The sequence below is a fragment of the Cavia porcellus genome, unplaced genomic scaffold (genome assembly GCF_034190915.1).
Source record: "Cavia porcellus strain 051 isolate PalLab524CR breed Dunkin Hartley unplaced genomic scaffold, mCavPor4.1 scaffold_17, whole genome shotgun sequence".
Classification (NCBI taxonomy): domain Eukaryota; kingdom Metazoa; phylum Chordata; class Mammalia; order Rodentia; family Caviidae; genus Cavia; species Cavia porcellus.
Window position 1 is genome coordinate 32,263,319 of NW_026947500.1, and position 72,089 is coordinate 32,335,407.

Here is a 72,089-nt window from a genome sequence, read left to right on the forward strand (position 1 = left end):
GATCCAGAACTGTGCTCCAGGGCTGCTTGGTGCAAGATTCCAGAGCTGGCCAAAGGGGACCTTTCCCCAGGGAATCTGGGACTCTACCCCAAGCCAACCTGGGGCCTGGAGCAGCTGGCTCTTCTGGTCCACGGCCTCAGCATCTGGCACCAAGGGCCTGTGAACAACAGCCTAAGTAAGGGTTATCCACAGGAAATTTGCATCCCCAACAACCAAGAAAAAACAACCTTTATTCCCATCCTGGGAGATTTGAAAATAGAAAAATCTACCCCTAAATGCACATTCTAAAAGAAGACTATTAGCTATGTAACTGTCCTCACCAGTATTAGCTGGAAGAGCCTTTGCTCCTGGCTTGCTTGGTGTTTGTTTGTTTTAGGTTTTGTTTGTTTGCTTACTATTGGTGATAGTAGGGGTTGAACCCAGGAACTTACATATTAGGCAACAGCTCTACCACTGAACTACATCCCCAGCCCTTTCTAAATTTTATTTTGAGACGTGGTCTCACTAAATCACTTGGGCTGGCCTAGAACTTATAATCCTCCTGCCTCAGCCAACTGAGGAGCTGTACCCACCATGCCCAGACTTGCTTTCCACGTCTAAGACTGAGGAAAGGAAAAAACAGGGATGGTGGCATTAGTTAACACTTGCATGGCTCCTGCCATGGGCCAGGCACTGTTCTAAGCACTGCACATGTAATAAATGTCGTGATCCTCCCACTCACCCTAGCGCACCAGTTCCATTATTACTCTCATTTCTTAATTGGATCCCTGAAGCACAGAGGAGGCGAGACATTTGCCAAACATCACATAGACGGGCATGGCCCAGCCAGACTCCAAACCAGACAGCCCCCAGTGCAGGTTCTGCTCCCACAGTCACCATGCAAAGTACCTCGCAACTCAATCCCCTATTTCTCCAGTCTGTAGCCTCCTAACTCTGGCTCCGGGGGCTCTATCCTCCCAGGGGGTCCTCCTGAGACCGCCATTTCTAGAGAGCAGGGACTGTCTTCCTCTTCTCTGCCTCCTTGACACTTAGCACCTAACTGATGCCTCCCAATGTTCGCTAGATTACTGCTATGACTTGTTGAGCGTGGGCCGGACACACCTCCTCATCAGGGCCTATGTGTCCTGGCAGCAGTCTCTGTGAGGCAGTCACTTGTCATGGCTGGCAACATTCCCACAAGTGATTACTCTGTGTTCCTTGGGAGACTGTAAGACTTTCCTTGGCCTTCCTTGACAGGAAGCTCAGGTCAAAACAGAAGCTTAGTCAGTGCTGTTATCTGACATTTTATCTCCTTTCCTTCATTCTGGGGGTGGGGGGGGGGCAAAATAATAGCACCCAGCTGGTGCATGCCTGTCATCCAGCAAAAGGGAGGCTGAAGCAGGAGGATTGCAGGAGGTTGAGGCTGCGTAGTGAGTTCAGGGTCACACAGTGAGACTCTGTCTCGAAAAACAAAACAAAAAATTAATAGCCCCCCCAATATGTCCTAACCCCCAGAATTCATAGATGTCACGTGTTATATAGTAAAGTGCAGCGGGGCAGATTTATATTTCTAGATGAAGTTCAGGCTGCTGCTCAGGTGATCTTGAGAAGGGAGAGTCTCTTGGATTAGTTAGATGGCTCTGATGCAATCACAAGAGTCCTCGTAAACAAGCATCAGAGTCAAATCTGAAGATGCTGCTGGCTGACTTTAAAGAGAGGAAAAGCTAGGTGTGGTGGCACACAGCTGTCATTCCAGCACTTGGGGAGGCTGAAGCAGGAGGATGCTGTGAGTGCAAGGCCAGTCTAGGCTACATAGTGAATTCAAGGCCAACCTGAGTACATGGCAAGATCCTGTCTCAAAGAAAAGAAAATAAAGATAAAGGAAAAAGCCCATGATCCAGGAACTTCAGGCAGCCTCTAGATTTGCTCTTGTGAGCACTGAAGGAATGTGGTCTTCCCACACCTTGATATTAGCCCCAAGAGACCCATTTCAGGTTTCTGAACTCCAGACCTGTAAGATAATATCTGAGGGGCCAGAAACATAGCTCAGTGGCACAGCACCAGCCTGGCAAGCACAAGATCTTGAGTTAGATTCTCAGTACCCACACACAATAAAAGAATGTTAAGATCAAACATGTGTGTTGTTTTAACATCACTAAATCTGTGATCATTTGTTACAAGAGCCTAACAAAAAAGCCCTGATACTGGTTATACAGAGAACAAAGTACACTTGATCTCTGTCCTTAAAGATCTTGCTAACTGTAGCCGGACACACATCCGTAACCCAACACTTGGGAAGCCAAGGCAGGAAGCTCACTATAAGTTAAACTGAGCCTGAATACTTAGTAAGACCCTCTCTCAACCTGCTGCAAAAAAAAAAAAAAAAAAAAAAAAACTAAAACTAAAAGATCTTGCTGACTATCCCCAGCATTCGGGGAGCCTGGACTGACAGATAGTTCCTAAAGCAGCTTAGGCCTCAGAAGCATTTTGGATCAGTGGGAGAGCTATCCCTTCTGGGGTCAAGAGCCTGTGAGTGGTGCTCAGGGCTCTCCTTGACCTCTCTGACTTCCCTCCCATTGCTGCCGTTTACTGAGCATTTTCTGTGTGCAGAACTATACTACATATTTTGCACACACATCTAATTTCATCCTGGCCACAGTTCTCTGTGAGAGATATTTTTAGCCCCATTTGCCAGATGCAAACACTGAGGCTCTGAGAGGAAAAGTGACTTTCCTAAAAGCATAGGACCAGTAAGTGGCAATTCTAACCTAAGACCTGCCTGACACTAGAGCCTTCTTGTGCTGGCACCAACCCTGCCTCTGCCACCTGCTTTGCTGCTGTGGGCAACCGTCTGTACACGCCTCCCCACCCCCACTGGGCCTGAATGCAGTTGCTAGGCTCAATGTGCTCCTGAGTTCCAGTAACAGGGCGGAGTCCTTTGTTTGGGCTAAAACAGTTCCCACCCATGTGCACAGAGGGAGTTTTTCTCCCAGAAGCCCATGGGAGACTGTGATAAGCATGATTCAATACAGACAGTTAAGAGGGACTGCTCCGGGTAAAATGCCAGGTGGAGTGGTGGACGGGGACATTGAACGGATCCCATCTAATCCTCAGAACAAGCTCTTGGGATGACGTCTCTAATCGTTCCCACTTCACAAATGGGGAAAATGAGTCTCAAAAAATGGACTTCCCCAAGTCATATTACCTGAAAACACAGGGCTTCCCCCATACCAAAGTTCATGTTGTTGTAGGAGTGGGAGATGCACTTGAGACTGAACTCATTGAGCTAAAAACCGGGGAAGTGGGGGCCGAGTGCTCGCTGGCCAGCTCGTAGTTCTCCTCTGAGCCTGATTCTGGCCAGGTGCTTGACCGCTGCCTGTGTTTGGGACTTTGTTGTGGGACTCGGGAGATTCTAGTCAGTAAAGGGTGCGTGCGTCTGTGAGGCGAACCACTTTATCACACTCAAGTGGAAGGAAGAGGAAGTGACTCAATCATCAAAGGCCTGGTCTTCCTCAGGGAACTGTCCCTAATCACAATTATCCCACTACAATAATACTGATTCAGAGAGCTGCGACTGCGTAGCCATGTAAACTGCTTCCTGTATCTGCCAAACCCAACAGCATTCGGCAATTAATAGAATCCAGCTCGACCAACTGCTCCGATAAGGCCAGAGCCACGCTGCTGCGGCTTTGTTGTTCTAAGGACAACGGGCCTCAGGTTGCAAAGTCACTCTCTCCTCTTCCTACAGTGCTGGACCACAGCAGCAGCCTGGGATCCCTGGGAAACCATGCAGAGTCACACACACTCCGCTGGGCTTTGAAATTCCATGGAGATTAAAATTATTTTTCATTCTCCTGCTAAAGCCAGGCTATTCCCAAGAACCTGGTGGCAACTAAACACTTTGGGATTAAGTGAGACCCCTGCAGCCCAGAACGGAGACCCACATACTCCTGAGGCCTATCAAGGAAAGAGTCAGGAAGTTAACAGGGTGCGACCTCTAGACTGTATCTGAAATATTCAAGATCCTTCCAATAAACTGCCTCACAGGAGCTAGGAATGCTTGTGAAAAGGACCAAGCCACACATAAATTCTTCGAGGTTCTCCACATGTTACTGGGAGGCCACATGTCACAATCCAAGGCCTCCAGGGAGTATAGAGTAACAAAAGGTGGCAGCCAGCAGCCCAGCCTGACACAGCTGTGCAGAGTTCAGGGTCAAACTCTGACCCGTCAGGTGGACCCTGTTAGACTGCAGTTTTCTTGGCATTTCTCTGTGTTTTTTTTAACTGGGTGACCAGCACCCTTATTTCTTGTCACGGGGGCGCATACTCATTTTCTTGAGAAGGGTCAAGTGTCTAGCTTTTCTGAAGAAGCTGACTAATTTCGAGTGACACGTTTTGGACCTGCAGGCCAACTTCCTCCTGAGCCCAGGAGGTCGGGTCAGGAAGCAGGAGACCTGAGGCAGGCCTCCTCCCCAGGGAGCAACCTCAGGCCCTACTGCTAGCTTTCCCCTCCCAAGAACAATGCAAATGAGGGTAAAGGGATTTTTTTCTGAGCATAGCCTGAGCAACCTTTGAGGAGGAGGTGAGGGAGGCCCAGAGGATGTGGGTGTTTTAAAACTGGCCCTCACCTCTCCGGAAGACTCTCTCAAGGTGATTTGCAAGTTGTACCCAAGCGGAATAATGTCCCCTGATTTAGTCATTTGGCGTTGTTCTGCGTAGGGGCCCATTTATTGAATTTTCTTAGTAGAAGACTTTTTCAAGCTTTACTGATTTTTACGCTGTAAGAGAAGTCAATGAGGAAGAAAAGCAGGGAGGGGATTCTGCAGAAGGGGTGCCTTGGTTGCCAGGATTGGGGGTGCTGGAGGCTCTTTCTACAGGTAGTTTCTAGATTCTTGTCTTGAACAGACAATTGGAGAAAACCAGTGCAAAAGGTAGCGAGATTTTACATTTATTAAAGGTAGGAAAAGAGGAGCCGGGGATTTAGCTCAGCAGCATAAGCGCCTGCCTTGCAAGCGTGCGGTCATGAGTTTGATCCCCGGTACCAATTAAAAAAGTTAAGGAAGGAAAGGAAACATGCTCAGAGCAAGTCTGAGCCATGTTAAAGTAGGAAAATAAGAACACTACTAGGTGAGAGCTGACGACTGGGAAGAGGGAATGCAGTAGCAGAAAGCTCAGGGTAGAGGGTCCGTTTTGCATCTCCCACCCTTTGGGCTGATGGCAAATCTAGGTTCTATACAAAACCCGCTCATGTTCTCGCGAGAGGTCCCTGCGCAGGGCCGTGAGCGCTGTTCTGCGCATGTGTCCTGGGATCTTGCAATGAATGGGCTCTGCCTGCTTCCTGGACTCTCTACTGTAGTCCTGCCCTAATCTCCTGCCTCGGTGACTAGCGCTCCACTTCCCAGCTGCGTGCCTCTGGGCGAGTTGCTTTCAAGGCATGCGCAAAAAGAATTTTTTAAAAATTATTACAATAAAAGACACATTGCCATTAACCCTCCTCAAAATATTCCCCCTCACTTTGAATACACTTCTCCCATCTTTCTTGTGTTCTGAAGTGTTCTTGAAGTCGTTTGTGCCTTTAATTGCACTGTCATGGCTCTCTTGACTTTTCCGAACTGATTCAAAACATTTATGTTTCATGGTCATTTTGATGTGGGGGGCACAGCTGGCACGCATCACACTGTGCAGGATCTGGCGAAAAGGGTGGGTGAGCACCCCACATCACAGTGTTTTTATTGGACAGAATTTTCGTAAGCATTTGGAATCAATTCAAGACACTGAAGCGCCTACAAAAAGACACTCACAAAAGAAGACCTCCAGAATTGCTTCAGAAAGTGGCAGGAAGGGTGAGATAGGTATGTGGAAAATGAGGGAGGAGGACTTTGAGATCGATGGCAATATGGCTTTTTTAAATGCTGATGTGTCTTTTGCTATAACAAATGTTTTGCATTCTTACTCACCCATTCATCATATTGTTTGATCACACTTCATGTTTACCTCCCTATCTCAACCTCTTTTGTGTCTAGCACGGTGATTTATGTTACATTACTCTCCTCCTTTATTTCCAGTGTGCAATCTTCTCTCAGGAACAGCAGGCGGTATATACTGGAATGGGACAACTCATACCAGGTTCAGTCTTGAATACCTCCAGGGATGGGGAACTCACTACCCTAACAGGAGGCCCATTTCATTTTCAGTTGGTGATGGATCAGTGATGTATTTCCTTTCACTGAGTCAAATATCTCTGGAGCATCATTCATACCTTCTGAGTTCTCCAGAATCACTGGAGATTTAAGTCTGATCTTTGTTCTGTGTGGAAACCTTTAAAATATTTTAGGAGAACTGGCACCGGCCTTCTCTGATCTATCCACTCAGAATGCTCAAGAGTCCTTTCCTGAGGCTGTCCCCACTCATCAGTTTCACAGGACGATGAGATCGAAGAATTCAGCAGGCTCATCCAGTTGACAGTAAACACACTGCAAGTTCCGTATCTTTTCTAACAGAGGTCTCTCTCTCCACTCCCACGGCACCAAAACCGTTGGAAGTGGATTGATTGACAGGCGAGGAGGGAGTTCTGGAGACCACTCCACCCCACCCCAGTGCCCCATGGCACATTTCCTTCACCCTGAGTACTCAAGTAGCTTTGGTGGGAAGAGTCAGGGCCCCTTCAAGGGAGGGCTGTGGGCCAGCCTCCCCCAGCCTGAGCAGCAGGTTGGGCCAGATAACAGCTGGAGAGCAAGGCCTCAGGAAGGCACAGGAAGACCAGCACTAATCTCTCAGGCCCGGTTGGTGAGTGACTGGGATCTGGAAAGGGACACCATGGTCTTTGAGGCACTTGATTTGGGCCCAGGAACCCTCCCACTCCCGCCTTTGCCTGCAACAGTTAGCTGCCTCTGAAGATAATGCTCCATCTCCTCTGTCACACCCAGTTCAAAGAACACAACTAGTTTTGGCTTTTGGTTCCCACCTAATGAGAATTCCAATCCAAATCCCTTGTTTCATTTTTGTATAAACAATCATCGCCAGCACACACATTTGAGCTTTGTGTTACCTTAGTGTTTTTTCATCCTGAGCACCTAGAAAGCATCTACCCGAGTCGGGCGTGGTGGCACATGCCTGCAACCCCACCCAGCACTCCTTGGAAGCAGGGGAACTGCACGTTCAAGTTTGAGCCCTACCTGAGCAATACTGCAACCTAACAAGACCCTGTCTCAAAAAACAAAAATTTAAAAATGGGCTGGGGATGTGGATCTGTGCAAAGGTCTTGGGTTCTATCCCTAATGCCTAAAAAGAAAGAAGGAAGGAGGGAAGGAAAGACCACAGAAGGAACGGAGAAAAGGAAGAAGACAGAGGGAGAAAGACAAAGACTCTATCCCTCCATTAATTCATTTCATGGACATCTTGTATCTGAGCTCATGCTCTATGCCTGACACTGGTAGGCACAGGGGCCGTAATAGTGAACAAAACCAGACAGATCCCTGGTCCAAACAGGGCTATTCATGAAGAATCCCAGGCAGGACTGGGAGAAGAGACCATGCCTGTCTTGTTCACTCTAGTTCCCGAACTTCAGTACACAGTAGGTGCTTAATAAATGTTCAGGAATGCATGGTGCCAGCCACATGGCCCTCGATGAGAGAGATCATGTGGAGCCTTGCACCTGTGCAGCTCTCCAAAGTTTCGGTAATATTTTCCCTGCATGATGTTTGGTCCTCAGGATGCCCAGAGAGGTGAAAAAATGGGTATTTTGTTTCATGTTGACAGGTAAGAAAATTTACAAAACTAGCCCACGAGGAAGTATGCAGGGTAAAATCTGCTGTCTGCCACGTGAGGCTGATGGTGGTGCTGGGGTGAGCATTGCCTCTTATTAGAGGATCCAACCGAGGATGCAACAAATTCAACACTTTTTCCCCCAGGTCTGATGCTCTCTTGAATTGCACTAGAGAGTCTAAAGTAATGATGATTTTGGACTTTTTAAAATTTTATTTGGTATTAGTGTGTGATACATAATTCACCCATTCATTGTGGGGAATCCGTGCATGGACAGATTGCAACTTCAGCCTTGCCCTTGAAATTATTTATCTTTTAGGCTTGTAATATAAGAGAAACCATGTGGTATTTAACTTTGCGTGCCTGATTTATTTCATATTTGGGGCTTTTTTAGGGCCTCTTTAGAACAAGACTTGCACATGACCAACAGGTAAATTCTCAAACCAAGGTCAGTGTTTCCAGGAGAAAAATGTATGCTCTTTAAGTCTTGGCAAAACTATAAAATTGTAAATTCAACAATTCAATAAATGTTTATTCTGTGTATACCGGGCAAGTCACTGCACCAGGGTGTGTGTGTGTGTGTGTGTGTGTGTGTGTGTTTGAAACAGGATCTCACTATGCAGTTCAGGCTGGACTTGAGCTCACTTTATAGCCCAGGCTGGTCTCGAACTTGCAACAATCCTTCTGCCTCAGCATCCCGAGTACTGAGATTGCAGACATGCGCCACCATGCCCAGCTGTATGCTTTTATATTTTAGTAAAGTAATCACCTTTCAGGAAAGAAACATTTTAAGAAAAGGTCTCACTATGTTGTTCAGGCTGGCCTTGAACTCACTATGTAACCTGGGTTGGCCTCAAACTCAGCAATCTTCCTGCCTCAGCTTCCCAAGTACTAAGATTACATGTGTGTCCCAACATGCCTGGCTCAGAAATTTTTATTTTGCTAAAATTAATAACCACAGCTGCCAATTGTCAAGCCCTAAATACGTGCCAGACACTCTGCTAAGCAATTGTATGTAATGCTGTGGTCCTAGGTGACAGGTAGGGTTACCCCCCTTAATGGTCAACATTTATGTGTCAGTTTGCCTGGGTGACAGGGTACCCAGAGTGTGCCACAAGAGTGTCTCGGAATTGGCAGACTGAATAAAGCAGATGCCCTCCCCTGTGTGGATGGGCCCCATCCACTGAGTCAAAGAGCTGAGCAGAGCACAGAGATAGAGCTTCCCAAGGACGGAGAACTCCTGCCTGCCCACCTTCAGGTTGGTCATTGACTGTCTCGAGCCTTTGGGTTGGACACACCATTAGCAATCCTGATCTCAGGGCTTTGGACCTGGACTGGGATGTATACCGTCAGCTTGGGTCTCCACCTTGCTGCCTGCAGATCCAACACTGCATCCCCAAAACTCTTTCTCTCTTTCCCTCTCTCCTCCTCTCGGCTTCCCTGCTCCCCCTCCTCCCTCTCCATATGTATACCTGTGTATAAGATTCCCATATTTTACATATCTATCTGTGTTTCTGTATCTGCGTCTCCTAGGGGTTATGTTTCTCTAACCAGCCCTAATGCACCTGCCTGCTAGATAAGAAATGATGCCCCAGGTCTTCTCATCCATACATCCAAACTCAACCCATCACCTCCCCTTTCTAGACCTGTGCTCCTGGAAGCTGACACCAGGAGTCCTTTGGCCCTCCCCCTGCCCCCCCCCACCTCTTTTATCTCCTGTCTGAACGATCTTCTGGGTCCCCTCCTCCTCATTCCTGCGGCTACCCCACCCACAGACTCAGTGTCTGCTCTCACCTGAGAGGTCTCCATGGCTGCAGAGCTCACAGTCAGCATCAGCTCTTCCTCTCCGCCCTGTCAGGCAACCACCAGCTTGGGCCACCGGGCCCCGGGACTACAAGCTCTTACAAGGGTCCCACAATAAGGTTTCAGGCCTCAAAATTAAAAATTATTTTCACTAACACCAAACTATGGAATGAAGAACTGAAATTATTCAATGTCCAGACAATGCCTAAAAGAGTAATTGGCTAATCGTCTCTATAACATTTCACCTAATTGGACAATAATTTTAGGTTAGTTTTTACCATTTTGAAAAAATTTCTGAATGCACCTGGAGATTATTGAGTCATTACAGCCAATTGTAAAACAAATGTGTTTGCAGCCAAATAATGTCAAGAGTGACATTTATCAAGATTTTATCTGCTTTCTTCTACTGGGAAAAAAATATTAATGTGCAATATAAGCACGTCTAGATTCTATAAAGCTCTTTAAATTGCCTTTCCTGCTTTAACATCTATCTCCTCCACTCCATCCTGGGCTCACTTGCCTTCTGCCTGTGGTATTCAGTGCCCTCCATAACCCAGCCCATCCTGCCCTGACCCTTATCTCATTTATTCATTTATTCATTTGTTCATTTATTCACTCATCAAACTCAGCTGATACTTTTTGCCATTGATATTCTGAATTAGGCATGACTGTCAGGGAGAAAGAGCACTTAAGCAAGACAAAGACCTTCCCTGCTCTGCAGAAACTGCCCCTAGCCTGGTGGGTGTGGGGGACAATACCAAGTAGATGACAGGTAGCCAGGAAGCAAGTACAGTGCACAAATAGATTAAAAGAAACTATCAGGTTTATCTGAAGAAAAATCAATGCAGGTAAAGACCTTGAACGTGCCCAGAGCAGAGATGCTCCTTCAGGATTAGGCAGCAGCAGAGAAGGCCTCTCAGAGGATGATGTATTGAGCAAGTGTGTGGATTGCTGGAAGAACCAGCCAGGCAAAGGGCTGAAGCCAGGAGTTCCAGGAGAAGTGAACAGGGAGGGCCAAGGCCCCGAGGTAGGCATGGGTTTGAAAGGCTTTCCTTGAGAGAAAATCCAGGAAACCAGCACAGCTCCAGCCCAGGTGAACAAAAGCAAGGATTAGGATTTAAGGTGGAGGAGCTGGGATGGAGTAGAATATGGAGGACCTTGGACTCCGCTTTCCAGAATGTTCCTTCAGCTGCTCTGTCTGCAGTTGCTGCCCGAGTGAGGGAGGCACTTTAATGGCTGCCTGGCTCATTAAGCAGCAGCAGCAGTTTGCAGAGCCACGGGGCATTGTGGGCCTGCCAACGCCTCCCTGTGACAGACATCTCTGCGGGCAGGGCCAGCCAGGCACAAGTTATGGCATGAAACAGCCACCACCTGCCAGTTCCAGCAAAGGCCCTGTTGGCCCCCTTGGTTTCTCGCCCTAACTACCCCACCTGATCTCACCAATTTCCTGCTAAGTGTCCTCATCTATGTCTGTCCCCCACACTGTGCTTGTGATGTCTTCGGCCTTGACTGGCATTCCAGTACACAGACCAAACTTGTTATCTCAGCTCCATTTCGGACTTGGTATTTACATTCTTGAAATGTAGCAGGAGTTAAATGAGACCAATATAGTTCATTGCTCTCTTGGTTTAGAAGTCTTGGGGTTCTTGTGAATATTTTTTCCATAGATGGAACGCAATTGGCTTTTACTGAGAGGGGCTTGGGTTTGGAAGGATCGCAGCCAGACTTGACTAATAAATATCCATGATCACCTCCCAGTATCAGCTGTGTCAGAGACACTGGTACAGTAGACCAAGACACACCAGTCCTTTTGGAAGGAACTTCAGTTACAGGAGAGGGGACAGCCAATGAGCAAATAAGTGATAACGGATAGAGGATGTTTCCATAATGATAACCCCCAGGGGGAAAAGGAAATCAATCAAGAGTCTGTGAATGGAGAGTAGGGGTTAGGAGATGGGTGGACAATACCTTAAGTCAGGGGGCCCAGGACCGCCTCCTTGAAAGATGACATCCTGGTGATGGAGGCACCAAGGTAAGAAGGGCTTAGCCCTCGCTGGACTAAGGACCATGTGACTGAAATGTGGTTAACACAGGGGCTAGAGGTACACGATGGAGCTGGAACAGTACCACGGCTGGGCTGAATATCATGTAATAGGTCACGGTCACAGGCATAGATGATTTGGTTTTGTTTTGAGATGGGGTCTTGCTAGGTTACCCAGGCTGGCCTTCAATTCCTGGGTTCAAGGAATCCTCCTTCCTCAACCTCTTGAGGAGCTGGAATTACAGGCATGTTTCTCTGCACCCAGCCAGGATGCTGAATGCAACATTGAGCCCTTGAAGGGCCTTTAGCAGGGGACTGATTCTCTTTGTGCTTAAAGTCTGTTATGGCTTCCAGGGACAAAGCCATCAACCACAAACCTTAGATTTGTAGGGGGCTTTATGGTTCCCAAGACCTTTCACATTCCCAGTCCATTAGCCTCACAATACCAAAGGAGATGACTAGAATTCTGCCCCATTTTATAGGTGAAACACTGAGGCTACACCAGGTAAAATAGCCAGCAGGGGGCAGGACTTAGTCTAAAATACTAGCTGCAGTATCTGCTTCTTAGAAAAAGTTCCCTGGATATGGTTTAGAAAGCAATTGACAGGCAGCTACATTTTTATCTCTCTCTTTCCATGCTGTAGCCAGAAACACCACTCAGTGCTTGCTTTTCTCCCTTTGGTGAAGCCTTGCCTTACCCGGAATTCCCCTCCAGACCCCTTTCCTTTCTCCTACTCCATCCCTTTCTCAACAGGTTTAGCCAGAGGCTAAAACCACCAGAATGCGAGTCCCAAAGCTTAATCATGGAACATCAGCATACCCTCCCAATGCACATCATAACCGTGCTCTCCATTCCCCTTGAATTTTGTTAGTACCCACAAAACACAGTGAAGTCCTGTGAGAGACTTAAATCTGCAGTAACCTCAGCAGAAACCTAAATCTGTCCATTGAATTAGAATCATAATTTCTCAAGTGCTTTCCTGTCTTCCAAGCACTGTGTTATCAATATTATCCAAAAATTATTTCAGTTTATTCTAGTAGCAACCATCTTGGAGAAAGGTACTATTATTACTGTCATATTATATATGAAGAAACAGAGCTCAGGGGTGTTAATAAGGAGTAAATAACTCCAGAGTTCATGCTGTTAAGCTGTATTTGCTGCCTTTTTTTGAAGATAGAGTGTCTTTGGTTTTTCAGCCTCAATATTTGAACTTTAAGTATTAGAAATAGCATTCTAATAGTCAAAGTTTTTCGGCTGCAAACACCTAGAATATTGCAAAATTAACCAACATGCCAAGATTAACCACTTGTTGTAGTCAGGAGTTGTACAGAGAACAATTAGAATCAGGACATGGAGTTTATAATATTATTTTTATAATGGTCACTGGGAATTAACACAAGAAAATGCAGGAAATCTATCCACAACACTAAAGACATAGAATATTTAGTCAAGGGCCTGAATCCCATAGCAATGTCCTACATGAGTCCAGATGAAAACCCAGAGCTCATGACAATGCCTCCCATGAGTCCAAGTGGAGGTCCAGAGCCCACAAGAAGGACTCACGCCAGTCTCTTTTATGGATCCATGCCAGGAAGGCCCATCCAAAGGTCAGCAATGGAATCCAGAAAGTCCATGCCTGTGGGGAAAGGATCTGTGCCAGTAGGCTGAGGGATCTGCCCTGGAGCCAGGAAGCAGTGCTCAGAGCAAGGACCACAGCTCCCCCAAAGAGAATCACAGCCATCTTCAGCAACAGTGAGGGCCCAAGCTATTCCAACAAAGAAAACATCCAAGTTCATGTCAGGAAAGGCAGCGTGACAAGCTTCTCCAGGAGAATCAACAGTGAACCATCTTCCCCTCGGGTTCTCCTTTTATGCCGTGGGCAATGATCCTCAGGTGGCCCTTCCACACCCAGCACCATGCGATGCAGTTCAGTGTGTTACAGACTGACTGTTGGCTAATCCGCCACATCATCCATCTATCTGACCATTCTGGTAAACATCTTACCCTCCAATGTACGCCAAGCCCGAGGGATATATTGCTAGTGAGTGTGACCACCCACCGCAGAAATGTGTGATTGAAGTCTGGCTTGTTTCACTCTGCTGCTCCTTCCTGAGTTAAACCCTTTGCACTTCTGGAAGAAACTAAAGATCCATGTTGGGCAGGCTGAAAAAGCAAGCCCTTGACAACCTCCCCTTACTATACCGCCTATCTCATCTGTAGCGGCTTCCGTTGGTCCGGAGCCTCTGCCCAATGTGTCACCCTGGGAGGCAAAGTGCATTTCAGAAACTCACCCTCCGATGTGCAATCTGTAACCCATAAAGCAAAAGGACTGCAGAGGTGGCGTGGTGCAGAGGACAGCAAAGTGCCACCAAGAAGTGTCCTCCTCCTCCGGCCCACCTTAATCTTCCACCTTTGGCTGCTTCATTTGCTTAAGAGGCCAGTAGGTCAGGATTTTTGCTTTCCCTCATCTCTTCTATATTCTCCAAAACGAAGCATATGGTATAGAAGAGGACTGAGATAGAATAGAAAGATGGAGACTGTGAAGCGGACACCATAACCAAGTGAGACGGATCAGTGGGGCCGGACAGTATGACTGAGAGACAAGCTGGTGGGTCCTGATACTGCTTCTCTAGACTTGAACAAATAAAGCAGAGGAAGCAAACTAAAACACCAGGAAGGACCAGGAAAGATGAGAGAAATGAGTGGAGCCGTATCCGCAGGATAGGGCCTTGGTGAGCTGGATACACACCTGCTGCTGTAAGGACACAGCTCAGTGCCCAGCTTTTAAAGAAAACACAGAAATTCTGGGCATATGCAAAGTCTCCTCCTTTTTAGATGTTGCCTACTAAAGCAATTTTTGAACACAATGTGGGTCAATAAAACCTAATGTGTTAAAGTATTCATTCCTCGTGATAATCAGCTGATTGTGTCCATTTAAGGAAGAAATGCACCACTAAATTGGATCAGCATTTGGTGTGGCTGGCTGAGGGCTTTCACTGGAGACAGAAGACCCACCTGGGCTCAGCTGGTGGCCTGACTGATATAAAAGAGGGATGAAGAAGGAGGGCTCGCTCCTGTTTCCTCAGAGGGGGAGCTCCAGAATTCACCTTCACCTTGGATGTCGTCTCCTGGCTTCTGGCGGTGTAGACCCTTCAGCCTCCTGATACACACTCACACGGTGATCTCCAGGGCTTCCCCTGGATCCTTGTGATCCCCAGCGCCCTTTTGCACATTTCCACACCCGGCTATGTGCGGTCATCATTAGCCGATCTTGTAAATAATTTTTTATTAGTATTACTATTTTGAAGGTAGTGAAATGCAACAGAACCAGACAGAACAAAGCCAGTTGAGACAGTGCAGTGGAACTGGTACAGAACTTCACAGTGGGTTACCGGGATAACAGTAACAGGTACCATAGTGTATCTCATGCTCTTCACAATAGTTGTCCTTTCAATCAGGTATAGCAAAATCAAACCTAATATAGAACATTATAGAACTTATCAAAACAGTATTGAATAGAGCAATACCATTAATCAGAACAAAGCAAACAGTGACAATATTTGCCTTCAAAGAGATGGTAAAAGGAAATCCCCCCTCCGCATTTGCTATCGTGCCTATGGTCAACTTCCCAAGAGATCTCAGACCTCTGGCACCCATTTGCCAACAGGGTTGGGGGGGAGGGTGTGATGTTTGATTCTCAGCCCACATGCCGGTAGGCTCATGGCTGCTTACCAGGGAGGCAAGCTAGTTGCTTGGTTCCCCAGCACCGTTAGTTCCAACAGGCAATCTTGTAAATTCTTGTGTCCATATAAATCTCATATTAAATCTGTTTTTCTAGTGAGCACTGACGATACATTCCTTTTTAGTATGATGCCGCATGAGAAGAGATACCTATTAAGGCAGTATTCCTGGCCTCTCCCCACTCATCAGCCTCCCCTTTTGGGAAAAGCTCCCCACGGTTTGGAAGGAGAAGCTAGGTGTCCATACTATGGTGGCTTCCTCTCCCTTTCCCTTTGGATGCCACCTGCCTGAAGGGGCCATGACTTCTGCCCTGACCAGGGCAGCCCACTCCATGGGTAAGACTACTCACTTCTGGGGTTCTGTATTGAGGACACTCTTTACCCACAGCTATAAGCGGTATTTTCCAATATCTAGTTTCTCATGAAGATGAACCATCATGCCTATCAGATTGCTTGTTAGCCATATTTTTTTGTCTTTTGGAGACAGGGCCTTACTGTGCAGTTCAGGCTGGCCTTGAGCTAACTTTGTAGCCCAGGCTAGTCTTGAACTCACAACAATCCTCCTGCCTCAGCCTCCCAAGCACTGGAATTACAGCCTTATTTCTGCATGATCCACAACTGAGACAGACAGGGCAACTCAGGGGAGCTCTCTCTGGGTCTCAGGCAATTCAGGGGAGCTCCTTTGGGTCTCCCTCAAGACTCCAAGAACCAGCTCTGGTCTCAGGTCATGAATCTGTTCCTTATGACTATAAATGGGGTGTTTGGCTGCATGAACTTGAATAAGTCCTGCCACCATCTGTCATGCAGAGGCAGCAGTCAAGCTTAGGCCCTGAGGACCTTCTGGTAATTCCTCACAGTGGAGCTCAGAAAGATGGGGAGAACAACCCCAGAAATTGTGGGAGGTAAGAAAAGAGGGAGGCAGATCCAAAAGAGAGACATATGAATGCTTATCAGAGAAGGCCATCACTTGAGGTGACATAATGGGGAAATAAAAGACTGCTTTGTACCACTTTCTCAGCGCCATGTGCTTTCATTACCTAATAATGTCATTTCCTTCAAGTAACGATCTGTACCTAAGCATCCTTCCTAAAGACAGAAATAATAACATCTCCCATGCTCCCTTCACAGGCCTGGAAAGATCCAATGAGTTATCTTTAGAAAATCTGATCATAAAACCCTGTTATCTGTATCATCAATAGCACAATTCAAGATGCCAAAAAGAATCAAGCTCACTTTTTTCCAGAAACTCACTTTCTAAAACCCCAGAGCACTAAAATCAGATGTTCTTTTCTTAAGGATGATTTAACTGCCATTGGGAGCAAGAGAAACTAATACCTAGAACACATGTGAAATAACAAAGTAAACCATTTTGAGGCCTATTCATCAGACATTTATTGAGCATTTACTATGTGCCTGCCACAGGTCTGAGAACTGGGGATGCAAAATTGAATAAGTCTCTGAACAAAGAGAGTTTATAGCGGTGGCAATTTCCAGCAATTCAATGTGCTGTGTTTTTGTTTTGTCTATTTTAACTGAAAGTATATTTTTGAAGAATGTTTGGGAATTATAGCCCTACAATAAAACATGTTTTGTTTCACTTCCTTTAGCTGTTATTTTATGACAGCATTGACCTTCTGACCAAAAGCAGAATTCTAGCCTTTCTTAATATCCCATATTGGCTAGGCTTAATGGCTTTTCAAAATAAATGGATTGGATTTCTCAACCTGTCAAAACATAGAGCGCTAGGGCTTTTTAAACTTGAGAGGCCCGCTCTGAGTGCAGATTCCGAGTACACCCATCAGGAGAGCTAAGGGCCAGCTTATCAGCAACCTGTTATTTTTGATGGAAGCAGAGGTGACCAGAACAAAGAAATGAGCTCAGGGGGCTGAGACCAACTTAAACATGGTGTCACCTGGGGCAATCAAGGCGTCAGATGACCGGATGCTCTCTGAAGGGCATTGTAGACGATTCTAACTCAGAGAGGACCCTGTGTGATCTGACAGTTCATGCAGTACCAGTTATTGCAGGGGTCTGGAGAGAGGGCAGGGTCACCAGGAAGATGATCCCAAGTGCTCAGAGTGCCACAACAGTAGCACTCACTACACAGCAATGCCCTGTGTGGTCGGTAGTGGAAAGATGAAAGATGCTTTGGCATTTGTACCCCAGTTCCACTGCTCTCCAGCTATAGGACCTTGAGGAAGGCCTCAGTTTCTTTATCTGTGCGATGGGATTGAGACCAGCACTGACCTCACAGGGCTATCAGGATGGTCACTCTAACAACAAACTAGAATAATTCCTCCCACAAGAGGATGCCCAGAACAGCACCCAGATGTTCCATGGTCATGTCCAAGGGCTCTCAGAGCTCAAGAGTGACTCCCCAATTATAGCGTTTTAATGGGTAAATATTGCAGTGAATTCTTGTGACTTTTCCATAAACCTCATTTAAAGATCATAAGGATGAATTTGAGGCCACTGGGAAAGACTTCTCCCACTTCCTCCCCACCTTGAGCTTCTCCCCATATATGAGAGGGCAAATTTGATCCCAGCGCAGGAGGGAAAGCTGAGGGCCCCGAGGCTGTTTATAGGGCATCAGGGCAGAGGCAGCAAAGCCTCCTAAGGAAGGAGTTTCCTCTACAGGAAGGGTTTTTATGGCACAGTTAGCAATGGGAAAGGGAACCATCTCTAGAGTCTCTTTTTCCATCGTGGCGGCAGGAGTTAAACCTCCCCACCACACAGAGGTTGAGTTCATTGCTGTGAGCAAGTCTTAGGATTTGCAAAATTGTTACTCTGCAACCATGTGCTTCTTCCATCACGTCAGTCCTCCTGGTGACCTCGTGCACCTCTCTGCAAGACAGGAGGCCACTGGCAAGGCCAATGTGAGGCATCCTACTTGATGGAGAACTAGAAAGTTTCCTAAAAGGAGGTGGCTCGGGGGTGGCAAGTGGGACAAGAAGGGGAGGAAGTCAACTACTAACTCCATCTGGCCACCACCAACAGCTCACCCAAGACTCTCGCAGAGTGGCTTTGGGGGTCATGGGAGATGTACTGGGAGCCATTTGAGAATCCCACTCAGGCACTGCTGAGTGGCAGGAATGAGAACCCACGTGGGATAATTCCACACTTCCATTCTGCTGGCTCTGGGTCTTAGCAGATCATTCAATGAACATCCAGGACTGTCCCAGATGTTGGGTGTTACTAGATGGAAAGATTTCCCAGCCAGGATGTGAAATAATCATGGAACGAATGCCTATAGACCAAGGGAGGTGTCTACCAGCACCCGAGCAGCAAAGGGCCAGGGAGCTACAGCGTCATAAAGCAGAGAAGGTCGATGTGGCCAGCTTATAAGCTTCTGTCTGTTACTGTACATTGTGAGCCAGGGAGCGATGTTAGGAGCACTAGCAAAAGACAGTCCGTGGCATTCCCAAGCTTGTCTTCTTTTTCCTCTTTATTATCCCCATCACCTTGACCTCCATCAACATGGTTATCATCATTACTGAGCATTTTTATCGTCACACCTTGCCTGTGCACAATCTCGCAGAGTTTACAGAGAACTTCTTCATCCACCATGACAAGTTGATAATCACAGTAACTCTTCAAAGTGGAAAAAGCGATCTTAGTGTTCCCATTTTCCCTAAGCATCAACCAAGGCTTATGAAAGGCAAAAGGTTAGTCCTAAATCACTCAGGAGTTCAAGTCTCTTGTGACTATTGTCAATTTAAAACCCTACACTTGACTGTGAGAATATCAGAGTACTTAATAAGTAATAACGCGTGGGTGCCGGTTCATGGGGACAAACGTCAGTCGTAAATAATGGATGCAGTCACTGAGGTTCATCCCGGATGTTTGATCCCAAGTCTCTGCTCTAAACTCTTCGAGAGTTTTTTAACACAAACTTCTCTGCAATCTTACTTAAGTTTTTCTGTTTCCAACTAAGACTGCAAGACGAGGCCCTCAGAGACCACGGGTTCTTCTAGGAGAGAGGGGCTCTCCATCTTGTTTTTATCAACAATCTTTAGGCCAAGAAATGGGGAAGGAAGTCGGGTGGAGAGGAAGGGGAAGGCAGCTACGAACTGAGTCTCCCGGTGGGACAAAGTCCCCAGTCTTCAGAGCAGCCAGGACGAATTCTTTCCAATCCTTGACTGTGTCCTAAGGGATCGCGGTTTTCAGGTGGAAAAAAAGCCAGGACTCAGGTGCCAGGTGGAAATAGGATTGGAGCAGGAGCGAATTGGGAATGCATTGAGAAGTCCGTGTTCCCGCTAAAAGAGAGCCTGCTGTCGCTTCTCCTGGTATCTGGCCTGTGCGTGCAGTGACCTGGCTTAGATGTGGGGACCGAGCAGACAACAGCTAGTCAGTGCTTTCATTAAAGCTGACAGAAAATGCATGCTGTGAACTCAGAAATGACTAAAAGATAGTCAGCTTGAGCAGCCTCTATTTCCCATTCACGTTTCACATGCTACTTTTATATTTAGTTTTATCAGCTCTTCCTTTGTACTATTATTCTTTGAACAAGATCTTATTCATTTCAAAAGTGCCAGCATGGTGGCACCCACCTATAATTCCACCACTCGGGAGGCTGAGGCAGGACATCACCATGAGTTTGAGGTCAGCCTAAACTACATGGTAAGAGCCTGGCTCAAAAAACACAAAACAAGCCAGGTGTGATGGCACACTCCTGTAATTCCAGCACTCGGGAGGCTGAGGCAGGAGGATCATTGTGAGTTTGAGGCCAGCCTGGGTTGTAAAGTGAGCCCATGGCCAGACTGAACCACATAGCAAGACCCTGTCTCAAAAAGACAAAAAGAAACCAAAAAACATCCACAAAACAAAACCCAAAAGTAACATACATTCACAGCGAGAAAAAAAATAATATAAGCAAAATAAGAAAATTTAAATCACCTATAATTTCTCTATCCAGGAATAGCAGCTTAATATGTTTATAGACAGCCTGCAAAACTTTGTTCCATGTGTATAATTATCATCATTATGTTGATGATGCACAAAAATTTAGCTATTTTATATCTATTGTTTTGTATATCTATTCTTGAAGTTCAGGGTTATTATCTTTTTCTTTGACAATGTAGACTTAGCACCAGGAATCTGAAAGTATTTTATTGCATGGGTATCTTGTTGATATCATAAAATCAGAAGCAGAATAATATTTATTAGAAATATCAGCCTAGGGCTCAGAAACAAATCGCTTGTGCCTGAGCAGCATGCTTGTCTTCAAAGTGGTCATGAAAAACCCAAAGCCCAATGGAACCATATATCACCACTACATAAAAAATAATAACAAACCTTGATTTATATCTTCATATTTTCTGTCTTGTTCTTGCAGAAAAGTTGGTAAAGGCTGATTAGACTGTTACACCCACTTTTTTAGAAGATGAAAGATAGGAGAAAATATTACTACAATGAGAGGAGGAGAAAGCCCACAGGAAAAAATCAGTTTTTTTTAAAAGCTCGAGAACTTGTCAGCATGATACACTGCTCTGAAAATTACAGCAAACAGAGATGCATGTGAGTTATTCTTTGGATGAAAAGTTTCAGTCATCTTTTGGGCTCACTTCTTAGATATTTGGATATCTGTGAATGATAAGCAAGATGGGCAAACTGAAAAACAAAAAGAAAATTCTAGAATGAGAGGTGTTTGGGTAAAATGGTCTTTCACCACACTTCCAGCTACAGACTTCATCAAAAGAGTTTCTAGCCATCAAGAGGAGCAGAGCTTAACATTAAGATGAAGGTGGGTTCCTTTTAATGATGTTAATCCTGCCGGATTGATATGAAGCAGAAATGTGTGCGGAGATAGACCACCAGGCACAGGGCCCACTTCTCCATTTAAACAGAGTCACCTGGCAGAAACTAGTCTGCAGGATTTCTGAGAACATATATTATTAGATGCTTCTCACAGAAGTGTTACACGAGAAAACACTTGGTTTAGTAAATTTTGTGTGCCAAAGCGTTGTGACAATTTCTGAATCTACTGACTTGGAATTTACAACATTTTATGCACAGCAGACCTAAGTGTTAAAAAGTGCTGATGATCAACTCCCTGGTGCTGGTTGGGGTTTGCTTGCCCGGAACTTGGGGCAGCTGCTCTCTTTTTATTCTTAGACAGGCTACATCTTCACTGGGGAGAAAAGTCTTACGCATCCAAAAGCATAGGAAAAGGCCAAGAGAACCACAGGTTACATTTACTGAGAAAGTTTCAGGAAAGAAAATTTTGGTGGTATAAGTGAAGGAGCTGAATTCCAACACTGATTTTTCTTTTTACCCTAACAGCAATAAGAAAAGAGAAGGAAAGAAAATTTTAAAAAGCAAAGTAAGTAAATAAATAGATATTATACTCCATTGTTTCATAGTCCACATACAAGCAATGGGAGGAAAGCCAACTAAAGGCCATGTACAATGGAGGTAACAGAATAAAGAGAAACAGTGAAAAATGGCAAAGGATGCTGGGAACGAAGACATTTATGATGCTCATTGAAACAAATATTTTTGCATGTCTATAATGCCAGGTACCTGGAAGGCTGAGGTAGGAGTATCAAGAGTTCAAGGCCAGCCTGAGCAACTTGGTGAGATCCAGCCTCAAAGTAAAATACAAGAACCAGCATGCAGCTCAAAGTGGGAAGGGAAAGAGGGTTGCAAATGGCCAGACCTGGAGGCACACACCCATAATCCCAGAGTTTGGGAGGCTGAGACGGAGGATCATTGTGAGTTCCAGACCAGTGAAGCTACAAAGTGAGCTCAAGGACAGCCTCAAAGGCATAGTGAGACCCTGTCTCCAAAAGACAATTTTTTAAAATTTTAAATGTTATCACAGTGTTATCACATGGCCCAGCAATTCCATTCCTAAGTATCTACCCAGGAGCATTGGAAATTCATGTCCACATGAAAACTTGTGCACAAATATGGATAGCAGCATTGTTTAAATATACCCAAAAAGCAGAAGAAACCTCAAGTGTCTATCAGCTAATAAATGGACAAACCATGTTCTATCCACACTGTAGAATATTAGATGACCACGAACAAATTAAATACATCTGCTACAATATGGACTGAACTTGAAAACATCTTGCTAGGTGAATGAAGCAGACACAAAATCATTTGTGGTTTTATTCCATTTATGAGAAATGTCCACAGTAGCCAAATCCATCGAGACAGAAAGTAGATTAGTGGTTGCCAGTTGCTGGGGGCGGAGAGAGAGTAGGGAGTGAATGCTAACTGGTATACACTTTCTTTTGAGAATGATTACAATGTTATAAAATGAGTAGCCTGGCGGTTGTACAGCCATAAGTATTTTTAAAACCACAGAATCACACATTTTAAATGGATGCATTTCATTGTAACAGTAAAACACATGGTGATTAATTTCTCTCAAAACATCCCACCTACTCCAAACATGCTCATCCCATTGTTCTTTAGTGGGGCTGTCATGGCTGCCTCTGTGTCCTGAATTGACTCAACACATTTCCTGTTCATGGTCATTTGGAGAAGAGCCAGAAGTCTCACGGTGCCAAATCTGGTGACTAAAGTGATGAGGACACACTGTAAAGCTTTTGGTCTCCCCTCTCTGCTGGATGACACTTGGTGGCAGGATTCATTGCATTTTTGATCACACCTCGTGAAGATGCTCATGAAGGAGGACTTCCAGAACTGCTTCAGAAAGTGGCCAGAGCACCTGAATCCCAGCACTTGGGAGGTTGAGGCAGGAGGGTCGTCATGAGTTCGAAGCCAGCCTGGGCCACATAATCAGTTCAAGGTCAACCTGATCTATTGATTGAGATCCTCCTGTTTCAAAAAAAGAAAAATGTGACCAGGATGATGGGATAAGTGTGCTCAGAGAGGAGGATTTTGAGAGGGGTTAATAACAATGTGTCTTTTACTGTAACAATTTTTTAATTGAAACATTTTACCCTAGTTTTTCCATCACACCTCATAAAAACAGCCAACAACATCTTGCTGCTCTACAGAAAAAATGGAGAAAAGCTCCTGAAGGAGGAAAGTGGAAATAGGGCAATGGATTAAGAAGCCACTGCAGCCACCAAGGCAACAGAGGACAGTGGCTCCCCCACCTGGCAGGGGATGGAATGGACAGAAAAGAAAAGAAATGGGAATCAGGGAGTTTCAACTTGGGAGAACGGACAGACCCTTCACCACCCCGCATCAACAGCAGAAGCAAAGCTGGGTGCAAATGGGCAAACCCACTCTGAACCCTCACTGTAGCCCTGTGAGGTAGGTGCACTCACCCCCACTTCCAACTGATTAAATATGGCTCAAAAATAAAGAGAGACAGCCTGGCGAGCGTGCATGCTGCAATGGAGGGCAGCCCGCTCGGCCACCAAACCCTGCCTCAGTCACAGAAGAGTCTAACTCAGGTCTCAGCCAAGCAGGGAGGGTCTTTAAAGAAGGCTCCCTTTTTGGGGTGTGCCGGGTCTAATGCTAACCTGCTTGGGGTGTGGATGTAGCTCGGTGGTACAGTGTTTGCTAAGCATGTATGAGAAAGAAAAAGCAAGAGTGGAGGAGGGCATGCTTGTAATCCCAGCAACCTGGGAGGCTGAGGCAGGCAGACGGCAAGATTAAGCTCAGCCTGCAACTTAACAACTTAGAGAAACCCTGTCTCCAAAACAACGACAAAATAAATAAATAAAAATTTTTAAAAGGACTAGGAATAGAGCTCAGTCTGAAGATTCAATCCTTGGTGCTGAAATTTCTTTTTTTTTTTTTTTTTATTTCAAAGATAGTAAAATACAACCAAACAACAGACAAAGCCAATCAAGACAATGCAGTGTAATTGGTACAGAACTTCAGAGCAGGAGACCGGGATAACAGTAATGGGTATCATAGTATATCTCATTATCTTCACAATAGTTGTCCTTTCAATCAGGTATAGCAAAATCAAACCAAAAAGAAATTTCTTTAACTGAATGAAAAAAATTTTAGTATTTGTAACAGGGCATTCGTAAAGCATTCTAATGCAAACTCGCTTGTGTCACCATCATCCTGACTGCTCTTCAGAGATTCGCTGTCGTCACCAACAGCTGACCCAACCTCTAAGGCCCTTGGGTCACCCTGACCCCCCAGCTCCCTCCAGCCTCTTCTGTGCCTGTCCCCCCACCAGCACACCCTCCCACTGTGCACCAGCCGCAAGGCCTCCCGGTCACGCACCAGGCTCTCCCTGACCCCAGGCCTCTGTCTACGCTCTTCCACCCACCACCTCTGTGCATCAGGAACTCCTGCCTGTCCTTGTCAGCCCCGGCCCCTCCACGCAGGCGAGGTATCCTCTGAGACAACCACAGGGCCTCCTGTGCAGCCCCCTCAGCGGAGTGGGATTAATGGGTGACTGGGTTGTCAACCACCTGGAGCAGATGACTGCGAAACCCATAGGAAATGTAAGGGGACCAGAACACCTCTATTGCCTCCTTTCTGCTCAGACCCCTGCGCTGTGTGGCTGGAAACAGTGCTCTGCTGAGTCCCTAGGGATGGAGGAAACATCCCCCAAAGGGTAGGCTTGAGAAACACAGCATGGTTAGTAAACTGCCCCTAAGCCCATCACATCCGGTTAATCATGGCTCTTCCTTTGGCCCAATGGGGACTGCAAGTTTGGAGCCAGCGTAGAATCAATCAGGACTTTGGGTGACATCAGCAACCCCTTTCTCTACCCTTCCCCCCAGAACAGGGCCTAACATTTGCTATATACCACTCTGACAACTGGGGAGGCAGGAGAAACACCCTGCCAAGCCCTGGTGGGTGCCTCTCCTTTAAGGAAAGCTGAATAAACATTGTTGGCACATCAATTTGATAGGGCGTCTACTTATTAGCCTGCCCAGGTGCTGCCACGTCCCAGTCCAGACCTATCTAGCAGAACACCCATCGCATAATAAGAACTTGTCTATAGGTCCTGCTGAGATCTGTGTACCATTGGAATCACTGGTAACACTTGAGCAGCTAAAGCCACGTATTAATTCATTGAATTGTCAAAGCAATTCTTTGAGGCAGGGGCTATTTCATCCCCATTTTACAGGTGAAGTAACTGAGCCACAACAAAAGAAAGCAATAGGCAGAGCTGGGTTTCAAGCCCAGACAGGCTCCATCTTGTGCTCCTGACCAGTGCAACTTATTCCTCTTTGATGGGAACTGAATCAGCCTTTTCACACAGAAATAACCCTGAGAAACTTTTAATAAGTATTTGCTAAGTGAATCTCCAGTTAGTAGAAGACAGTTATGCATTTGTTTAACAAATGTTTAAGGGCCTCCTGGGTGGCCCACACTGTTCTGGCTGCTGGCACAGAGGGGCAGTGAAACAGATGTCCTGTGAAGAGGAAAGCCTGCCCTTCCATGCCCACCAGGTGGCCACCCCACTTCTGGTTCAAAAGAGGGGAAAGTTCATTGCCCTAAAAAAGTTATTGTTTGCTTTGAGATAGCCCTGTTTCTTTTTGCTCAAGGGGCTGGCTCCCCCCAGTCTTCTTCCTACCTAAGAACACAAAACTTTGTTCTATGAGCTCATGCATGCGACAGCTTTTTGCATATCTAAAAATACGTTTCATATCTAGCTCAGGCTTTCTCTCTTCTAGTGTAGCCTAAGCTCTCTCCGTTCCTCCATCAGCTCATGCTCCAACCTTGGCTCTGCAGGACACCCTCCTCCCTCACTCATGTAAACTCTACCAACAACTTCCTATGTACCAGGTACTTTGCTAGAACCTGTGAATAAAGAAAGAAGGCATAGTTGCTTCCCTCAAGAAATGCATGATGAGGGGCTGGGGATTTAGCTCAGCAGCATAAGTGCCTGCCTTGCAAGCAGGCAGTCGTGAGTTCGATCCCTGGTACCAATAAAAACGAAAAAGACAAAAAAAAAAAAAAAGAAAGAAAGAAATTCATGATGGTGCATGCGTGTAACCCCAATGCCAGGGAGACTGAGAGGGTAGTTTGCAAAGAGTTTGAGGCCAGCCTAGGCTACATAGTAAGTCCAAGGCCAGCTGTAACTACATAGTGAGACCCTGTCTCATAAAACAAAACAAAACAAATCAAAAACCTCTAGAATTAATTCCATTACTGTTAACCCATCCTGTGCTAATGAAATGAAAAACAGACATGTACCTAGACACAGATGAATAGATAAACACTTTATGTTTTATTCATCCTTGGTAGATACCTTCTCATTTTAGTTGAGCAACACATTCAGACATAAAAGCTGGCTTAGGAGCCAGGTTTCAAATTCAGCCTCTAACTGCAAGACCTCCCTGATGGTCTGTCTGTCCAAGAGATTAAAAGAAATCATGACTAAAAATCATGGTCTAATAGCAACCCTATGGCTGACACACAATACATTCAAGCAACATTTGTTCTTGGCTCACTGGGTCATCGAGATTTTCTAAAGCCTATGTCAACCGGGAGTGGCGGCACACACCTGTAGTCCCAGCACTTTAGGGGGCTGAGGCAGGAGGATGGCTGCCAATTCAAGGCCAGCCTGGGCTCCATAGTGAATTCAAGCCTGTCTCAAAAAACGATCAAAATAAAACGATCCAAATTAAAGCCTGTGTCTGGACACCTAGCTGTGCCTCTGCAAAGCTGAACGCGCAGCTCCTAGGTTTCAGTCTCCCCACTGGCAGGCCAGCCCTCCTCCACAGCTGCTTCCCCTCAACTGCTGACTGCTGGGCCAGCTCCAGGCGCTCGGGAGTCCACAAAGCGGCATCGCCACCTGGAGGCCAGCAGGAGCATCGGGTGAGAAAACCAGTTCCCAGCTCCGGTGCTAAGGAGGCCGAGGTCACAGGCGCGTCCCCAAAGGGGCCAATTAGCGTTCCTGGGAGCGACCCCTCCTGCACCCCGGCTCACGCGCGCGGCTGCAGGCTGGAGAGTGGAGTCATCGATCCTGACCCACTTTTCATAATTTCTTAAAAACACAACTGTAAAGTATCTTGGGGGAAAAAAATGCGCAACACCCATGCTCGGCTCAGAAGGCACCCACAGCTGCAAAAGGTTCCACCCAACGAGTCCTGCGACGTGGATGGCAGTAAAGCGAATGCACGCTCCCCGGTGATCAATTAGGCTAGAAAACATTGATCTAACTCAAGTCAAGCGGGTTCTTTACGGAGAGACTCCTAAGAGCTTTGCGCATGCTGACGCGTGCTGTTAATTTTCCAAGTCTGAAATGCAATGTGCAGTGTTTCCCGGATTTGAACAGCTGTGGGCGTCCTGCCATCACCACCACTAACCACAAACTCTCCCTCTCTGCCTCTGTCTCTCTCTCTTCTTTTCAGGAATAATAATGAATCAGTCGGCCCAGGCTTAGCTACTTCCACCAGCCTGTGTGTCTATGTGATTGTTGTTATTGTTGGAGACAGGGTCTTGCTCTGTAATTTAGGCTGGCCCTGAACTCACCATGGAGCCCAGGCGGACCTCCAACTCGTGGCAATCCTCCTGCATCAGCCTCCCGAGCTGGGTTTGCACCAAGAATGTCTATAATAAGAAGCAACTCTTCCACAAGGAAAGGTTCACAGTCTATTGCTTAGAAAACTTTTTCTTATAAAAAAATTTTTTTGAAACATTATAGAACAGTAACCTATTTTGGAAGGATAAAGATGTATATACATGTGGGGAAGGGAGTTGGGGTGGAAAATACTTATTAATTATATGCTTAAGAGATCATGATGTTGGTGTGAATTTATTGAGGTGAGAAGGTCTCACTACACTCTGTTAAGCAGAAAGTCACAAAATGGCACATATGGCATTGTCAATTTTTTATTTTAAGAAGTGTATTAGTGTATACAAATATCAAGTAATTGGGGCTGGGGATTTAGCTCAGCAGCATAAGCACCTGCCTTGCAAGCAGGCAGTCATGAGTTTGATCCCTGGTACCGACAAAAAGGAAAAAGACAAAAAAAAAAAATATACCAAGTAATTGTCTGGAATGGTTCATCAAATTATTTTAGTCCATTTCTGGAGATAAAATGATGAGCACATTTTTTTGACTTTTTTGTTTTGTTTTTGAGTTTGGTTTGGTTTTGAGTCTCTCTATATAGCAGTCCAGGCTAGACTTGAGCTCACTATGTAGCCCAGGCTGGCCTTGAACTTGTGGCAATCCTCCTGCCTCAGCCTCCTGAGTGCTAGGATTACAAGCATGCACTACCCTGCTGGCAAACAGGTTGTGTGTGTGTGTGTGTGTGTGTGTGTGTGTGTGTGTGCTATTATAAAATATTCCTAACGAGAAGAAATTAAGAATTGTTATAAATAGATGAGGTAATGGATATGTTAATTAGCTTGGTTGTAGTAAACATTTCATAACATATATGTATCTCAAACCGTGTTGTACATGTTAAATATGGATGATCTTATTTATCAATTATATTCAATAAAAAGTGAATTTTTTTTTTAAAAAAAGATATATATTTGGGAAGGGAAAAAAGGCACAAACTGAATGTTCAAAGTGGCGACCTTTTTGCTGGGATAGTTATTTTTCTATATTTTATGTTTTTCAAATTTTCAGCAGTGAACATATATGTAAAATGTAAAATAAAACCACAAAATATATGTTGTAAGATAACCTACCATCTCCGTTAACTATTATTATACAGAATTCATCAGAGGTAACATTAGTGAAGGATATCTAAACACCACATAAATATGATGAGGTAAAGTAGGATTTCCTGCCCCAATTTTTCACTATTTTGTTTGACTCAAGATTTCACTATGTAGCCCAGACTGGACACAATTTTACAGCGATCCTCCTGCCTCAGCCACCCGAATGCGGGGATTATAGTTGTGTGTCACCATGCATGGCTTACCCCAATGTAAAGATGGAAAAAAATTGAAACAGAGAAGTAGATCCTATAAAGACAAAAGTTGCATGTTACATTATATCCCTCTTTGCTATCCTCCAACACAAAAACACTCACACACACACACACACACACACTACACAGAGACAGGTGACACTATTCCTCCAGGGAAAGAGCAAGAGGGCCTCGGCGAGGTGGCCTTGCTGCTGGGGGCCACTCTCTGCCATTTCTTCAATGGTCCTGGGGTGGAGGCCTATTCTAAACATCTTGACATAAACATACAAACAGATAGGGGCTGGGCTTTCCTACACTACTACTTGGGCCGGTCTCTTTCCCTTCCTCATTGACCACAGAAACCCCCAACTATTTTGTGCTCCTGTCTTATTGAGTAGAATAATTCAGTCCTCTCTGGGACCCTTCACCATATTCAGAACCAGCCCCTGCTTTAAAAAGCCAAATGCCATTGAGGGGCCCTTTTAACGAGCAACACCTAAGCTTGTGCCTAGGCACACACTAGCTCTCCCACCCCACACCTTTCCACCCTTCCCTGGGGAAGGGCATGCTGCAAAGATGTGCTTCCACATTGATATCAAGCCTGCCTGCCTCCTCGAAAAGGCAGGAGTGGCTACTGTCAACTCTGGCCTTAAAAGTATTCTTGTTTTCCATCACACATTATTTTATCCATGTTGATTCTTTCATTAATTCCATTCTACAGGTGAAAAGACTGAGGCCGGGTAATTGGCCTAAGGCATTCATGCAGGTGCATAGCTTGACCTCTGTGTCCCCACATCTCAGGCCCCCAAGATTTACAGGAGAACAGGGGTGCAGAGCTCCAGGGCAATGGAAGTGGCTGTCATAAAAACATATCCACCTGACTCAGTTTTCTCAGTCTGAGGACAAACCAGTTAGGCAGACCTGGCTGAAGCAAACACACAGTTCTTCAGCGTTCAGGTTTCATCAACCGGTTAAAAGTGGTGGGTTTCTTTGCTTCTTTCATGAACTCTCTAATAGAAAATTCCGCCTTTTTCTCCTCCCTTCCCACCACCGCGCCTGCTTCTTTGGTAGGAGCCAGGCAATTACCCACATTCAAAAACTACTTCATTCAGTTTAAACTGTGAAACTGATGAGAGAGCCTTTTCCTTTGTCCTCCTTGAGTCCAAGAAGTAGATACAGGGCCCTTCCCTTCACCACGTGGCTCCATTTACCTCCGCTCCAAGGTCCCAGGGTCCTGCAAGGTCCACGAAGCAAGTTATTTGTCCTTCTCCTTCTTCGAGGTGAGCTTGCAGCTGACTTCCCCTGGCAGCTGGATCTTAAAAAGTGAGCCGAGCTCGGGGCAGAAGGCATCACAAAGCAATCTTAGACAACCGGTGTTCTTCATTACATCTGCAAAATGCCGCCAGCACCTTTGACCAAACATTAATACTGCAAGACTTTGACATCTTGTGATGTAGCTGGAGTTTGAGAAATGGGGCTGAAGGTTGATTGGGGTCCCCAAAATAAATCTTTTCTATTGCCATGAAACAGTTACAGTTGCACAACCGAAATATCAGCCCTTTGGAAAAGCTATCAAACCCACTCATGCAGTTGGGTAATAGCATCGTTGAAAGCATTTCTCAGATGCCTGGTGTTCAAGCACTGTCCAGGGTGAGTTAAGCGGACACATTCCATTACGGGAGACATTTCCAAGACAGGATATATGTTTCTGGTACTAGCAGTGAGGCTGGCTCAGGCGAATGTCAAAGTACCTCTCTCAGAGGCCAGCGTGGATATTAGAATAATAACTAACATTTATTGAGTCCCTTCATTCACCAGCTCCATGTAACATGGCTCGTATATACATATTGCCTCACGTAGTCCTCCAAGCAAACCCTGATAGAGGTGCTGCCTCACCCCTGATTTACAGGAGGAGGAGCACAGGCTCCTTGCCCTTGAGTAGCCAGTCCAAGATTGCACAGCTAGGAAACGGTGGAGATAATTCAAATCCAAATCCCCTGACACCACGGTCCACTCTGTTAACCATGGCGCCACACCTGCATGATTCATGTAGAGTGGTTCCAACATGAGTTTTGGAGGAGGATGGTCTTGGATTCAAATTGGGCCTTCATGAGTCATTTGGACCGTGTTTATGGACTCTGAGTCGACTTTTTATTACTGTAACAAATACCTGCGAGGAATATAGACATATACAGAGAACAGGTTTTGAGGAGTCAATCTCTGATCCATTGGCTCTGCTGCTCCTGGGCCTGCAGTGAGGCAGCACACCATGGTAGGAGTGCATGATGGAGCAGAGCCTTCATCTCATGGATAGAAAGCAAAAGAGAAAAATCAAGGGTGAAGTCTCACTGTCCCTCTCAAGGGCATATCCCAGTGGCCAGGAGACTCCCTTAGCCTCCCACCTCTTGAAGTTCCCACCATCTCCCAGTGGCACCAAACTAGAGATCAAGCCTTTAATGCATGGGCCTTTGGGGAAGTTTCCAGACCCAAACCATAGCATACTTTAAACTTGAACCTCATCATCTGCAAAACATAATGACACCCATGTCTTGTTTGAAGGGAAGTAAAGAGAGAAATAGTTCTATAGTCATATTATATCTAAAAGCCCACATGAATCATTTCCAGAACCAAAATCCTTTTTTAATTTTTTTTCAAAATCCTTTCTTAAAATGCATAGCAGAGCTGGAGCTAGGGGCACATACCTGTAATCCCAGCACTTGGGAGGCTAAGGCAGGTGGATCACCACAAGTTTGAGGCCAGACTGAACTACATAGAAAGACCCTAAATACTAATACTAATTAAAATAATAATAATGATATATTGACCGGAGCCGCGGGAGACAGGAGACCAAAATCGAGCAGGATCAGCTCTCAAACTTTATTGCGTACAGCGAACCGGACCTAACAAGGTCCGCCACCCTCAACGTTGGTTCCTCTTCCGCCCGTTGGGGGCAGGAACAACCTCTTATAAGGGGAAGCAGTATCTAATCACAGAGAAGCGCGTCTAACAAGCTGATAGGCTAGCGTCACGGGTAACTGGGCAGACATGACAATTTGGCGGGCTTGTTCAGGCCGGGAAGAACCCGGAAGCAGGAAATGGGCGCCATCATAGGCAGCTTCCCACATCTCCCCCTTTTTTATTTATTAAAATAGGATGGTCTGTGGGTCCCTCCAAGGTGTCTATGACCTTGTTGCTGTTAGACACCTAGGAGTGGGCCTACCTTGTAGGCCGAGGCATGAGAGAATGTAGAGGTCTATACCCTGCTGTGCATCACCCTGTTTTGTGCATATCCTTGCGCCAGGACCATGCTCAAGGTGAGTGGTTCATTTTTTCGCAGGGCCAGGCTTTTGTGAACCGAACCTGGATGCATATAGACATTCATTCTTGCCTTCCCCCCAACCTTTGGGGCGGATGGCACTGCAGTACCCTTGGTCTCGCATCTCAATGCCAATAATTTGACTCCAGGAGGGACCCCTGGCCTTAAAGGCCATGTATATCTGAGTGGAGCCTGTCTTAGGTTGACCGGGAGGGCTTTTCCCGTCTTACCCATCATTGGCTTGCCCACTCAGCTCTTATAGCTGATGTTCTGCAATGTGAAGGAGATATGCGGCGGCCTGCTGGCCTGATGGGCCACCTGCTGCCATTTGCATGGCTGCCATAGCTGTGATCTTAACCTGCTGCTGAGTTTGTATGAGGCGATCTAACAAGCATTTAATAACCACAAGGCCCCACTAGGATGGCCACAGCAATCAGGATCCAAGTAGTCAGGTTGGGCCAGGAGAACCAGGAGGTGACGCGTTCCCACAAACTTGCTATTTTTAACAGTGTTGGTCAAATTTGTGCGAACAGGGGTGATTAATAGGAACCTACAGAATAGAAAAAGCTCCAAACCAGACATTTTAGTTTGTAGATGGTCTCGGGCGCTGAGCGTCGGTCCCAGAAGGGTCGAGTTGACTTGTGTCCGCGGGCTTATCCTCCTGTGCTTTATCAGGAACTGGTGGGGAGTTTACTGCTCGCGTCAATCTTTCCGGGACCCACAGCGGTTCGCAGCCTGGTTCCTGTGGGAAGACACAAACCGCACCTCGGGTCCAGCTAATCACTGGATCCGGGCCCATCCATTGTCCTGTAAGGACATCTTTCCATCTCACCAGCCCTTTGTCGGCCGGGGACGGGTTATTGTGCTCCATGGCAGGGGAATGATTATTGTGATTAAGGTTTAAAAAATTTATGGTAAAGAGTGCCAATGATATTCTTCCTTTGGGCGTTAGGCCATGGCCTATTCCCTCCTTTTGTTTTTGTAAGACACCCTTGAGTGTCCGATGGGATCGCTCAATGATGCCTTGTCCTTGGGGGTTGTAAGGAATGCCATGTTTAAGAGTGACTTCCATTTGTTGACAAAATGTCATAAAAATTTTGCTGGTATAGGCAGGACCATTGTCTGTTTTTAGTATATTGGGCTTTCCCCAAGCAGCCCAGGCTGCCAGGCAATGATTAATAGCATAGGTGGCCCTTTCTCCAGGTTCTGCCGAAGCAAACATAACCTGAGAAGCGGTGTCAACCGAAACATGTACATATTTTTCCGAATTCTGGGATGTGTGTTTGCCAAATATGATTGGGGCGCAGTCCTCTCGGGTTAACACCAATAGATTGTTGAGGTAAAGAGATCACACAGACCTGCCAATGCCTCTAAAAGCGCCATGGTAAATGGCGCATTGGGCCCATAAGCTGAAACTGCGTCCTTGATAGTTTTAAGTTGTTTAATTTCTAAGGGCTCATAATATCCTCCTCCTCCCCTGCCTCCTACTTGTACCGGGAATGCATGGAGACCGGAACACTCAAAGGGAAGCCGCGACCATACCCTCTGGTGGAAGGAACGTCCTCCTCCCTCCCCAGATGGGGGCGCAGAAGGCAACCCAGGAAGTAGCTCTCCCTCTAACCAGGGCGGTGCCATAGGTTGTGGGCGCCCTCTGGCGGCCACGGGTGGAGGTGGCAGCCCAGGGAGCAACTCCTCTTCCGGCCACGGCGGTGCAGTGGGGCCTGGCGCCCTGAAGGGGGTGATCATGGGTCGCGAACTTGCCAAAGGGCGGAAGGGCTTAAGCTCCTCCCGTAAGGTGGAGTAGCTCGGGCAGGGTGGTGTTTGGTTCCCCTTTTTATCTTCCCGAGCCCTAAGTTCCTCTTTTAACGGTATAGGAGGGTCATGCTTAGCAAAGACGACCTCCTCTTCTGAGCCTTCCGAATCCGAATCAGAATTAGAGCCCTGAGGGTCCTCCGGAGACCCACAATCGGCAGTGGCTCCGGGCTCCTCTGAGCATTCCGATCGAGCTCTATCAAAAGCCTGTCGGGCTGTATTAGCGAAGCGAAAGCAAAACAGATGCAAAGGGAAAAGAAAAGAAAAAAAAAACCCAGCATCCACTCGTGTGGCGCTCAAAATCTGTTAGGTGCGTCCACCCAACCCAGGTGACCCAGTACTCACCTGTCCCGGGAACCGCTGTATCTCACGTAGCTGATCAGGGTGAAGAGAAGAGGTGCTTGGGGCCTTCCGTTGTTATTGGGCCAGGTCCTCCGTCGTACCGCAGGCGACAGCAATCGCACCTCCCGGCCGAAGAGGCACGTCGCTGAGTCTTTTACCTTTTTTTCCCCGTACGGGCCACCAGATGACCGGAGCCGCGGGAGACAGGAGACCAAACTCGAGCAGGATCAGCTCTCAAACTTTATTGCGTACAGCGAACCGGACCTAACAAGGTCCGCCACCCTCAACGTTGGTTCCTCTTCCGCCCGTTGGGGGCAGGAACAACCTCTTATAAGGGGAAGCAGTATCTAATCACAGAGAAGCGCGTCTAACAAGCTGATAGGCTAGCGTCACGGGTAACTGGGCAGACATGACAATTTGGCGGGCTTGTTCAGGCCGGGAAGAACCCGGAAGCAGGAAATGGGCGCCATCATAGGCGGCTTCCCACAATATATAATATACATATCAGGAAGAAAAACCATGTTAATAATTATTGCATTCATTTATAAAACCTCCAGGCAATGGTTAGACACTCACTTATAAAAGTTGTAACTGTTATAAGTGGTAATTTTATTTTACTTTTAAGTTATATCTTTAAATAACCACACATAGGGGCTGAGGATGTAGCTCAGCGACACAAGCACCTGCCTGGCAAGCATGAGGTTGTAGGTTCAATCCCCAGTACCAAAATAAATAAATAACCAGCACAGTCCATCTAAATGAAACGCTACTGAAATCATCCTACTTCTCCTTTACCTTTTATGAAACTCGAGGTGATATCCTCAATTTGTGCCAAGATAGAATGGAATGTGTACCAGAAATCCCATCTTGACAGTGCCAGGTCATATCATATTCCTTCAAGATTTTAGCTTGTTCAGTATCTATCTGGAAATCTGAATAAGCAGACTGTCTTTGTCTCTTTTCTCATCACTGGGACACAATGCCTGACACTCTGGACCTAAAGGAGGAAAGGTTTGGTTCACAGTTTATAGCTCTCAGTCCATAGTCAGCTGGCTCCAATCCAAGCAGAGCCCCATAGCAGAGGAGAGGAGAGAAGAGCTGTTCCCAACATGGCAGTGGAGAAGCAGAGAGGGTCAAGGGAGGAGCCAGGAAGAGAGAGATACTCTTCCGGGTCACACCACATGTCTGACTTTAGGAGCAGTCCCAACCTCCTAACAGCAAGTTAGTTACAGTGCCCCTATAATCCAGGCACTTCCTGAAGAGTCTCCCCTGGATCCCATGAGACCTTAGGAGTCAATCTAGCTAGAAACCAGAACACAGACTCTCAGGACCAAGGCTGTTCTGGCAAAAGTCAGCCAGAGAGGCCAAAGGACAATCTCAAGAGAGTCATGGGTACTGGACACCAATTTTTGCTATCTCAGTTGATGGGAACTTGTGTCTAATTTGACCCCAAAGTCCCTATAAATTATAATCAGTAGCTTCCCCTGTTACAGGACTGGCATCGTCTAGGGACCCTCAAGACCGTAGCAACTGAGACCCTGCACCTGTGCACACTCTTCACACACCCTCCTGACACAATAGAGAAGGGCCCGGACCCCATCTGCCGCCATGTTCTCCAGGATTTCATTCACACAGATTATTTTCTTTTCTCTGTAGCATCAAGTCCCCTCCTCCAGCTTACTGTTCTATGTTCCCAGACATCTTTTTAAAATTCTATGAACCATCTATCTGATGCCTTCTCTGCTCCTTTCCACAGGAAAGCTTTAGAAGAGCTATTTCCCCTTGTTTCCATCTTTCTTCTTTTCTCACCCCACTGGGATCTGATTTTGTGCCCATATGCACTCCTGTCCCACTAAAATACTTGCTATGAAGGTGCCAGCGGCCACTTCTCTATCTTCCTCCTTCTGGACACCTTAGCATTAGCTAGCTCAGCTGGTCTTTTCCTTCTTCATGAAACGTGCTCCCCTTGAGTACATTCTCTGCCTGCTGGCCTCCTCCTCCTCACTTCCTGCAGGGCCTACAAATACTGGAGGGTCCTAGTCCCCACCCTCAAAGCTCTTCTCTTGCAACCCTACTCCCTAGAGAATTTCACCCAGTCCAGCCCCCGTGCTTTAACTATCATTTATCTAAGCACAGATGCCTCTCGAATGCACCACGATAGCCCAGATCTCCTCCCCAAGTCCAGAATCAGACACTGCTGTCCCCCTGACATCTCCACTCACAGTGTCTAAGAGGCACCTCAAACTCAACAGACCCAGAGAAGGAGCATTGTCTGTCTCCCAAATCCGTCTTCTTCAGTCCTTAGCCACTAAGGAAATGGCACTGTCCCACACACATTTGCTCAGGACCAAGAAACAAGAGTCACCTTGCTCCCCACCCCCCCCACCCCGTACATCCTAATTCCAATGCACCAGTGGATCTGAAAGATCATCAAGAGAGCTTGAGCCCAACTTCGTCCTGTGACATGGTTTCCATCTCTTCCCTAACAACCACCATTTACTGCATGACTTAGATCAATACACCCCACTGGTCTCACAGCCATGGTTTTCATTTTACTATAGTAGATACTCTACAGTGACCCCTCTGAAGTGTATTGTGGACCATGCCAAGCCCCGTTCTCAATTTAAAACCTCCGATAACTCCCCAATGTGTTGATAAACTCAAAGCCTTTATTATGGCTACAAGGGTAAGAACCAGTGTGACATGGCCCCGCCCACCTCTGTAAACTCTTCTCCTTCCGCCTCTCACTGCGTTCTCTGTAGTCCAGCTACCATGGCCACCTTCTGTCATCCTGGCTAAGGGCCTTTGTCCTTCCTGCTTTTCCTGTCTAGGGCACCATTTTGGCTAAAACAGCCTTCTCAAAAGCTCCTGTTCACATTAACCTATGCTGTCTTTCTTCACAGCACTTGCCAGCATGTGAAATTAGTTTATTTATCCATCTGGTCACACTGGAGTAGAGGCTTCCCACGTTAGGAAGTCAGGGAATAACAGGGAATCATTGCCATCCTTTGCACTCTCCCTGCTCTGAGCTTTGCATTTCAACATGGTTTCTGCCCACCTTGGCTTGGCAACCTGTTTGGATTTTCCCCTATTTGTGCAACTGTGTGTTGTCTGATCTCAGCTCCCCTTGACTCTTGGCTCAGCAGTTTCCCTGGATGTCAGCGCTCCTCACAGCTTCACTTGAGAGACACTTCCTCTACCATCCAGGCCCCAAGCCTGTTTCTCAGTGAAAGAAGTTATCTGAGGTCTCCTAGCCCACGTGGGAGCAGACGTATGCATTGCACTCTAAACTATAAGAAGCCTCCCCTCGAAAAGGGTCATTTTGACCACTGTGCCCTGAAGCAGCTAAAGCAAAAACAGGAACTCCAGCTGTCTAAGGGAGACAGGATTCGTTTTCAGTGATTTTCCACATGCTGGGCAGCCAGAAACCACTGGACTATCCAAAAAATTGGACTGTCAGGATTTGGCTGAAGCTTGCCAGACCAGAGAAATTGTCTGGCCCTGGAAGAGTGTTTCTGTTTCGTCCCAGCGGTGGCTGGCTGAGACGGTCTGTCATGCATGGTCTTGAGCAATGAGCTGCAGCCTGTCCCCTGCTACACAAAGAAAGCAGAAAGGGCACAGATCACCTCTGTTTCTATCATGGATGAAACTCCATCCTCGGTACCAGGTCTGAGGCATGTTGTGTTCATCACCTCACCCAGTCTTTCCAGGGGAATGAACGCAAATGATTATCCCCTCATTGTGTTAGCTAACGTTCTCTAGAGAAACAGAAGCAATATGAAATATAAGTATATAATTATACAAAGAAATGTATTAGGTAGGCTGACAGGAACAGAGTGGGGAGAGTCACAGTGGCTGGCTGTGGGATCAGAGGCTAGAAAATCCAAACTGGCTGCCTGTGTGATGGAAGCCAGAGGTTCCAGTAGCAGTCAGAGGTCCAAGGCCCGGAAGCTCACTATAGAGTCCCCAGGGTGAATCTTCATCGGAAACCTGAAGCATCTGCACTCAAGACTGAAGAAACTGAGGACCAGTGTCCAAAGGCAATGGCAAAGACTGGAGCTCTTCCAGAAAGAGCTTCTTTTTTCCCCCTTTTAATTCCATCTAGGCCACAAGCCTATTGGTCAGTGCCACTCACATCCAGAGTGCATCTTCTCCCCTCAGTTTACTGGCCTATATGATATTCACCCACGGACACACTCAGAACTTTACTAATACATTAGAGTTCTAATTCAGCTGAGTTGATGTTGACATGTCACAATTAGCAGTCACACCCATTTTACAGGTGACAAAACCAAGGCTGCGAGACAGGTAAAATAATTTGCTTAAGGTTGTATGAAAGGTTTGGAAGCATCCAGATTTCTCACTCCAAAGCTCATGCCCATAATCCTTACCCTCTAAGTATTTGATCATGGCTCTCTTCCAACACTCCCTGCTCATCAAATCATATACATCTTATGAGCCAGAATTTTTCCTGTGCTTACCCACATGGCACAAAAACTGATTATTAGACAGTCAACACATTTCTGTAAATTCATTCCTAATGCTATTGCATTAGCATTGCAATTTATACGTACTACGATTAAGAGATTACAATAAATATCCACTGTCATAACACACCAGCGTTGGCTTTTCTGCTTCCTACTATTGGTTATTTGGACTATGTCCAGTTTTTAGTTTTAATGTACAGTACAATAATCGGCTTTTACTGGAACATGAAGTGAGGAAAGCAGAAGACAAACCTAATGAAAGTACAATATCATTTTGCATCTTTCATGAGACTGTTCAGGGTGAATCCAATTAAGTAACATTCCAATTACACAACATAGAGAAATAGTTTGGGGACTATGCTAATAAAATTACCAACCTTCTCCAGTAAACTTACACATCACAATTTTCACTAAAAAAAATTAAGATTTAATATTTTACAAATGTGCCTCACTCCCTACCTAGCAAGATACAAATATTTTTCAAAAGTGGGTCTCAGGATACAAGTAGAAGAGTATCAGGATGCTGTGATTTGGGGGCTGGGGAGGCATGGCTGTCTTTTAAGAAATTTAATTTGTTAATAATGTACCACAGTGCGGGTGTCTATGTCACTTTAGGTCTGTGGTCTCTAGCTCCGATTTTTAAATTTAATTTCCTGAGTGCTTTAGCTGGCTAACGCTCAGGTACCCTCTAGTGGATGAGGTGAAGAACACTTCCGTGCCAGAGGAACCATCTGTCATCATTTCTGTGTTAATGTGCCTGCAAGTAATCAGAGCCTGCATTTTAAGGCTTATATACATGAAGGACACAGGAATAATGGTTGTTTTTAAGAAACACCTTCTATATTTATACTCATAGCTGATGACAGGCTTTGCTCTTAGATTCGTTAATATGAATAGGATTTGGGCCTGTCAATTTATTTTTCATGACTGATCTTGAAATTTGCCCCTTTCCTCACTCTCTTTGTAAATGAGCAAGAACTTAGTAACACCGTTATAATCAAACAGGTCGTGACACATCTTTTGAAAGAACTCATAGGTAGATTTCTTTTTTAAAAAAAAAAACTCTTAATTTTCACCCAAATGTAAGGAATTTTTAAAACACCATAACTTGATTATAAAATATATGTAATAAGACATACAGAAAATCAACTGTACCCAAATGTGATCCCTGAGATTCCAGTCCCTGATTCTCATGGGGGTGTCAGGGCCACCCTCTGACTTAAGGGGCATTATTTAGAGAAAGTTAACTCCTTCACTCTGTTTTGTTTCCACACTCAGATCAGGAATTTCAGATAAGGTGCCTTTTCTTTCTTAGAAGAGAATACCTGGGCTGCATGACCCAAGCTTGGGGCCTGGGTTATTTTGGTGAATTTATGTTGTTGCTCGTATTTATACAAAAGACATTTATGTGTATCATCTTGTACCCATATCTAATTATTTAATCCTGCATGCTCTTGTGCTCATATTTATTTAACTGTGTTAGTTAATATAATTATTGCAAATACTCTGAACTCTTAACCGTATTTTTTACCTTGGTGGGACAGCAGGTGATGGTAGAGAATGAATGATCTAGGGAAATTTCACTCTCCAAGCTACACTTTATCCAATACTTGTCATGTTTACAATATGCACATTTAATCTTTATACCTTATACATATTACTGTATTCAATTCTAGATATTGAGAGTTTTTAAAAAATTTACCCCCAGCAACTTCCCCAAGACACTCTTCAAGGCCCCACATGCCCAGACCTGCGGAAAATCCAATTTCCCTAAGCATAGTTTACCCATCCCCCTTCCTCCAAAATTCCCCAGCTTTTGCATCTAGTCCAGGAGCGGGCTCTGGCTGGACGCACGGGGTTAGGCCTAGAAGCGAAGCTTAGAGCGCCCCCTGGAGGCTCAGGGTTCCACAGAGCGGCCCAGTGGGTTAGGCCTAGAAGCGAAGCTTAGAGCGCCCCCTGGAGGCTCAGGGTTCCACAGAGCGGCCCAGTCAGGGCTGTGCTGGAATAGACCATCAAAAAAGAAAGCAGAGATGGTCTGAAAATGGGAAAAGGATCCAGAGAAGGCAAAGCAGGCGGAACAGAGGGACAGGGGAATAAAAAGAATTGAGTACATCTACCTAGTCCCTAAGATAAATGTAGGCAGGATGCACTACAAACACATACTGAAAAAATGTATATATATTCAAAAAAATTTTTTGTCTTTTGGAGACAAGGTCTCACTATGCAGTTCAGGCTGGCCTTGAGCTCATTTTTAGCCCAGGTTGATCTCAAACTCACAGCAATCCTCCTGCCTTAGCCTCTGAGTGCTGGGATTACAGGTGTGCACCACCATGCCCAAATAGCCAGGCGTACTCTCAGGGTGCTAACAAAATTCAGTTTCCACACCAGTACAATGAAAAGCAGATCTCAGATCAGGAGGAACTCATTAAAATAAATGCTGTCCTCCAGAGCTCTGTCTGGTCTAAAATGTGGAAGGCTGTGAGGATGGTGGCAGTGGAGCATCATGACACGTGCAGCTGTGACATGCAGGTCTCCCACTGAGGACCGCACCCTGCCTCAGCTCATGCAAATCCATGGGGATGCCTGAGAGGTATTATCCCAGCAGATTCAGGAAAGCAACGCTTCCCCCAGAGGATGAGTCCAGGTTTACCTCCTCTTTTTCACATTCTGATGTTAAGAAAACAAAATGTTGTGTTTGTACTCATTAACATAGTCATGGGTCTTGCTAGAAAATCACATTTGGTCCCAAGAATCTTGAAGAAAAATGGATACCCTGGATGATGCATGCCTGTATTTATCTACAACATACCCAGCCCACAGCATTCTGCCTACCCAGAAGTGCAGGGAGACTGGGCTTAGCCCATCCTGCCTGCAGACCTCAGAGCAGGTGCTTTTGAGAGAATCACTCCAAGCCCTTTTCTCCAAGAAGCCAATTGCTTATGGAGTGTCACTCTGGACCCAGTTATTCACCTCTCTGCACCTCAGTCTCCTCATCTACACCACAGGGAGAAGGAGATGTTACAAAGTTTAAATGAATGATATAGGAAAATGCACTCAGGAAAGATTTTCTGGAGATTAGGTTGTGTTACATGCAAGAGGCAGAGGATGAGACAGAGGATGTTGGGAGAAGGTCCAAGCTATAGGTGCAATGCTCATTCTGCATTAAACTGCAGATTTTGCAGCTGAAGCTACCTCATTCGGGCGCTGCTCCTGGTTTGGTGTGTCCAATGTAAGGCCAACCTAACAAGCGGTCCTAACAAGTGGCCTGACGACCACACTTGCTGCTGCTCCCCAAGCCCACTGTGAGCACCAAGACCCAGCCCTTCTCTCCTTTCCTCCATCTGTAATAATTATCTGGGGTGCCGGGTGTGGCCTCTACCCGTAACCTCAGCACTCTGAGAGATTGAGACAAGAGGATCACAAAGTCAAGCCCAGTGGGGAATGGGGGGACCCAGCAAGAGCCTGTCTCAAAGTTAAAAATTTAAAAGGATTTGGGGATGTAACTCAGAGAGGAGGCCCTGATTTCAGTCTCCAATACCACACACACACACACACTCTCTCTCTCTCTCTCTCTCTCTCTCTCTCTCTCTCTCTCTCTCTCCCTCTCCACCGAGGGAGTTTGGGAAGCAGCAGAAAAGGGAGTCAGGAAATCACAGCAGTCAAAGTCAGAGCAGTTGTGGCACACTCCTGTAATCCCAGCATTCGGGAGGCTGAGGCAGGAGGAGGATCATTGCAAATTCGAGACCAGCCTGGTTTACAAAGTGAGCTCAAGCCTGAACTGCATAGTGAGACGCTGTCTCAAAAAGACAAAAAAAAAAGCATGGGTCTTTAGCTGCCACTTACTCTGGGAAATGTCCCAGATTATTTGGCCTTTTTCTGTTTCAGTTTCCCCCTCTGAAAGTGGAAATAACGACAGTCACCTCGTGGACTGTTTTGCAGATTAAATGCGTGAAACATCTCACATTCAGAGTGCTGAACAAAGACAACTACACCAAGTGCTTTAAATTAAATGGTAGCACTGCATAAACCCCTATGGGAAAGAAAAGACAGGGCCCTTTCCTATTTTTCCAGGCTTCTTTGCACACAGGAAAAAAAAAAAAAAAAAAAAAAACCTCCCAAAGACAGCAGCTCTATCAAGGAAAGATCACAGAACCTGCCTCTTCTCTCTGGAAACCTGCTTTGCTGACTCCAGGGGCAATGCTATCAGTAACCAGGGCTCTAAGTGCCGTAGAATTTGCCAGAATTGGCCGAAAGTGCATGGTCTGGCTGGCTTACACAACAAGAAAGTGTCTCCTTACAGTGCTGGAGGCTGGATGTCCAAACTCCTGGTGTCAGCAGAGTTGCTGTCTTTTTTCTGTGTGGCTTAAACAACAAAAGAGAGTTTCTCCCAGCTGAGGAGGCCGGGAAGCCTGAGATCCAGGCCCCAGCTGACCTAGTGCCTGGTAAGAGCCCACTTCCTAGTTCCTAGGTGACCATGGTCTCACCAGAGCATGGGAAAAGGAAGCAAGTTCTCCATGTCTCTTCGTATGAGGGCTACACCCTCGAGGTCACCTCTCCACGACCTGTCTCCAAATGCAGTCATTCTGAGTGCTGGGGTTAGGACCTCTACACATCAACTTTGGAGGTGTCAGGGACATGACTCAGCCTGTAAACAACAGAGGGCAAAAAATCAAACAGGAATAATAACAGGAAAGCCTTTATTGAGTCTGGGCTTGGTGCAGGCTTTATTTTTAGGTGGACATGTTCTACTTAGGACGGGGCAGTGGGAGGATTATCACGTACAGAGGGTTATCGAGTGTGGCAAAGGTGGCTTTGAAACTCTGCTCTGCTATTTGGAGGTGAGGGCTTGGACAGGGTCTCACTATGTAGTACAAACTGGCCTTAAACTTGCTTAGTAGCCCAGGCTGGCCTCCAACTCCCCACAATCCTCCTGCCTCAGCCTCCTGAGTTCTGGGATTACAGGCACACACCACCACATCTGATCTCTGCTTTGCTATTGACTATTGGAAATGTGGACAAGTCACACCATATTGCCAGGCCTTAGCATTGCTGTCTATAAAATGTGGATATTGTCAAAACCAGCATGATGGCACAGGCCTGTAATCCTAGCATTCTCGGGTTCACAAGTTCAACCTGTCCCAGCCTGGACAACTTAGTCATTTAGCAAGACTAAATGAAAAATAATTAAAAGTCTCAAAAGATAAATAAAAGTGTTGGCAATAGATTTCAGTGTGAAGGCCTAGGGTTCAATTCCCTGATTCTTAAAATACAATAATCTGTACCAGATTTTCCTTGCTTTCTTAGCAGCACAAGCAGCAACTGGCCATTTAGTGTAACCGCATTTGAAGAACTGGAAAGGCTTAGACGGCCCGCAGCTTAGCTGAGTGAGGAGGTCCCCTGACAGGCAGCTCTCTGGGGACAGTTTGGGGCCAGTCTGGGGAGGGAGTGCAGAGATCTTACAGGAGGGCAGCCCATGGCTTCCCCACCCCACACCTCCTCCCTGAGATGTGAAGTTGGGGTTACACTGGGGATAATGTGGGCAACCCAGAAAGAATCCAGAGAAAGAAAATAGATCCAAGAAATTTAAGAAATATGGGACTCATGGCCAGAAGAAACCCAAAACCAGAAAGGCCTATACATGAGGTATGATCAAAATACACAGTGAATGTTTTCATTTTTAACGTTTATTGTACTAAGGATACATTATTACGAATTCCTGCCCAAATGCTCTGGCTGTCTTCAAACACTTATTCCATTGTCCTTGCCACTCTTTTTGGTTTGTTTGTTGCTTTGGGGGCTTGGGGTGGGGTTTGTGTTGTTTTTTGGAGACAGGATCTTGCTACATAGTTCAGGCTGCCTTGGACTCGCTATATAGCTCAGGATGGCCTCAAACTCACGGCGATCCTTCTGCCTCAGCTTCCTGAGTGCTGGGGTTATATGAGCCACCACGCCTGACTGTCCTTGACACTTTCTGAAGTGGTTCTGGAAGTCCTCTTTCTTGTCTTTAGAAGCTGTGATAAATAAAATACAAGCAAGAGGGCCCTCCAGCGGGAAGGGAGGCTCGTTGTGCCCTCGTGGGTCTGATTCACTGCACCTGGCACTGTGAGACTTCTCGTTCTTCCTCAAACTCAAAATGACCCTGCACCGTAAACATTCTGAATCAACTCAGGACATAGAGGCAGTTATAACAGCACAGCTAAAGACACTCCAGAAGGGGACTCCCAGAACTGCTGTGCAAAGTAGTGAGGATGCTGGGAGCTGTGTGTCCAAAGCAAAATGGGTATCTTCAGGGAGAGAACAGCAATATGTATCTTTTTTTTTTTTGTTTTTTTTTTTTTTGTCTTTTTCGTTTTTATCGGTACCAGGGATTGAACTCACGACTGCCTGCTTGTAAGGCAGGCGCTAATGCCGCTGAGCTAAGTCCCCAGCCCAGCAATATGTATCTTATGGCAATTCTTTTTGGTACCGGGGATAGAACTGATGACCTCGCATTTACCAGGAAAGCACTTGAGCCACTGAGTTAAATTCCCAGCCCCAATTGTAATTTTTTTTTGAAATGTGGCAATCACTGAATTTGTTTTATCATAGCTCCTAAGATAGTGATTCTGGGTCCTTCAGGTGCTGATGCTTGGTTCTAGTTTCTCTCTTAAGGCCAGGGTACTGTTTTGCTTGCTTTTTATTTTTGTTTATTGAAACAGGGTCTCACTGTGTAGTTCAGACTGGCTTTGAAGTCTCCACAGAGCCCAGGCTTGCCTCAGATTTACAGCAATCTTCCTACCTCAGCCTCCTAAATGCTGGGATTGCAGGCATGCATCGCCACACCCACAAGGCCAGTGTATTTGATAAATATCGGGGATTAAGACAGTGACATCGGAGGCATTTCTATTAGCAGTGACAAGGGATCTCTCCATTAAACAGAACCCTCAAAAAGTGCTGTTCAGGAGCTGAGGCCCCCACCTCCACTGGGAGCCCTGACCCCACCACAAGCAGGGCTGTGTCAGTGTCAGCTCTGCTGCTGCTGGGTAGTGAGGCACTGGGAAGCCAGGGACCTTGTCCCCATCCCCTGGCAGCCTGGCTTCCCAAGGAAGTGACTCTGTGATGGAGTAAAATGAGACATGAAATGAATAAACAAATGAAAGGAGTCAGGAGTAATGGTGCATGCTTATAATCCCAGCACTCAGGAGGCTGAGGCAGGAGGATCACTATGAGTTTGAGGCCAGCCTGCAGTATATAGGGAGACTGTCTCAAAAAGGAGGACGAAGGGGAGGAAGAAATGGAAGCTGAAGCAGGGACGCAGCACAGGTGAGCCCCCCGCGGGCATGGGCCCAAGGGCAGTGCCACTCAGTCCAAAAAATCAGGAGAGTCACTAGCTGTATCGAATTCCACTCAAGCAACTGCGATTGTTTATGGGAGCAGAGGGACCGGGCCTGACTCCTCGGTTTAGCCATTGCCCGTCATAGCCGGCTTCTACTGCTCTCTGTCCTTCACTATAGTACGTGCAGAGAATCAGAAACAAACCATTCCGAACTTGAGCATCTCCGGACACCGTCAGGACTCCTCTTTCTAGGACACCTGGAGGTCAAACCAGAGGAGCCCAGTGATGATCGGACTTCTGAGCTTCCAGCTCGGGCCAGCAGGTGGCGCCGCAGACAAGCATCTTGGACCCAGCCCCGCGCTAAGGCAGAGGCTACCTTGGAAAACGTGACAGGCGTGACGATCCACACAGCAGCCTTCACAAAAAGGCAAAGAGAGAAGGAAGTGCGCTCTACTTGTGGAAGAATGACAAAAATAGACATTTTCTTTCACCTTAAAGGACTGTTGGAGGCCATGAAAAGTCCTGAAGCAGCCCCGTGCACTTTCCCACTTCTCCTACCCCAGCTTCTTAAGTTTCTGTCTTTGCCTACTGTAGCTATAACCATAGCAACCCAGCTAGTAGGAAATTAGGGAAACTCCTACTCATTCTTTCAGAGGCAGGTAGTCTTCACCTTCTCTGTGAAGGCTCCTGCAAGCCCCCATTCGGCCCCAGAGGAGCCTGTCTCACAGGGACCACGCTGACATCCGTGCACGCCTGTGCTGTGACACTTGCCTCCCTGTCTCAGCGTGCATGCTGCTCTCCACCAGGGCACCGTGGTCTCGTTCACTTCTGCACACCCAGCGCAGCACCTGGACCGGTTCTGACCCACAGGAGCTGCTCAGCACGATTCCTGAATCTGCAAGGAGGAGAGGGGCCGGAGCTGCATTGCACTGGGGTGAGGCAGGTTGTCCCAGGAATGGAGCTGAGCCAGCGTGGCCAAAGACCCTTGGCAAGACAGCTACGGAAGAGTGGAATTGTGTCCTCAGCCAAGAAAGCCGTACATCCAGACGGACAGAACCGAGTAAGAAATTGGACAAAAGCAAAGATGATAGAAACTCAAGAGAAGCGGTGGTTGGTGGAGCGGAGGAGAGAAGTCAGAGTTCAGATCACCCTGTAGCCCTTGAAAAGGCTCAGAGCAAGACATTTAAGGCTGTGGGAAGAGACTGGAGTCCTGTTTTTCAATGGAGAAGATAGAATTTTGCACAATTTCACAAGGAAGTCAAGGAGAAACTGTGCTGAATTCTCCATTGGCTCAGGGAGGTAGGAAAGGAATGGATCCAGTAAGAATACTTGTAATCGCACATTGAACCTTCAATCTGCTAAATTACAGACATCATCTTGTTTAAAAGCAATCTGGAGAGGTAGCCAAGCCGGCCTGGGCTCAAATCCCAGCTATTGCACTTAGTAATGATGTGGATTTGGAGAAGCCATCTCAAGTTTCTGAGCTTCTCTATATCCTGTAAATAAGGGATGTTAAAACTTTCCTCCAAGGACTAATTAGAAAAGTAAAGGCAATCTATGTAAAGCACTTAGTACTGGCTCTGGACCAGGAAGCCAATTAACACTAACCCCATCCTTATCCTGGTTCTTTCTTTTTGGGGCCAGCCAGGATGTGCCACTCAAGTGTTTTGTTTTGTTTTGTTTCCTGAATCCATCTAAACTGTAACAAATCTTATGATTTCTCTCTCTCTCTCTCTCTCTCCCTCTCTCTCTCTCTCTGTCTGTCTGTCTCTCTCTCTGAGACAGAGTCTCAGACTAACTTTGGAGTCACTATGCAGCCCAGGCTGGCCTTGAACTCAAAGCAATCCTCCTGCCTCAGCCTCCTGGTATACTACCATGCCAAGCTATGATTTATTTAGCTTATAGCGCAGCCTTAAACGTCTTTCTCTGAGCCTTTTCAAAGGCTGCAGATCTGAACTCTGACTTCTCTCCCTCCGCCTCACCAACCACAGCTCCTTTTGGTGTATGCACATGATTGTTGCATAGGCTAAAATTAGTTCCAATGTCCCTTTTCCAAATTGCAGAAGACTTGATAGCTTTTGTATTCTTTTCCTTTCATCTGTCATGTGGTGGCTGCCATCTGTGCCATTTCCCTCTGTCCTTTCATCTCTGAGTGATGATCATTGCTGCAGGAGCATTCACTCAGCCAAGCTATTTCACCAACATTTCATCCTCCAGCCTGCTCTGTGTGCCCCAAGTGAAAACTAGGCTGTCTTTCATGAACAGAGATGATGCTGCAATACCCAACACTAGCAGCAGGCTTTCTTAATTGCTTTAGGATAACAGTGGGTGGCGGTAGGCTATCCACAAACTGCTTCCCCAAGGATCTGAGGCTTCTTAGTAAGAAACACGATTGGAAGGCTGAAGTAGGGGGCTAGACATGTGCACAACTAAGATTCCAACCTTAGCTGTGAAGCTGCCCGGCATCAGAGTGGTGTGGGAGACAGGGCGTGGCGAAGCCGGCTGGGGAAATGAACAGGACCCATCAATCACAAAATCCCAGGACAGCACCAAATAATTATCATACATGGAACTTCTCCCAGATGATGTAGATGGCATAAAAGAGACCAGATGCCATGAGGAGCCTGCTATCATGACTTCACATGATAGGCTACAGCAGAAAATGCCCCCCACGTTGCCCAGGTAACCTCAAGTTTACTCTAGTTCCTGTTACAGTTCCTGTTACTTCTGTGATGCACAGCTGCTCAGTGTAATGCACATTGTAAGAACCAATCCCCAACTGACAAGTCATACTGCCCCTGTACTTCCCTTTGGAACCCCATGAAAACCTCCCTCCCTGAGCATACACGGCCCAAATTCTTTAAGAATGATTCCAAGGATGATTGGCAGGGAAATAAGGCTGATTCTTGCTTCTAAACCTTGATGCCTCTCGGTTCTTGGTTACAACTTGGCTGTTACAAGTCCGTGCCACATTTTCCAGATATAGTGTATGCCTTTTTAAAAATTTTTTAGTCTTCTCTTCTTTTTCTCTTGTTCTGCCACAGTTCATTCTGCAGAGCTGGTTTCTCCCACACCCCTTCACCTCTCATTTTTAAATAAACTTTTGACACTGTTTTTAGCCTATCTTGTCCAGTACTTTGTTAGAGGCAAGAAGGATCGGGCACACTTTTGATTGGTGAGACATTTCTAAAGGAACTGCCCAGCAATAGAAGGATAGATGAGAAGACACACAAACTGGAATTTCAAAGAAGAAATATTGGAGATGACATCAATTCTTGAATGGTAATTGTCTCAACAGGGATGGAGTAGCAGACTCTTCTGTATTCTGTCATTACCTATTCTCAGCACATCACCTGTTATGTGTCGCTTGTTTATAGTAAACAGTGAGATTCTGGGAAATATAAAGTACACAAAGAATGAATTTGTAATACATAACCAAAACTAAGGGTAAAACTCCCATTTTGTCCTGTTTACTATTCAGAAATACTTGAGGATACTCACTGGCCCACTTTGTGGTACAAATCTTCTCTTTGAAAAATTATCTGTATAGTAAAATAGTCACCACCTGATATCTTGAATTCAAGTCTACCCATGCTTCACTCTCAAATGAAGGTAGATCCTACATGAATTTTGCCACTTGTTAGATATATGACCTTAAGCAGGTCACTTAAACCCATTGAACCACAGTTTTTCTCCTAAATCAGAAAAGATAACAATTATAGAAAAAGGGCAGATTATGAAGAAAGTAAAGCTATAGTATTAAATAAATACTTGGAAAAAATAAGATGATTACAGTTAAATAATTGTAAGGTCCTTAAGTCCCAGAGGAAAATAAAGCTGTTGATAAATTTTTGTTAGGATACTTACACATTTTACTGATTAACCAATGTAAGAATAAAAATAAATATATAACTTTCAAATGAGCAGAATACAGGGGATGCAGAAAATTTAGTCAACTCCATACAGGGAAGAAACTGAATTAAAAAGAGTTTGGAGCTAGAATTGGTGGTGCACACCTATAATCCCAGCACTCCAGCAGCAGGAGAGAACTGTGAGATCAAGGCCAGCAGGGCTCACACTGAGACCGTCTCAAAGAAAAAGAAAAAAAGAGCTTGGTAAGAAAAACCAGAAGGTGATAAATGTGACATTGGTCTTCATCTCTTCTCCGGGCACTTAGCTCCTGCAATCCCTGTGGGATGTGTGTTTTGTATGCTAACGAGTCCACTGCTGGCAGGAACCCTAGGGAGCTTCAGGATGGGACTGATCCTCTGAAAGACCAAGAGATGGGTGGAGGCAGAGGCTTTCAGCCCCAACCCCCAACCTTTAGAGAAGAGAATGAGGCAGAAGGTTAAGCTGATCACCAGTGGCCAGGGATTTAATCCATCGTGTTTATGTACTGAAGCGTCCATAAAAATCCAAAAGAATAGGATTCAAGAAGCAGCCAGATGGCTGAAAATGTAAATGTGCCGGCTCCTTGAGGATAATGAGAGGATGTGTCTAGAGCCCTCCCCCGTAACTCACCTACACATCGCTGCCAGGGTCTAGCTGCATCCTTTGAAATCTCCTTTAGAGAATAAGTGCTTCAATATAAGTAAAGGATTTTCCTGAGTTCTATGAGCCATTCCTGCAAATTAATCAAAGCTGAGCAGGAAGTTGTGGCAACCTTGATTTATAGCAGTTGGTCAGAAGCACAGGTCACAGCCTGGGCCTTGTGGTTAGCACCTGAAGTGAGGGCAGTCTTGTGAGTCTGAGCCCTCAGCCTGTGGGAGCAGACACCATCCTCAGGTACAGAGGGCCAGGACTGAGTTGACTTAAAGGACACCCAGCTGGCGTCTACTGGAGAATCCACTGGAAAATTGCTTGATTTGTTGTGTTCGAAACAACCTTCATGGATGGAATCAGAAGTATTCTATGTTGATTGTTGGATGTGGAAAAAAAAAAGATACAGTGGTTAATTTCTCCCTGTGTTATCTTTGGTAGAAAAAATCCAATACATGTTAGTGATAATAGTAAATGTAAAAGGATCAAATTTGCCAGTTGAATGGCAGAGATTCTCAGATACATTTTTAAAAAGAAGAAAAGGCAACACTTTTCTTTTTACAAAAGATGTCTTTTTAAACTGGGTGTGGTGCTGAATGCCTGTAACCTCAGTACTCAGGAGACTGAGTCAGGAAGGTTACTGTAAGCTAGTGAGCAGCCAAGGCTACATAATGAGATCAACGCCAGCCCAAACTACATACTGAGGCCCTGTCCACAAGAGAGACAGAGAGAGAGAGAGAAAGAGAGAGCGAGAGAGAGAGAGAGAGAGAGAGAGCAAGAGACAGAGAGACACAGAATCAGACCAGATACAGGCAGAATCTTGCTAAATTGCCCAAATTGGGCTTAAACTGGCAATCCTCCTGCCTCAGCCTTATAATCCCAGATTGCTGGGATTATAAGCATGCACACCTTGTGTGGTTTATAGTTACACCTTTATCACACAAAATGCACTTTAAAAAATAGAAGTGTCACTGGGAAGAGAGAGAGAGTCATCATGGAAAAATAAAACAAGTGGGGCTGGGGATTTACCTCAGCGGCATAAGCACCTGCCTTGGAAGCAGGCAGTCGTGAGTTCGATCCCCGGTACCGATAAAAAAGAAAAAGACAAATAAATAAATAAAACAAGTAATTTACTAGTTATAAATATTCCTGAACATGTATGTACCAACCAAAATGGACTCAAAATGTTCTAGCAAAAAAAAAAAAAAAAAAGGCACTTGGGAGGCTGAGTCAGGAGGACTGCCATGAATTTGAGACCACCCTGAGCACATAGTCAGATCCTCTCTCAAAGCCCCTTGCAAAAATAGAGAAAGACAGAGACAGAGAAACAGAAAAGAAAAATGGGCAGAATTACAAACGAAATTCACAATTTGCAGTCCTAGCAATTGAAGAGCAGCAGCCATGGCTTTGATCACAGGCCCCAAGGTGACCAAAGGTGTGAATGAATGAACCAAAGCCCAGCTGCTGCTGTGGGTGGCTCACCAACCACACCGTCCATGTTCACGCAGGACATGATGCAGTAAGTGATAGAGTTATTTCCAAAAGATGAAAAATATTAACAAAAGATGAGAAATATAAAATAAAAAGCGGCCTTTATTCTGAGAACACGGAGAGAGATGACCAGCACCCCCACCGCTGGCATCCGGCGATCTCTCCGGCGGACATGTGGCGTGGGGGCCTGTAAATAGCCTCGGTTTGGGGTGGAACCTAAGGCGGGCATTAGGGATACACAGGTAGCCCATTGGTCCTAGGTTTGGCGCCATATGTAAATTCCCAGGGGCAGGAAGATGGGGCTTCCTGCTTCCGGTTGTGGCTTTCCTGGCTACAGTGTCCTATCTGGGCCAAAACCTTTCATATCCCGTCTTATGATTATTATTATGAAAAGGGGCAAAGATTTCTCTCTTTAACTACTTCCTGCTGGCAAAGGGCGCTGTACTGGAGCCTAGGGGAGTCGACGGGATGAAGGTTGATGCCCAGGTAGACGCTGCTGCCAGGTGTTTTAGCCAGGACAACTTCACTGGTGAATGCACATATGTCAGACTGGAAAAACAAAGAGACAAAATGTTATGAGGAGACATGGCACTGTCATATTAAGGACCCAGGTGAGGTAGAAGGAAAGGTGCCTTTGATTTAGACATATCATTCTATCAGGACCATGTTGAGGTAGAAACATTTCCACGGTAAGGCAGAATTCTGAAAATTAAACGTGGGGTTAGGAGGAGTGGAGTTATGAGAGGTGCTTACTCCCCCTTCTGAAAGCATAAAAGTTAAGATGGTAGGTTGGTAAGGCTTGTCTCTGGTATGCATGACACTGGAGTCTGTAGGCAATACTGTTAAAGAGTCCTGCTGTAAAAATGATCATTAATAGAATGTAAGAAATTAGGAACCAAAATGGATAACAAAACATGACTTAGTCTGTTAACTATGGCTGCGAGGCCTTTGTGAGACAGAGACGAGCAGGCGACAGAAGATGAGATGACCCTGAAAAAGTATAAACCAAGTGAGAAGACTGGGACCTGCACAAAATAGGCCCTGTTTGTAAATGGCATAGGTTGACCATCAATACCCTGTCATAGAGATTGAGGACTTAATATAGCAGCCTGAATACTCAGGAAGAACTCTGTATATATGGCCTCTATGTCCACAAATATAGAGAATGTCTTACCTGAGACTTTAGTGCGACTTGGAATTTGAGATGGACACCCACAAAGGAGGCTGCTGGCCCTGAGTCTTCTCAGTTTTCAGCAGCGATTTTCTGTCAGTGACGAATCTGGCAGTGTCGACATTTCCTGTGAGGGCTACTACTTAGGATGACTTAACCACTCTCTGGTGGCTAGGACAGTCCAGTAGCCCTAGAGTAAGGTCTCAAAGAATGACAGGGTGGGGCATTTTTTTGCCCAGTATCTTCTGCTGCATTTGAGCATGGTCCATGGAGGGGCCAGGCAGCTCCACCTTGTGTAGGTTTACCTGTCTCAGAACTCCAAGTGTCACAAGTGTTAAAATTATGAAAAACCATATTAAGATCTCTCTAAGGTTTGAAGGTCAAGTTTTGCCTTTTTGTTTGGGATTTGGACTATAGTAGAATTAAGTAAGTATGCAGGAATTTAATATTGGCATTTTAGATCAGAGAGCAGGCTTTATCTGGATGGCACACCGTTTTTTTAAGGTGCCACATGGAATTAACAAAAAAAGGCTTTAGTCTGCCAAACAAGGCTTTAATGGAAACATTTTGCAGTAAAGGTTTAGCAATCTTATGAAAAATCTATCAAAACTGATCTAATACTGTCAAATTCTGAACACATTTACTTTTAAAGTTGTTATTTGCAGTGGTATGAACCAAGACAAATAAAATAAAAATTTGAAGAAAACCCTTGTCTTGAAATAGAGCTAGTGGTTCCCAGCAAAAAGGAATTTATAACCTTCGTTGTTAAACAGGAGATTGCTGAAGGCTTTGACTGATAAACAAGGCTGGTAAAATTATCAGGTGGCCAGTAACCTTGATTAAATGGTTTGAGAATTGTAATAAAAAAGCATCTTTTGAGCGGAGCCAAATTGTAAAAAAAAAGCATGCCTGAGCAGAGCTGCTGAGCTGCTGTTTCACGGCGCTCCGGCAGAGCACGCCTAGTGGGTGGGGCAAGCGCTGGGATGTAGCATGCAGGGGCGGGCTCGGACTGCCCCCGGAAACGTGTAAGATGGCAGCGGCGACGACGACGCATGGGGGAGGGAGGGGCTGGGATGGCGCATGGGGGAGGGGCTGGGAGGCAGCCCGACACAGTGCACAAAGCTGGAACTGCTTGCAGGGCACGAGGATTAGAAAGCCAATTTAGGAACACAGCTGGGTTTTGATTAGCTTCCTGGACCTGTTTTAAAAGTTTGTTATAGTTAGTATGCTTGTCCTGCTCTGGCACAGCTATAGGCCCAGGGTCATCAGTAGTGTTTACCTCATGTCTGTGATCAGCTTTTTCTCGAACTGCTTGCCACAGCTGATTCCGTTCTTGTGAGCTGAGAGTGGTATTTAGAATCCCATAAACATCCTTAAAATGTAAATCATAACAATTAGTAATGAATTCAAATTGTCTGATATAATTCTGTGGGTCAACAGAAAAGCTACCTAATTTATGGGCAATCTGGGATAGATCAGAAAGGGAAAAAGGCACATGGATGTTAACAAGTTCCTTGGGGCCAGCTTGCTCCCGAAGTGTAAGCAGAGCCTGAGGAGAAGATTCCGGAGCAGAGGGCCATTGAGCAGCTATCCTTCCGGTAGGCGCATATGCGCAATCATCTGTAGAGCGGCTACAGAGCTGCTGCCAGTCACCCTGGGAAACATGAGCAGATGGCGTCTCACTGTGTGCCTTGCAGTGAGAGGACTGCTGTCGGCAGCACAATGAAGCATCATGTGCACTGCAACAGGGCGGCTGTTGCAGTTCACAAGAGGAGCCACAAGGAGACGCCTGTTGACAGTGAGGGCCCTGGAAACATGGCGGCGCCCTGTCACGTGACCCAAAACATGGCGGCGCCTGGGAACATGGCGGTGCCCTGTCACGTGGCCCTAAACATGGCGGCGCCCTGTCCTGAACATGGCGGCGCCATGCCACGTGGCAGAGGGTTGCAACATGGCGACTGTTCCCGGCGCAAGCTGGAACAATCACGCGGCCTGCTGGAAGGACACAGCGACCGAGACCTAGTATGGTGGGCGGGCGGTGAGAATGCTGTAGGGGATACAGAATTCTCAGGAGAGGAAGTCGGAGACTTCGAGGAAGCGCTAACAGAGGGATTAAAGCTGCTGGGAGAGTTATGGGTCCCGGAAGGCAGAGAGGGAGACGATCGCACAGCGGGAGGTATCTGCAACGGAGAGGGATTAGAGCTGCTGGGAGAATCAGGCATAGGGGGAAGGGAGAGTGGCCTGGCGGGAGGTAACGGCAGGGAACGAGTTTGGTGGTAGGTAGGCGGTGGCCGGGAAAACGGAGGGCAGGACGGAAAAGTTTGCGGCGCAGTAGACTTAGCTAAAAGTATCTCAGCGGGAGCACAAGACTTAATGAGAGATGGGCGTGTTCTCAGAACAAGAAAGGCCTGGACATAAGGGAGTTCTAATAACTTGTTGCCAGCTTGACAAAAATCATACAAGTTGCTGAGAATGCAGGGGTCAAATGTTCCTTTTTTGGGCCAAGGCTTGCCAATAAGTGGGTAGGTTGGCCAGACCTCCTGGCAGTAAAAAGTTAGTTGTTTAGTTTTTATGGTACCTTTAATTTTTAGAGTACGTAAATTGGAAATTAGGCATTGTAAAGGCGTCTTTTGGGAGTTAGAAAATACGTTCCCCATGACTGATTCAGGCAAGAAAAAAAAACCGGAGGTCCAGAAAAAGTCGTCACTTATTTGTGGTACCACGCGGCGGCTACGGTTCCAGAAACTCCTAAACTCTAGTCATCACTGAGAGATTTACGAATGGAGTCTACGTGGGGTCAGTAACAGTTTTGCCCGTGAAAGCGCAAGGCTTTAAGGGAAGTGAGGCATTCTTTCAGTGTGGGCGGTCCCAAAAATCTCTGCTTTGGGCTATCCGAACCCAAAGAACGTGAGAGATTTTGTGGGCGCAGGTTTGCCCAGAAAGAACCCTGCCCTGGGCGGTCCTAAGGACGTGAAAATGCACAGACCCACACGCAGACGGGGAGAACATTCCACTGGGGCTGCCCAGTGCAAAAAGTTCCCCGGGGAGTGCTCACCTGAAATCAGTCTGGCCGATGCAGAGTGCAGGCGGCTGGCGACAGGAATGTCTTGGGAGAGGAAAAAGCTCGGGATTAATCCAGGATGTTATCTGGTTATCGGCTAGGAGACTCTGGGTATGTGGCCCAAGAGTCAGTTGCCTGCCGATCGAGTCACGGCACCAAATGATAGAGTTATTTCCAAAAGATGAAAAATATTAACAAAAGATGAGAAATATAAAATAAAAAGCGGCCTTTATTCTGAGAACACGGAGAGAGATGACTGGCACCCCCACCGCGGGGGCCTGTAAATAGCCTCGGTTTGGGGTGGAACCTAAGGCGGGGATTAGGGATACACAGGTAGCCCATTGGTCCTAGGTTTGGCGCCATATGTAAATTCCCAGGGGCAGGAAGATGGGGCTTCCTGCTTCCGGTTGTGGCTTTCCTGGCTACAGTGTCCTATCTGGGCCAAAACCTTTCAGTAAGTGTGTGGGTTTGCCCTGTTGCAATAGCAGGCCATTGGGCTGCTGAAGATCTCCAAGGACAAACAGGCCTTGTCATTTGTCAACAAAAGGGTGGGAACACACATTTGTGCCAAGAGGAAGCAGAAATCTGAGTAATATTATACACTCCATTTTTGCATGTGTGGAACATTTACAAAACCTGACCTCAACTAGTCACAGAGAAGTCTTAATAAGCACAAAATCATTTATATAGCTCAAAGCAATTACCCAAATAAAACACAATGAACTTTAAAATCCTTTATGCTGGGCTGGGGGTTTAGCTCAAGGCCAGGGGTTTAGTTTAGTGGTGTAAGTGCCTGCTTGGAAAACTCAAGGTCATGAGTTTGATCCCAGGCACCAAATAAATAAACACTACGGTGCTATGTTCCCTCCTGCTTGGTGGCCCATCCTCATGGTCTAGTGTACACTTCATTTCCTACTTTTACTTGGCCCAAACTTGCTCTGCAGGATCTATTTCTTCTACCTTTTTTTTTTTTTAAATCGGTACCAGGGATCGAACTCACAACCACGTCCTTGCAAGGTAGGCACTTACGTCACTGAGGTAATTCCCCAGCCCTTCTTCTTGTACCTTTAATAAAATCTGCTACCATTAAGATAAAATAAAATCCTTTAGCAAAAACATAGCCAATCACCTAATCACATTGTGCCTCTAATACTGTCTGAAAATTTAAAACTTTCCTAATTACAAACATCCATCAAGAAATTATGATGAAAATAATTTAATACTGAGGATTAAAGACAACTACACCACATTTCAAAGCAGCTAAGGTGGTTTTGAAGAGAAATTTATAAATTTAAAGCATAGATTAGAAAAAAATTAAGGTTAAAATACTTTTCCCTGGGCATGGTGGTATATCCCTGTAATCCTAGCACTCAGGAGGCTGTCCAGGGAGATCACCACAAATTCAAGGTCAGTTCCAACTACAAAGTGAATTCAAGACCAGCCTGGACTACATAGCAAGAAGCTGTCTCAAAAACACATAATAATTTATCGTGCAACAAAAGAAATTTTAAAAGGGACCACAGGGTGGTATTCTGAAATGTAAGGAAAAAAATTGGCACAGAAATTAGTAAAATAAAAAATAAGGAAATAAGAAAGCATATCAACAACACACAGCGGGGTGGCCGCGTCCTCCAGGCCAGCTCCCTCCTGGGGCTGCCCCTGGTGGTGGGTGTGGCCTGTCTTCCAGCGTTCCGGGAGCTCCGCTGGGTGGTGCTGGCACAGCTGAGCTTCCTCTGCTAAACTTGGAAGGAGTACTGGAGGTCCAGGCCAAGATCCCCAAAGCGTCTTAGAGGAAGCAGATGTCACCCTTACAGTGACTGGACAATCATCCTATCATCACCTTGAGCCACTCTGCACACAGACTAGATATTCCCCGACATCTATGTTGATCCTGAAAGAGATGTTTATAAAAGGGTGCGGATAAAAAGAGGTGAAGAAATTTCCTCCTTAGGAGAGTGCCATGTCAAGTCAGACCTCCTCTCTCAGGAAGCCCGTGGCGAGCTGTAAATGGCCCGCTCTTTGATCTCCAAGGAGACCAGCTCAGCAAGGTGGAACTCTCCTTTTGGGTCCAGTTAACAATATCCGTTTTATGCACCCTGACAGGAATAGGTTGGATCACAAACCCATAAACTCTGTGTTACAGCTCGTAGGACTTCCCCACGTGAACTTCACAAGCGGACCTTCATGCATCCACGTGTCACTGAACATAGAGTCTCTGCTTTCCAGCTGGGTCCCCACCCCACAAGGTGACCTGCGTGCCAGGGCGGGAGGTATGCAGGGTGTGACTCTTCGAATGCTGATTGAATTGCAAACTGAGAGGCGTAGTTACCCAAAATGGGATATATGTTTAAAATTCTATCACTTTTACAGTTTTGTGCAAGATAACTAAACATAAATATACAAAAGAAAATGTTAATTATCAAATTATGAGTAGCACTAATAAAGGTGTTTTTGGCAAATTAAAATATATAAACAGAAGTCAGTGCAGTGATGCCTGTCTGTAGTCCCATCTACTTGGGAGGCTGATGTAGGAGAATCTCAAGTGAGTCCAGGAGTTTGAGACCAGCCTGGGCAACAGTGACATCCCATTTCAGAAATACACATATTTATGAAATATATAAAAGGAAAGGAAAGAATTGAACATCACTTAATTCAGTCTTTAAAAAGTATTACATAGGGCCAGGGATTCAGCTCAGTGGCACAAGTGCCTGCCTGGCAAGTACAAGGTCATGAGTTCGATCCCTGGTACACACAAAAAAAGTATGTCAGGTGGACATGGTCATGAACACCTGTAATCCCAGCACTCAGGAGGCTGAGACAGGAGGATTGTGAGTTCAAGGCCAGCCTGGGCTACAAAGTCAGACCTTGTCTCAAAACAAAACAATTCTCTCAAATTCTGTAATCAATATTACCATCTTTATACACAAATAAACACTATAATATTGCCAGTAGGTTTGCATGCCTGTATGAAAAAATTACAGGTAGTTTTGTTTGCCAGAATTTTTTGTATTTCTTATTGTTCTCTAATGAGTTCAACTGATTCTTTTTGAACAGGAAAGATATTGTAAGATTCTAGGAAAAACATCTGCCCACATAAAACCTCTGCAGAGGTGCAGATTGTATAGAACTGCATGTTTTCATCCTAATACAGAAAAAAACATACACACAAAGCTTCTGGTCCCTGCACGCCCATTATCCATCCTGCTATGTGTTTTCGGTGGGGAAAGGGGAACTAAGAGAAATATTTCCTTCAGGGTTTGCTTTTAATTAAGGATAGGGGCTGGGGATTTAGCTCAGCAGCATAAGCACCTGCCTGGCAAGTGTGAGGTCGTGAGTTCAATCCCTGGTACCGCAAAAAAAAAAAAAAAAAAAAAACACTAAGGGTTGGAGATTGATCGCAAGACCAGCACTCTACCACTGAGATTCACCCCTCCCAGCTCCTGCTTTACATTTTAAAGCTGTGTTCAGTGTGGTGGTACACGCCTGTAAAGCAGCACTTTGGGAGGCTGAGGCAGGATTACAAATTCGAGCCTAACCGAGGCAATTTAGCCACTTAATAAGACCCTGTCTCAAAATTCAAATATGACTGGGGATATATAGCTCAGCACAAAACCCCTGGGTTCAGTCAGTAATCCCACAAAAACAAGTATTTAAAGTTCAGCCAGGCCTGGAACATCCCTAGCACTTCATTTAAAAAAGAAAATATTAATAGGTTTTTCCTCATGTATGAGCCGCCTCTGTTGCTGGACAGCACCCCCTTGTGTTAATTTCGCAAACCTGCAAGTCAAACCTTCAGCCCTTTGAGCATGTGCAGAAGATCCTCCTATCAGCTGTCAGTATGTTATTCTGCCCACCCCTTTAGCTCCACCTCTGTTGGGTTTCTGAGCATGTGCAGAAGATCCTCCTATCAGCTGTCAGTATGTTATTCTGCCCACCCCTTTAGCTCCGCCTCTGTTGGGTTTCTGAGCATGTGCAGAAGATCCTCCTATCAGCTGTCAGTATGTTATTCTGCCCACCCCTTTAGCTCCGCCTCTGTTGGGTTTCTGAGCATGTGCAGAGGCTATGCCTATCAGCTGTCTATACGTCATTCTCCCCCACCCCTTTAGTTCCATCTCTATTTGGTCCCAAATAAAAAGGCCGTGATGGTTCTTGAAGCTTCTGAAGGCTGCCTGTGTCCCCTCAGGAGTGTCCTCGGCAGTTTTCCCGTGTCTTCAATAAGGCCTATATACCTCCCTCCTGCTCTCTTTTCTCTCACGCTGCGAAAAAAACAAACAAAAATTATTGGCCAGAGATGTAGTCCAGCTCAGCACAAGACCCTAGGTCCAATTCCTTGGTACCAGAAAAGGGGAAACAAAATTATAATCATTGTACTCTTAGGGAATTTTAAGAATCGTTTCAATTTTTAAGACTTTGAAACTTAAATGTATACTGTTCCTAGACAACTTACTTCTCACCCATAAATTGCTCTTATCTGGAAGCCTGTTCTCATCTTTTATTTTCTACAGTCTTAAAATGTTTGTTGGAAAGTGGCTCAAAAATTCTGAGAATTACAGAAAAATCAAAAGTGGTAATTAGTAGCAAATACTGTTTTGAACATGTAATACTTTTGTGTAAAAGATACTATATTTTCACATCTGTACATGTGAACGACCCTGTTTTTAGTTAGTAAACGAATTTTCTCACTTAAAAAAAAAATTAAACAGTTCTAACTAGGTGTGGTGGCTTACACCTGTAACCCCAGCATTTGGAAGGCTGAGGCAGGAGGATAGTTTCGAGTTCAAGACTAGCCTGGGCTACAAAGTGAATTCAAAGTGAGCCAGCCTGAACTGCATAGTGAGGCGCTGTCTCAAAAAGACAAAATAAATAAATAAATGACAATTATCTAGTGAAGTCTATTAGAAAAAAGACACAAACTATCAGAAATGAAAAGGGTACATAATTACAGTAAATTTTAAAAGAGTAAAAAATACCGTGATTAACTTTATGCCAAGATATTTGAAATGGAGATAAAAAGCAGTAATTTTTGAAAACACAAATTACCAAAATTAAGTCAAGATGAAATAGAAAATTTCAGCAGACTTTGTAAATCAATGAAGAAATTGAATCAGTAATTTAAAATGTTATGCATTTAAACAACAAAAAAATTATGTTTTAGCAGTCAGAGTGGCAAAAATCAGGTACTTGATGCATGGAGTACTGCTTTTGATCTTTTGACTTTCAGTCTATGAATTTCTTTTTCAATTAAATGTGTTTCTTTTTTAATGGGTTTCTTGTATACAGCATATTAGTGGATCTTGTTTCTTTATCCATTCTGCCAGTCTTGTTTCTTTTGGTTGGTGAATTGAGACCATTAACATTAATGATTATACCTGATATGTATTGACTTCTTCTTGTCTTGATTTTTCATGGCCCCTCACTATTTTTCTTTTTTTCTTTTTGGTCTTTTTCATTTTTATCGGTACCGGGGATCGAACTCACGACTGCCTGCTTGCAAGGCAGGCGCTTATGCCACTGAGCTAAATCCCCAGCCCCTGACCCTCGCTATTTTTAAGAAATCTTTCCTTTCATGATCATTAACTGTATGGTGGCTCATTCTGCTGCATATGTTTTCAGCGGAATTTTTAATCTCTTGGATATGTTTTTGAGTCTGTTTCATGGATTCTTTTTCATTCTTTGTTGGGCTTTTATGGTTTCCCATTTTCTAAGCTTCTCTATTTTTTTTTTAATCTGCATCTACAGGTACTCAAATCTAACCATTTCTTTCATTATGGTCACCATATCTATAGTTATATGAAAAATTATTTCTGATTTTATTTTGTTCATAGCCTTATCCATCTGCTTTGTTATTTCTGCAGTTACCACTTTAGAGAATCCAAGTGAATGGCTTTAGAATTATCCCATCTCATTGCCCCCTCAGTGTGCCTTTGGTGAGCTGAAAGTCTGCAGTTGCATCTTGCTTAAGTTGGAGTGACAAAAATCAAAATATGTGACAATATCAAGAGTTGTCAAGGCTGAAGGGAAATGAGAATTTCCAAACTCAGATGATGAGAGAGCAACTAGCAATATCTTCTAAAATTGTATATTTATATATAACATTGTGACCCAGCGATTCTATTTTTAGAAATTTATTCTACAAAAGATGTTGGCACAGATGCAAAAAACTGGTCATTATAGTATCTTTTGAAATGGTGCAAAATAGAAAGATATGCTAATTTCTATCAGTAAAGGATTTTGGTCATTAATGCAGTTGACCTTCCGTATCTATAGCTTCTATATCCTCAGATTCTACTGACTGAGGAATGAAAATAGTCCAGAAAAACACAGCAGCTGTAATGAACATATGCAGACTTTTTCATTTGATCCGATTTCCTAAATGATACAGCATAACAACTGCTTCCATAGCATTTGCATTCTAGTAAATTTTAAATAATCTAAAGATGATTTAAGAATACAGGAGGATAAGTGTAAGTTACACATAAATACACCATTGCATTTCTTTGCAAGAGGGAAAGGTTCATTTGGCTCACAATTTCTCAATGAAATACACCATTTTATACAAAGGGCTTAAACACCTGTAGATCTTGGTATCCCTAGAGGGGTCTGAAGCCAATCCTGTGCAGATATGAAGGGAGTGAACAGAGTCTAAAGAGGTACCCAAAGAGATGTGGGGACCTCACTTGCCCCACTCCACTCCTTAGAATAGATTTCTTCTTAACTGTCACCAGAGAAAAACAGTTCAGGACCACCCACAAGAGGCATAGGCAGGTTCATGAGACAGAGTTAAGAAAAGTTAAAAGAGAAAATAGCAAAGGGCTTGCAGCTTGAAGCACTAAAGAGAGCATAGCTCTGATGAAGGGGATCAGACTGGCCCCTTAGCAAAACAACAAGACCAGGTTCTGTGGGTTCTGCGGAAATGGGCCAGAGTCTGGGTGATCATTAACTCAGTCCTGGTTTCATAAGATGCCTCTAGGAAAAAAAAATTCCTTATTGCTTGAGGGAGCCATTCAGTCACCATGAAATGATTGTGTCTGCTCAGGTGGTCTCAGTCTTGTGGAGACTCTGCTGGGAATGCAAGGTGACTGTAGGTTTAGGACAATGACTGGAGGCTCCTGGGCATTCCTTGGTAGCTGAACGTTCCCATCAATCTCTTATGCTGGTGTCCTCAGTCTTGAAGGGAGGTGGAATAGGTTATATGACCTTAGGTCTAATCAACCATGCTTTGCCAGCTTTCAGACAGATGCTCCCTACGTGACCAAACAGGACTATAGCTAGAGATGAGCAAGGATTAGACCCAAAGTTTTAAGGTAATAAAGGAATTGTGGCGAGTTTGAGACCAGCCTAGGTGCAAAGTGAACTGCATAGCAAGACCCTGTCTCAAAAAGACCAATAAACAGACAGAGAGACAGAGAGAGAGAGAAAATGCCAGTCACAAACTTAATGAGAACAAGTTGAGGGCCCAGGGTTTTTTGCCCTATATCTCTGTTCTGGTCTCTGTGTCAGGAATGAAGTAGGACAGACTAAAGGTCAGAAAGGAGACCAGGAAAATCATACGTTAAAATTGTACTTAAAACTGAAGCTTCCAGATCACACTCAAAATTACTCAATGTGATCCCTATCAGCATTTCCTTGGTTAATTGAGGATCCTTTCTTTCCAAATTCATGGCGCCAAAAATTCCTTGGGAATACTATAAGTGCATAAATGGTCTTAAATTTTTTTTGAAAAAGTGCAGGTCCTACTGGCCAGGGAAAATCAGCAAGGAAGCCACATTTCCTCCCTCCCACCCCCCCAAGTAAGAAACCAGACACAACACAGGCTGACATGATAGTAACTGAAGTAGGGAAGCAACCTGACATATGTGTTGTTTAATTGAGGTGCAAGCCTGGGGCCAGGAGTCTGAGGAACTATTTAAAGGATAACAATATGCAACATAGTAACGACTGGATTTCCTATTGTGCTAAAACAGGCTGGGGGACAGGAACTTGATCCTAAGCATTCAAAGAACACTTAAACTATCCATCTTTGAAAAACTCAGGTTCATACCTATAAAATGGGCCTGTACCCTTCTAGGGGGCACCTTTTCCCAGGGCTTCCACTGCCTTAAGAGAGGCATAAATGTTCTCAACTTCAAGAAAGAATGCACATCTAGGCCCACATTCTATTTCTTTGAGCATATACTTTTCCAATTTCTGCCTACTAAATCCCTTTATGCCTGGTACAGCCATGTCCAAAAATTCTTTTTCTGAGACAAAAGTCAGTAAACCTGCAAACTTACTCTGTGGGTGGAACAGGCTTAGGCTCCTTGAGTCCACTTTGGGAGCCTCCTCCGCCCTATGTGGTGACTAGGGAGCACTATATAGTGGATGGATCGAATGGACTTAAGTCCACGTTTCAACATAGACAAACTTACAAACACTACTCTGGAAATGTAAACTAATTTCAGCACTTGGAAGGCAGAGGCAAGTGGATCACAAATTCAAGGCCTGCCTGGGCAACTTAGTGAGACCCTGACTCAAAATCAAAAAATTGAGCTAGGATTGCAGCTTGGGGATAGAAGACCCTTCACTTCAATTCTCAAGACTGTAAAAAAAAAAAAAGTTGCAAATGGATACCTACAATATAATTATTACACTAAAATTTTAAGAACACACAAAATAATAGTATTCATTGTGGATTCAGACAAATAGACACAGAGATAGCCCTAAAACCTGACTGAGAAAATTCACACCAATTAGTGAGCTAGATAGTGGGTTCTCTGAGGAAGGACGGAAGTAGGTGGGGTGAAAAGTTGTTCAATCATGTTAGTAACATTGTATTTCTTTAATGACAGGTAAATATAAATGTATCCAATCTGAGCAGTGTTCATGGATGTCTCTGTATGAATCTCTGTATGAACTTAGAAAATAGTACTTCCCCATCTCCTTCTATAACATCAAAGGATACGTTTCCAGTATTCTGTCAGCAGCTGACCCAACAGTAGATGTCAATGGCAGAGCCAAATGTAGAGGAGAGAACCAAGCCTCAGTCTCTCTTGCCCATCATTCCTATGAGGTCAAGGTTTAGATCATTTCCAAAAGGGACTGCCAGCTTGAGCTCGTGGCATATCAAAAATGTATATGGGGTTAGGCATTTTCAGTATGTGCACATCTGCAGTCCAGCACTCAGGAGGATGAGGTAGAATTATTGTGAGTTTGAGGCAAGTTTGAGCTATGTTATGACTTGCATCTAGAGTTCCCCCAAAGCCTTATGCAGTCATGGGTGGGGCTTTTCAGAGGCAGCTGGATCTAAAATGTGAAATGCTGGGATCAAAAGTGTCTGATTACTAATTAGACCACTGATTGGTTTGGCACAATTCTGCATGTGGATAGTGAAATATACTTGGAAGGCAGAAATGAGAGCCAGTGACCTAAACTCCGAAGAGAGATGGTGTGAACAGATTCTGGAGATGAAGACCGAGCTCCACAGCACGTAGCTGTGCAGGTTGATAGATCTGCACATGACAGGCCACGATGATCACATGCCATGCCATGGGCCATGATGAGGCCAGAGCAGACCAGTGCAGGGAGAATGTCACTGCTGCTGTGAGAAGCATGACCTTGCAGCTTTGTGACATGAGAATCACTTCTTCTGACAGCTTAATGGGGACCGATTCTTATTCTTGAGTCTCTGGTTGCATTTCTCACACATGTTTGGCTTTTTACACCTGTAATCCCAGAACTCAGGAGGCTGAGGCAAGAAGATCAATGCAGGTACAAGGCCAGTCTGGGCTACATTGTGAATTCAAAGCCAATTTAGACTACAAAGCAAGACTCTATCCCCCCCCCATCATTTATATTGCATATGAAAGACAAAAGTATTCATATCACCTGTGCATAATAAAGTAAAAGTAACTTTGAGCTTTTGTGTGTTCGTTTGTTGTTGGTATTGAGGATTGAACACAGGGCCTTCACACTAAGCCCCATCTCTATCCCCTTCTGTTACTGTTATTATTTTCTCACAGAGTTGCCAAGTTGCCCAGCCTGGGCTCAAACTTGATATCCTCCTGCCTCAGCCTCCGCCTCCCCAAATGCTGGAATGACAGGAGTGCACCACTATACCCAGTTGTGATAGTTTACTGAGGTGGCCTGAGATCTGGATTTGTACCACTTCTAAGACACAATTGTGTACACTTTGGAGTCAGCCTCGTGTAAATAGGGGAAAGGTGCCTGATTCAAACACAGCCACCCTCATGGCCCCAGCAATGGCAGCGTGGTTCTTCCATCCCTCAAGGTCGCTGGTGCTGGACTTGCATTTCCTAAGAACAGCATAAAACTTACCAACTTTCCTTTTGTTTTCATGGAATTGAAATCAGGTTGTGGTTATTTGGGACTTCGTACATTTCAGGTAGAAATAAGTGCGTGTTGATTAGAAGACTTCTGGTGGGCAAGCTCTTTTGCTGGATGTCCAAGGCTTTCCAAACCACACCACATAGATGGAAACTCGCTTTTGACTTCTGAGGTCTAGCACAGGATAGAGAGTCTCCGAAGGGAAAGATCACAAGTCTGTCTCAGCAGTCAGGTCTGCAGGAGGAGGTGATGGTGCTCCCCACACTCCAGACCTCCCACTCCTGGCGTGGGCCGTGTGCTGGTCTCTGGCCCTCACTCCCTGAAACACTGAGCTTCTACTCTGGAAAGGGCTGCTTTGCCTGTGTGGTCCCAGAGACACTCAGGCCACGGTTTCAGAAAGCCTGAGCAAATACAAAGCCTGTGTTCACCAGCTTTCCATGGGTTCAGATTCAGGTGACAGAAAGAGCAGAGCTTGAGGATCACCACACCTGAAGGTGTTTTCCAAGAGCCATCGTGCATAGCATATAGTACTTCTCTGCCTTTCTGAAAGCCAAAGATAATTTTAATTGTTTCATATGAGTTCCTTTTGTGGGAATGAAATGAGGTTTATCCCATGGACATCACTGAGCTTACCCACTAGACCTGATACTGTCCATTATATTGTAAGTTCTTAAAGCTTGTACTCTGTACCATCCTTCACTCTAAAATTCCAAAAGCGTTTCTTGTTTTGGTTTGGTTTTTTTGAAACAAGGTTTCACTAGGTAGTGTAGGGTGGCTTTGAACTCACTTATTATGTAGCCCAGGCTGTAGCTAGAACTCCTAGTGATCCTCCTGCCTAAACCTCCCAAGTGCTGGGATTATAGGCATGTGTTACCAAGTCTGCCTCTAAAAACACTTTTTGAATGAATAAATAATGACAGATTCTGGCAACACCAAGTTCAATTAGAATTGATTTCTGAAAAGTTCAGAGGTAATGGTAAAGAATGTGTTCAAAATCAGAAAGTGATAAAATTTAGTTACCGTATCATTTCATCTTTTCAGCAAAGTGATTCCTTATTTAATACACTAACTTTTTAACTCTTCTCACTTCATTCCAAAAGAATTTGCAGGGCCACGGATTTAGCTCAGTTGTATAAGCACCTGCCTGGCACGTACAAGGTTGTGAGTTCAATCCCTGTTACAAAAAAAAAAAAAAAGAATTTGCAGAAGCTTAAAAGAAATATTAAACATCAAAGGGTAAAACACAGTGGCATAGCCCTGGAATCCCAACTGCTCAAAATGCTGAGGCAGGGTCGCCAAGTGGAACTCACCTGGGCAAACAAGGCATGTCTCAAATTTTAAAATAAATAAATAAAAATATAACGGGGAATATAACTCAGTGCAAAGGCTTTGGGTTCAATTCCCAGTACTGAGAAGGGAAAAACATAATGTTCAATCAAGAAATTAGGGAAAATAAGGATCAGAACAATGATTTATTCATCGTAACTTAATTACAATATAGCTTGGCTTTTCATCTTAACTTTTAAAAGTGAAAGTCCATTGCATTGTTTTTATTGCAACACTGATTATTTTAAAGCAGGTACTTAAGATAATTAATCCATGACTAGTGCCAGGACTTCTAGAAGCCATAAAATCTGTTAAGTTGGCCAACTGTACTTTTGCCATAAACAGACTCATGTCAGTTTCACTGTACAGCTCAACCAACTTCGCTTGGGAAGAAAGCGCCTGGAAAACCACCTCGCCCCCAGCTGTATTAAATTATTCTGTTCAGACTAGGAACTGACCCATTGTGCACACACTGATCAAACGGGAACCACGGAGATGGGGTCTATTAAACACTAGGAAGCAGCTAGAAGCTAAAAACCAACCTGCAGAGCCTGATGTGGTACAAGAGTATAATCCCAACCCTTGGGACACTGAGCCTCGAAGCAAGTTCAAGGCCAGCCTGGGCTACATAGTGAGTTCAAGGCCAAGCCTGGATTACGGTGAGAGCTTGTCTATAAGTAAACAAACAAACCTTCGTGCCCCTGCCTCTACCTTTTCCTGAATGTGTGGCTCAGCAGGTCACCTCCCCAAGCCTCCCTTTCTAATAATAGTACTTACAATATAGGGCTGTTGCAAGAGTTAAATGAGATCCCTTGCATAGCACAGAACAGTTTTCCGACGTGTTACCTATTAGCCCCACTGTATTGGAGACAGAATGGATCACGGAAGGATCTTTAGTTCTCTGGCAGCCGTAATTTTATTGTAAATCTGAGTAGGTGGGTGTTAATTAGGACACTGGCAGCAGGTGGAACGGAAGTGATATTGGTAGTCTGAAAATTATTAATGTGCTTCTATATTTAGCTTGCCAGGGCACATGGCTTTCATCCTCATCTGCCTGAAGCATCCTTCTACCTAGGGAGATTAAAAGTGTTACAGAGGAATGCACAGAAGAAGTCCAAACTTCAGATTGGATTCAAAAATAGGACTTTGCTGCATCCTTAGAGTTTAGCAAAGCAAATAGAAAGACTGGTATAGCTCCCATGCTTCAGTATTCATTAACCAACTTGCAACTCCAAAGAGGTTCACAGAGCAAGAGGAAGGGAGGAAAGGCCGCCTCTACGTGCTGCAGGAGAGGGGACAAAGAACAGGCAGGAAAGTCGGGTTCAGTGGCACAGGCTTGTAATTCCAGCACTTGGGAGGCTGAGGCAAGATGATAACCACAATTTTGAGGGTGCCTGGTAAGTTGTGCTATATGGTAATTTCAAGACCAGTCTGGACTACATTGCAAGACTATCTCAAAAAGCCAAAAAGAGCAGGCCTTGGTGGCACACATCTATAATCCCAGCCTTTGGGAGGCAGAGGCAGGAAGATCACTGTGAGTTTGAGGGCAGCCTGGGCTATGTAGTGAGCTCAAGGCCAACCTGAACTACACAGCAAGCTTGTGCCTGATATTCTGTCTGTGGCTCTGGGAAGCAGATGGCTTGAGGGGTGTCCTAAAGCAACCAGCAGAGCAGTCATAACCATTAAATCTGGTAGTGCAGCCCTGGGGCAGAGGCAGTCTTGGTGGTTAGGTGTTTGAACTGCTCCAGGGGCTGCAAAACTCTTGCTGTAGGGGTGCAGGGTCATCCATTTCCCCTACACACACACTAATAGGACTCGGAGGGGCCACAGGGAGGGCCAGGCAGTCCGCAGGCAGGAACCCACAGAACCAAGGTGGGGAGGAAGAACTCACCGCATCCTCCCCGTAATACTTCGTAATACCTGGGAGAGAAGCCTGCTCCGCAAGACCTGGGACAGACCTTTTAGGCTTCCACCTCCTCACTTACCAAAGGAAGAAGCAAGCGGGATAACCCCAGAGACCCCTGGAGTCCTGTTGGCTCGTGCTGCAACTCACGTCAGGGTCAAATTTGACACTCACAATACAGTTTACAGCATGAATCCAATCTAATGAAACTGCTAGGGACTTAAAGTCACAGGCAAACCTGGGGTCACAAGGACTGCAGCAGCAGCAGCATAAGGTCCCATATTTTAAAAGTTTCAAAACTATTCCCTGATCAAATCTTCCCTCTACACAGAGCATGGCAACTCATGCTTGGAATCCCAGCACCCTGAGGTTGAGGCAGGCGGATCCCAAATTCAAACCCAGCCTGGGCAACTTAGCGACTTAGTGAGATCCTGTCATATAATAAAATATAAGCAGAATCAGAGATGTAGCTCTGTGTGAAGGCCTTGGGTTCAATCCCCAGTGCCATAAAAAATAATTTTAAAAATACTCCTCTGCTATTCTTCTGAAGTAAAAGATTGAACAAACTGTTGCGTTTTGGATTTGAAGATCAGTTATTAAACTCTAATTTAATAGAGTTTGGATTCCTTGTTACTCCAAAATAGCAAAGAACAAACAATTGATGTGGTGATGTGACTGAGCCTTAAAATAACTAAGCTGAGTAAAAGAAGCTGGACATAAATGAGTTTGTACTGTGTGATTACACTTATGTAAAGCTTTCTGCCTGCACTGTTTTTAGCGTTTTGTTTTTTGAGATAGGGTCTCACTATATGGTTTAAATTGCCCTTGAACTTACTGTGTATCCCTGGCTGGCCTCAAATTCCTGGAAATCCCCCTGCCTCAGCCTTCTGAGTGCTTAGATTACAGGCCTGGACCACCATACCTGGCCCTTTTCACCTATACCGACAGAAGGCAGATCCGTGGTTGCTTGGGAAGGGGGCTGAGGACAAAGAGGTGATTACAAAAGAGGTACATGGAACTTTAAAGGCAATTATGCTCACTGTCTCAAGGGTTGGTGATGATTTCATGAGTGTATGCAAATGTCAGTCTTGCAAAATTGAACACTTTACATGTATGCAGTTTATCATGTCATTTATACTTCAATAAATCTATTTTTCAAAGTAACATTGATTGACTGATTGATTGTACTAAAGATTGTGTAGAGAACCACTTGGAAGACTCTCTTTGAAAGAAGAGCAATTATCTCCATTTTGCCTAAACCTGGCCTCATTTCCATGTATTGGTATGTACAGAGCTAGCTAGGACTTTTCCTTATCACCTCCATTGGCTTTAAGCAATGCAAATTGGTCCAGGCTTTGAAGCAAGGTGACAGCCCAGTGTTGCCCCACCCACCTGGTAGCTCCCAAGAAGCATGAGTAAATCTGGCTGGGAGGAGAACCACAATCCACGCCTCTTGATAAGACGCTATGACTTTCCAGAGCATAAAAAAATTACATATCAGAGCTACAGCACTGACCCCAAAACATCAGACACTGCCTCAGCTGTGTTATGCAGATTATTCCTTCTGCATATTCATATTGCATAGGTAACTTCCTGCAGTCTACCTTGCCCAGCTCACAGCACTCACTTCCAGCCACATCCCTGAGCCAGGCACCTCTTCACAAATTAATAAAAATTAATAAAACCCAGGTTCGGCTCTGGGTAGCAGCCTTTGTTCCAGGCAGCTCTCACCCTAGCTGGACTTAGGACCCTTGGCTCCCCATGACTACGAATATGCCTTAGTGTCTTTACTATCCCCATGCATTGCTTTAGAAGTGGCATATCGGAATTAATTTATTGGAATTCCAGGATCATTTCCATTGGATTACAAGTATAAACTTCAGCGAACCTCTGTGAGATTCAGGAA

General features: G+C 45.2%; 1 long non-coding RNA gene across 1 annotated transcript; it reads right to left on the minus strand.

The window, feature by feature from the left end:
• Nucleotides 1–22,430: 22,430 nt before the first annotated feature.
• Nucleotides 22,431–30,471, minus strand: LOC134471196 (uncharacterized). The gene is made up of 2 exons (XR_010040505.1): nucleotides 30,309–30,471; nucleotides 22,431–23,119 (listed from the first exon to the last, which is right to left on the minus strand). It is a non-coding gene; the product is annotated as an uncharacterized LOC134471196 (long non-coding RNA).
• Between the last annotated feature and the right edge of the window lie 41,618 nt (nucleotides 30,472–72,089).